Genomic DNA, 72,089 nt, shown 5'->3' with positions numbered 1-72,089 from the left:
GTGTTAGCTGGTATTGATATGGATGGAGGACATGCAGGGTGTTAGCTGGTATTGATATGGATGGAGGACATAGCAGAGTGTTCTGGTATTGATATGGATGGAGGACATAGCAGAATGTTAGCTGGTATTGATATGGATGGAGGACATAGCAGAATGTTAGCTGGTATTAATATGGATGGAGGACATAGCAGGGTGTTAGCTGGTATTGATATGGATGGAGGACATAATAAAGAATTGAAAGCATTTCGTGTTTAGAGAGTTAATAAAGGAAAGTATAGTTATGTCTGGGAATCTCCAGGTTGTTCCATTGGCTGACGGATAACTATGACCTCCTGACCTCGCCTTGCCTGGTTCCACCTGGTTTGATATGTGGAAGTCAGGGTGTTAGCTGGTATTGATATGGATGCCAAGAGTTAATAAAGGAAAGTACATCACCTAAATTCCACGTTGCCTTCTGGTGTACCTCATTAACCCTCTTGGGCCAGACGTTTGGGTATTAATCACGCTTATAAATCACATTTCAACTCATTCCCAAACATTTGTCCCATTTTTCAATGTAATCATTGACAAAGTCATTGACAACCAAACAAAAACATTTTGAACGAACAAAAACTACCCAACAGCACATACACAGATACTTCCTCCTCAATTTGCGCATCACTGCTAAGTCTACGGTTTCTCCTCAGTTATTTAAACAAACACCACAGCAGGAGAAAAGCCAACCACCACATCAGCTGCAGTTTAACTTGTCGGATGGAGTTCCAGTGCTATTCTCTTCCCAAGATGTCATGTGACTCCCTGCTTCCCAAGATGTCATGTGACTCCCTGCTTCCCAAGATGTCATGTGACTCCCTGCTTCCCAAGATGTCATGTGACTCCCTGCTTCACAAGATGTCATGTGACTCCCTGCTTCCCAAGATGTCATGTGACTCCCTGCTTCCCAAGATGTCATGTGACTCCCTGCTTCCCAAGATGTCATGTGACTCCCTGCTTCCCAAGATGTCATGTGACTCCCTGCTTCCCAAGATGTCATGTGACTCCCTGCTTCCCAAGATGTCATGTGACTCCCTGCTTCCCAAGATGTCATGTGACTCCCTGCTTCACAAGATGTCATGTGACTCCCTGCTTCCCAAGATGTCATGTGACTCCCTGCTTCCCAAGATGTCATGTGACTCCCTGCTTCCCAAGATGTCATGTGACTCCCTGCTTCCCAAGATGTCATGTGACTCACTGCTTCTCAAGATGTCTTCTGCAGCAGCTCCTCCAACATTACAGTATCTGCTGGGCCACCAAGATGTCATGTGACTCCCTGCTTCCCAAAATGTCATGTGACTCCCTGCTTCCCAAGATGTCATGTGACTCCCTGCTTCCCAAGATGTCATGTGACTCCCTGCTTCCCAAGATGTCATGTGACTTCCTGCCTTCACTGACACAGACTCCACAGCAGGTTGACGTCTGGAAGCCTCGTCAGAAGACATGTCCCATATTGGTCCCTCATTTCAATTGCCTTTGTGACGTTACGCTCCCGAGTGGCGAAGAAGTCTAAGGCACAGCATCTCAGTGCTAGAGGCATCACTACAGTCCCTGGTTCGTATCCAGGCTGGATCACATCTGGCTGTGATTGGGAGTCCCAAAGGGTGGCGCACAATTGGCCCAGCGTCGTCCAGGTTTGGCCGGGTTAGGCCGTCATTGTAAATAAGAATTTGTTCTTAACTGACTTGCTTAGTTAAATGTAAAAGTTGCGTCAAGCACAAATAGGTGAGGTCCCAAATTACACCCTATTCCCTATATAGTACACTAGTTTTGACCAGGGCTCATGATCAAAAGTAGGGGACTATATAGGGAATAAGGTGCCATTTGGGATGCAAACATAAAGTATTGTCCAGTTGATTTATGTTGGAGAGGCATGGAAACTGAGAGATGAAAAAAATGGAGAAATGAGAACTCTGAGGAAGACCGCAAGGCTCCGGCTACGGAGAACACGAGAAGGTCACAGAGCTCACATGGATCCTCTACGCTGTGTGTCCAGCCGGCCCAAGGTCTACTCTGGTCACCCCGCCGCAGGCCAGGGGTTGGTTGGTAATACCTCCAGTCCTCCAGCAAACCTACTGTAACCTTGGGCCTGGTCAATATCATCCCCGCCTGAGTCTGCCACGCATGCAACTGACTGGCCAGAGAGACTGGCACATGACTGTCAGACTCTCCATCCACTCACTGTCTGAAAACAGATTTCTCTCTCATGTACGAACAACAAAAGATGAACACATTTACAAATAGAACTTTGTGTAATATGTCATTATGATCTGTGTGTAATATGTCATTATGATCTGTGTGTAATATGTCATTATGATCTGTGTGTAATATGTTATTATGATCTGTGTGTAATATGTCATTATGATCTGTGTGTAATATGTCATTATGATCTGTGTGTAATATGTCATTATGATCTGTGTGTAATATGTCATTATGATCTGTGTGTAATATGTCATTATGATCTGTGTTTAATATGTCATTATGATCTGTGTGTAATATGTCATTATGATCTGTGTGTAATATGTCATTATGATCTGTGTGTAATATGTCATGATGATCTGTGTGTAATATGTCATTATGATCTGTGTGTAATATGACCTTATGATCGTTGAAGTTAGTGTAAGCTGTTTGATATTTGTGTATTTGTATTTTATTAGATTGTGGGATAAATTGTATGACCATATTAGAGAGACATATTTCCCTCAGATTACACAGATCCACAAAGAATTCGAAAACAAATCCAATTTTGAAAAACTCCCATATCTACTGGGTGAAATACCACAGTGTGACATCACAGCAGCAAGATTTGTGACCTGTTGCCACGAGAAAAGGGCAACCAGTGAAGAACAAACACCATTGTAAATACAACCCATATTTATGCTTATTTATTTAATCTTGTGTCCTTTAACCATCTGTACATAGTTAAAACACTGTATATATATATATATATATGACATTTGTAATGTCTTTACTGTTTTGAAACTTCTGTATGTGTAATGTTTACTGTTAATTTTTGTTGTTTTTCACTTTGTATGTTGTCTACCTCACTTGCTTTGACAATGTTAACACATGTTTCCCATGCCAATAAAGCCCTTGAATTGAATTGAATTTATAAATTATATTTATCCAGTGTTTTCGAGTTTGATTTAATACGTATCGTACTGCTCAGTGAGGTATGCTGCTTATAGTGTTCAGGTTGTCCCAGGCTCTCTCTCATAACAGACTGTTGTTCAGGTTGTACCAGGCTCTCTCTCTCTCTCTCTCTCTCTCTCTCTCTCTCTCTCTCTCTCTCTCTCTCTCTCTCTCTCTCTCTCTCTCATAACAGACTGTTGTTCAGGTTGTACCAGGCTCTCTCTCTCTCTCTCTCCCTCTCTCTCTCTCCCTCTCTCTCTCTCTCTCTCTCTCTCTCTCTCTCTCTCTCATAACAGACTGTTGTTCAGACTGTTGTACCAGACTCCCTCTCTCATAACAGACTGTTGTTCAGGTTGTACCAGGCTCTCTCTCTCATAACAGACTGTCAGGGCTCTCTCTCTCTCTCTCTCTCTCTCTCTCTCTCTCTCTCTCTCTCTCTCTGTCTCGATCTCTCTCTCTCTCATAACAGACTGTTGTTCAGGTTGTACCAGACTCCTCTCTCATAACAGACTGTTGTTCAGGTTGTACCAGGCTCTCTCTCTCTCTCTCTCTCTAACAGACTCTTGTCTCAGGTTGTACCATAACAGACTGTTGTCTCTCTCTCTCCCTCTCTCATAACAGACTGTTCAGGTTGTACCAGGCTCTCTCTCTCTCTCTCTCTCTCTCTCTCTCTCTCTCTCTCTCTCTCTCTCTCTCTCTCTCTCTCTCTCTCTCTCTCATAACAGACTGTTGTCCAGGTTGTACCAGACTCTCTCTCTCATAACAGACTGTTGTTCAGGTTGTACCAGGCTCTCTCTCTCTCATAACAGACTGTTGTTCAGGTTGTACCAGACTCTCTCTCTCATAACAGACTGTTGTTCAGGTTGTACCAGACTCTCTCTCTCATAACAGACTGTTGTTCAGGTTGTACCAGGCTCTCTCTCTCATAACAGACTGTTGTTCAGGTTGTACCAGACTCTCTCTCTCATAACAGACTGTTGTTCAGGTTGTACCAGGCTCTCTCTCTCATAACAGACTGTTGTTCAGGTTGTACCAGGCTCTCTCTCTCATAACAGACTGTTGTTCAGGGCTACAGGCTCTCTCTCTCATAACAGACTGTTGTTCAGGTTGTACCAGAATCTCTCTCTCTCTCATAACAGACTGTTGTCCAGGTTGTACCAGACTCTCTCTCTCATAACAGACTGTTGTTCAGGTTGTACCAGACTCTCTCTCTCATAACAGACTGTTGTTCAGGTTGTACCAGGCTCTCTCTCTCTCTCTCTCTCTCTCTCTCTCTCTCTCTCTCTCTCTCTCTCTCTCTCTCTCTCTCTCTCTCTCTCTCTCATAACAGACTGTTGTTCAGGTTGTACCAGACTCTCTCTCTCTCTCATAACAGACTGTTGTTCAGGTTGTACCAGACTCTCTCTCTCTCTCTCTCATAACAGACTGTTGTTCAGGTTGTACCAGACTCTCTCTCTCATAACAGACTGTTGTTCAGGTTGTACCAGACTCTCTCTCTCATAACAGACTGTTGTTCAGGTTGTACCAGGCTCTCTCTCTCTCATAACAGACTGTTGTTCAGGTTGTACCAGGCTCTCTCTCTCATAAGACTGTTGTTCAGGTTGTACCAGGCTCTCTCTCTCATAACAGACTGTTGTTCAGGTTGTACCAGGCTCTCTCTCTCATAACAGACTGTTGTTCAGGGCTACAGGCTCTCTCTCTCATAACAGACTGTTGTTCAGGTTGTACCAGAATCTCTCTCTCTCTCATAACAGACTGTTGTCCAGGTTGTACCAGACTCTCTCTCTCATAACAGACTGTTGTTCAGGTTGTACCAGACTCTCTCTCTCATAACAGACTGTTGTTCAGGTTGTACCAGGCTCTCTCTCTCATAACAGACTGTTGTTCAGGTTGTACCAGACTCTCTCTCTCTCTCTCTCTCATAACAGACTGTTGTTCAGGTTGTACCAGACTCTCTCTCTCTCTCTCTCATAACAGACTGTTGTTCAGGTTGTACCAGACTCTCTCTCTCTCTAACAGACTGTTGTTCAGGTTGTACCAGACTCTCTCTCTCTCTCTCTCTCATAACAGACTGTTGTTCAGGTTGTACCAGGCTCTCTCTCTCATAACAGACTGTTGTTCAGGTTGTACCAGACTCTCTCTCTCTCTCTCTAACAGACTGTTGTTCAGGTTGTACCAGGCTCTCTCTCTCTCATAACAGACTGTTGTTCAGGTTGTACCAGGCTCTCTCTCTCATAACAGACTGACTGTGTTCAGGTTGTACCAGGCTCTCTCTCTCATAACAGACTGTTGTTCAGGGCTACAGGCTCTCTCTCATAACAGACTGTTGTTCAGGTTGTACCAGAACAGACTGTTGTTCAGGATGTACCAGGCTCTCTCTCTCATAACAGACTGTTGTTCAGGTTGTACCAGGCTCTCTCTCTCATAACAGACTGTTGTTCAGGTTGTACCAGAATCTCTCTCTCTCTCATAACAGACTGTTGTCCAGGTTGTACCAGACTCTCTCTCTCATAACAGACTGTTGTTCAGGTTGTACCAGACTCTCTCTCTCATAACAGACTGTTGTTCAGGATGTACCAGGCTCTGTCTCTCATAACAGACTGTTGTTCAGGGCTACAGGCCAGCTATCAGTTAAGGTTCCCTTTTTCCATTCATTTGTGAGATCTGTTATGGAAATGAATTGTGTTTGGTTAGCTTTGCAGGCTGACAGGAACACATGGGAACGAATGGCTAAACAAAGGGAAAAGAGTGAAACCTCTCATATCAGACTGCAGAGGATGCAAATGAGATGTCATGAGATTCCTTGTCCGTGTCCCCCCAAATGGCGCCCTATTCCCTATATAATGCACTACATTTGACCGGAGCCCTATTGGCCTTGGTGAAAAATAGTGCACTAAACAGGGAAGAGGGTTCCATTTGGCCTCTTAACCCTCTACGCTACATTATGCAGGAAATATAATCTTTTAATCTTTCTGATTGTTTTGTATTTAAATCAGAGATCGCTGCGTCGCTGCAGAATCTAAACAAAGATTTAACCAACGAACGCATTTGACATGGACATTTTGCATAAAACAAGTTGTAAATTAACATGACTAAAATCTCAGATTTAAAGGTCTGCCATCGCCCGCTTCCAAAAGTAGTAAAGATAAATCACAATAGTAGTTGTTGGGGTGTGTCCCAAATGGCATCCTATTCCCTCTATAGTGCACTACTTTTCACAAGAGCCCTATGGAACCTGGTGAAATGTAGTGCACTATATAGGGAATATGGTGCCATTTGGCACGTTATTTATGGGCCAAAGCCAGCAGTCTAGTCTGTGAAAACAGTACTGCTAGGCTAGCCACCAAAGGGTGCAGCATTGTGATATGTAATTGGTGTGTGGGTAAGGGTTTTGACTTGGTCAGAGGGACAGGGCTAAGCTGTGTAGTAGATGGTTTACCTCCTCTCACCACGTCTCCTTTGTGAGTCCGTTGGTGTCAGGAGAGAGACCTCACCGCAGGACAGCTGACCAGGCGTCCACGCCTCGTCCACGCGTCACTGATGCCGTGTGTGTGTAGGATGTCCAGCTACCATTGCTCTGGGTTGTGGTGTGACTGTCGTGTGTGTGTGTGTGTAGGATGTCTCCAGCTATCGTTGTGTTGTCGTTGTGGTGTTGACTTCACAGCCGAGGTTTCCCTCCTGCCTACGAGGATGAGGCTCGTGTCTAACTACGTGGACTGTAGATCTGGTACGTATTGTTCTAGGTTTTCTACGTCATCTGTCTGGTACGTCACCCAGTGGGTGAGTCACGATCGTCTGCTGATCCCTGTTTTAGAATAGAACTTTAGAATAGAACTTTTAGAATAAAACTTTTGAATAGAACTTTTAGAATAGAACTTTTGAATATAACTTTTAGAATAGAACTTTAGAATAGAACTTTAGAATAGAACTTTAGAATAGAACTTTAGAATAGAACTTAGTGCAGTTCTGGAGAGACTGGCAGTTGTCTTCTGTGCTGATCTCACAACACACACACACACACAGCGCCCCTGGAGCCATATTTAATGACACCCTTGATACAGTTTGGCAATAATAACTAAAAGAAAATAGTAATAAATCAAATAAATAGTACCAAGCTATATTGTATGCTCCACTAACTAATTATTTTATAATAATACAACTGTAAAGAGAAAGAGATTTTGTTTAGTAAAATAAGTCCTGTTTTTAATACCTTTCATTGCCTCACCTTGCCAAGATAACACAGCCTTTACTAAAATGATTGATGAGATTGGAGAATACATTGGGAGGTATCATTCCTCCATTCAGCATCTTTCCAGATCTTTGATATCCTGCGCCATTTTCAGAATTCAATTTTCATGTCATTTGAACAAAGGTTCCAATCCAAGAGCCGTTTATCAAACTACCGGCATTTACATTTGTTGGAACCGTTGTCTAAAGAAAGATTCACAAGCAGAAAATAACAACATACCTGTAAAATATGCTGGTGGATCTGTGATGTTATGGGGCTATTCAGCTTCCACTGGCCCTGGGGTCCTTGTTAAGGTCATACCTGTAAAGTATGGTGGTGAATCTGTGATGTTATGGGGCTATTCAGCTTCCACTGGCCCTGGGGTCCTTGTTAAGGTCATACCTGTCTGTGATGTTATGGGGCTTTCAGCTTCCACTGGCCCTTCCTTGTTAAGGTCATACCTGTAAAGTATGGTGGTGAATCTGTGATGTTATGGGGCTATTCAGCTTCCACTGGCCCTGGGGTCCTTGTTAAGCCTGTAAAGTATGGTGGTGAATCTGTGATGTTATGGGGCTCAGCTTCCACTGGCCCTTCCTTGTTAAGGTCATACCTGTAAAGTATGCTGGTGAATCTGTGATGTTATGGGGCTATTTGGCTTCTGCTGGTCCTGGGGTTCTTGTAACCAAAATGGTTGCTGGATCAAATCCCCACTGGCCCTGCTGACAAGGTAAAAATATGTCCACTGGCACTACCCTGAACAAGGCAGTTAACCCACTGTTCCCCCTGGTAGGCCATCATTGTAAATAAACATTTGTTCTTAATTGGGGGTGCGTCACCTGAGTGGGTTGATTCACTGTTGTGGTCATCCTGTCTGGGTTGGCGCCCCCCCCACTTGGGCTGTGCCGTGGCGGAGATCTTTGATCTTTGTGGGCTATACTCGGCCTTGTCTCAGGATGGTAAGTTGGTGGTTGAAGATATCCCTCTAGTAGTGTGGGGGCTGTGCTTTGGCAGAGTGGGTGGGGTTATATCCTTCCTGTTTGGCCCTGTCCGGGGGTGTCGGATGGGGCCACAGTGTCTCCTGTCCCCTCCTGTCTCAGCCTCCAGTATTTATGCTGCCGTAGTTTGTGTCGGGGGGCTAGGGTCAGTTTGTTATATCTGGAGTACTTCTCCTGTCCTATTCGGTGTCCTGTGTGAATCTAAGTGTGCGTTCTCTAATTCTCTCCTTCTTTCTTTCTCTCTCTCGGAGGACCTGAGCCCTAGGACCATGCCCCAGGACTACCTGACATGATGACTCCTTGCTGTCCCCAGTCCAACTGGCCATGCTGCTGCTCCAGTTTCAACTGACCTGAGCCCTAGGACCATGCCCCAGGACTACCTGACATGATGACTCCTTGCTGTCCCCAGTCCACCTGACTGTGCTGCTGCTCCAGTTTCAACTGTTCTGCCTTGTTATTATTCGACCATGCTGGTCATTTATGAACATTTGAACATCTTGGCCATGTTCTGTTATAATCTCCACCCGGCACAGCCAGAAGAGGACTGGCCACCCCACACATCCTCTCTAGGTTTCTTCCTAGGTTTTGGCCTTTCTAGGGAGTTTTTCCTAGCCACCGTGCTTCTACACCTGCATTGCTTGCTGTTTGGGGTTTTAGGCTGGGTTTCTGTACAGCACTTTGAGATATCAGCTGATGTACGAAGGGCTATATAAATACATTTGATTTGATTTGATTTTAATTGACTTGCCTCGTTAAAAAAACTTTGATCTAAATTGGTTGAGTTATAAGAGTAGGTCAATACATATTTGGACTCCACAGCACACTAAATGTCAATCAGATAAAGGTGTAGTTTGGAAATAGGGAGGAACTATTGGGGTGCAGGAATATGTTAATATCTTTAGGAATATGTTAATATCTTTAGGAATATGTTAATATCTGTAGGAATATGTTAATATATGTAGGAATATGTTAATATCTGTAGGAATATGTTAATATCTGTAGGAATATGTTAATCTCTTTAGGAATATGTTAATCTCTTTAGGAATATGTTAATCTCTTTAGGAATATGTTCATATCTATAGGAATATGTTAATATCTGTAGGAATATGTTAATATCTTTAGGAATATGTTAATATCTTTAGGAATATGTTAATCTCTTTAGGAATATGTTAATATCTGTAGGAATATGTTAATATCTGTAGGAATATGTTAATCTCTTTATGAATATGTTAATATCTGTAGGAATATGTTAATCTCTTTAGGAATATGTTAATATCTGTAGGAATATGTTAATCTCTTTAGGAATATGTTAATATCTGTAGGAATATGTTAATATCTGTAGGAATGTGTTAATATCTGTAGGAATATGTTAATCTCTTTAGGAATATGTGTAACGGCCTTTGTTGGTGGAAGAAGGTGAGGACCAAGGTGCAGCGTGGTATGTGTCCATATTTATTATGTGAACACGGTAATAACAAAACTAACAAAGAGAACGACTGGAAACAGTTCTGGCTGGTGCAGACTCACAACAGGAAACAGTGTAGGAATGTGTTGATATCTTTAGGAATATGTTAATATCTGTAGGAATATGTTAATATCTGTAGGAATATGTTAATATCTCTAAAAATATGTTAATATCTTTAGGCGGAAGTGGACACTCAGGACTGGAATGAATAATAAACAACCACACAACTATACTTTATACCTCATAAATCCCAGTCCTACTATTCCTAATACCTGTACATTGTATTTGCATAGTCAATAATTCTAGGATGAGAGGTGGTTTAGCCATAATTAATATGAATTTGATTACAAATTCCAGACAAACAGTACAGTACCTTAAAGGACTCACACCCCTTGACGTGTTACATATTTTGTTGTGTTACAGCCTGAATTTAAAATGTATTGAAGTGAGATATTGTTTTACTGACCGACACACCATACACCATAATGTCAAAGTGGAATCATGTTTTTATACTTTTTTATATTTTCATAATAAATAAATGAAAAGCTGAAAAGTCTTGAATCAATACGTATTTAACTCCTTTGTCATCGAAAACCTAAAAAAAGTTCAGGATTAAAAATGTGCTTCACAAGTCACATAATAAGTTGCATGGACTCACTCTGTGTGCTATAATAGTGTTTTAACATGAGTTTTGAATGACTACCTCATCTCTGGACACCACGCATACAATTATCTGTAAGGTCCTTCAATCGAGCAGTGAATTTAAAAATAGATTCAACCACAAAGACCAGGGAGGTTTTTCGATGCCTCGCAAAGAAGGGCACCTATTGGGAGATGGATCAAAAACAAACAGACATTGAATATCCCTTTGACCATGGTGAAGTTATTAATTACACTTTGGATGGTGCATCAAAACACCCAGTCACTACAAAGATACAGATGTCCTGTCTAACTCAGTTGCCGGAGAGGAAGGAAACCACTCAGGTATTTCACCATGAGGTTGGTGGTCACTTTAAAACAGTTACAGAATTGAACGGCTGTGACAGGAGAAAACTGAGGATGGATCAACAACATTGTCGTTACTCCACAATACTAACCTACATGACAGAGTGAAAAGAAGGAAGCCTGTACAGAATAAAACATATTCCAAAACATGCATCCTGTTTGCAGTAAGGCACTAAAGGAAAACTGCTAAAAATGTGGCAAAGAAATATACTGTATGTATGTCCTGAATACAAATCATTATGTTTGGGGCAAATCCAATACAACTCTTCATATTTTCAAGCATGGTGGTGACTGGATCATGTTATGGGTATGCTTGTCATAGGCAAGGACTAGGGAGTTTTTATTTTTAAATGTTACCCCTTTTTCTCCCCAATTTCATGGTATCCAATTGTTTAGTAGCTACTATCTTGTCTCATCGCTACAACTCCCGTACGGGCTCGGGAGAGACGAAGGTTGAAAGTCATGCGTCCTCCGATACACAACCCAACCAAGCCGCACTGCTTCTTGACACAGCGCCATCCACCCGGAAGCCAGCTGCACCAATGTGTCGGAGGAAACACAGTGCACCTGGCAACCTTGGTTAGCGCGCACTGCACCCGGCCCGCCACAGGAGTCGCTGGTGCGCGATGAGACAAGGATATCCTCCCAAAACCTAACCCGGACGACGCTAGGCCAATTGTGCGTCGCCCCACGGACCTCCCGGTCACGGCCGGTTACGGCAGAGCCTGGACGCGAACCCAAAGTCTCTGGTGGTGCAGCTGGCGCTGCAGTACAGCGCCCTTAACCACGGCGCCACCCGGGAGGGACTAGGGAGTTTTTTAGGATAAAAAGAAACGGAATAGAGCTAAGCACAGGCAAAATCTTAGAGGAAAACCTGATTCAGTCTGCTTTCCAATAGACACTGGGAGACTGGCAGCTTCATTAAATAGTACCCACAAAACACCAGTCTCAAAGTCAACAGTGAAGAGGCGACTCTGCCTTCTAGGCAGAGTTCCTCTGTCCAGTGTCTCTGTTCTTTGCCCATCTTAATCTTTTCTTTTTATTGGCCAGTCTGAGATATGGCTTTTTCTTTGCAACTCTGCCTAGAAGGCCAGCATCCCGGAGTCGCCTATTCACTGTTGACGTTGAGACTGGTGTTTTGTGGGTACTATTTAATGAAGCTGCCAATTGAGGACTTGTGAGGCGTCTGCTTCTCAAACTAGACACTCTAATGTACTTGTCCTCTTGCTCAAGTGTGCACCGGGGCCTCCCACTCCTCTTTCTATTCTGGTTAGAGCCAGTTTGCACTGTTCTGCGAAGGGAGTAGTATACAGTGTTGTATGAGATCTTCAGTTTCTTGGCAATTTCTCGCATGGAATAGCCTTCATTTCTCAGAACAAGAATAGACTGGCGAGTTTCAGCAGAAAGGTATTTGTTTCTGGACATTTTGAGCCTGTTATCGAACCCACAAATGCTGATGCTCCAGATACTCAATTAGTCTAAAGAAGGTCAGTTTTATTGCTTCTTAAATCACAAACAACAGTTTTCAGCTGTGCTAACATAATCGCAAATGGGTTTTCTAATGATCAATTAGCCTTTTTTAAAATTATAAACTTGGACAAGCTAACACAACGGGCCCGTTGGAACACAGGAGTGATGGTTGCTGATAATGGGCCTCTGTTCTGTACGCCTATGCACAGAGGCCCATTAAAATCAGCCGTTACAAAGAAAAAAATCAGGTCCATTAAAATCAGCCGTTACAAAGAAAAATCAGGTCCATTAAAATCAGCTGTTTCCAGCTGCAAAAGTCATTTATAACATTAACAATGTCGACACGTTATTTCTGATCAATTCGATGTTATTTTAATGGACAAAAAAATGTGCTTTTCTTACAAAAACAAGGACATTTCTAAGTTACCCCAAACTTTTGAATGGTAGTATATGTAAATTCGATTTTTCATTATTTCCTTTTCAATACATTTGGAGAAGAAAAGAAAATCTAAAACCCCATCTTTTCACTTTGTCAATATGAGATATTATTATACATAAATCCATTTTGAATTCAGGCTGTAACACAACAAAATGTGGAACAAGTGAAGGGGTGTGAAGACGTTCTGAAGGAACTCACTGTAAGGTATATGACAGTTCTGTCTGTAATAAACCAGGAAATATGGTCAGTTTGATGGATATGGTTCATCTTCTGTGAGGTTGTTGTCTTCACAAAATGTGCTCGACACAAGTCACCCAACCTCTCTGGACCAATACCTGGTCACCCAACCTCTCTCTGAACCAATACCTGGTCACCCAACCTCTCTCTGGACCAATACCTGGTCACCCAACCTCTCTCTGAACCAATACCTGGTCACCCAACCTCTCTGAACCAATACCTGGTCACCCAACCTCTCTCTGAACCAATCTGGTCACCCAACCTCTCTCTGAACCAATACCTGGTCACCCAACCTCTCTGGACCAATACCTGGTCACCCAACCTCTCTCTGAACCAATACCTGGTCACCCAACCTGAACCAATATCTGGTCACCCAACCTCTCTCTGAACCAATACCTGGTCACCCAACCTCTGGACCAATACCTGGTCACCCAACCTCTCTCTGGACCAATACCTGGTCACCCAACCTCTCTCTGGACCAATACCTGGTCACCCAACCTCTCTCTGAACCAATACCTGGTCACCCAACCTCTCTCTGGACCAATACCTGGTCACCCAACCTCTCTCTGGACCAATACCTGGTCACCCACCCAACCTGGTCACCCAACCTCTCTGGACCAATACCTGGTCACCCAACCTCTCTCTGAACCAATACCTGGTCACCCAACCTCTCTCTGGACCAATACCTGGTCACCCAACCTCTCTCTGGACCAATACCTGGTCACCCAACCTCTCTCTGGACTAATACCTGGTCACCCAACCTCTCTCTGGACCAATACCTGGTCACCCAACCTCTCTCTGGACCAATACCTGGTCACCCAACCTCTCTCTGAACCAATACCTGGTCACCCAACCTCTCTCTGGACCAATACCTGGTCACCCAACCTCTCTCTGGACCAATACCCCAACCTCTCTGGACCAATACCTGGTCACCCAACCTCTCTCTGAACCAATACCTGGTCACCCAACCTCTCTCTGGGCCAATACCTGGTCACCTCTCTCTGGGCCAATACCTGGTCACCCAACCTCTCTCTGAACCAATACCTGGTCACCCAACCTCTCTCTGGACCAATACCTGGTCACCCAACCTCTCTCTGGACCAATACCTGGTCACCCAACCTCTCTCTGGACCAATACCTGGTCACCCAACCTCTCTCTGGACCAATACCTGGTCACCCAACCTCTCTCTGGACCAATACCTGGTCACCCAATCTCTCTCTGGACCAATACCTGGTCTTCCCCATCCAGGAAGGAGACAACAACAACCTAAACATTCGGCAGTATAGGCGTTAGGCAAGAATGATCAATGCCCTCCTTTGTTCATTTCATTATTTGAATAACTATTTTTTTTAAATAACTTAAAAAAGGCTATTGTTCATATGAGTTAACGGCATTATACATCAAATTGTAAATATTCATTTTATTTCCAGTGCTAAACCATAGGTGGATAAAAAAACTGCCTCTATAGTCTACGTAAGTGATGACGCAATCATAGCAAGTATGCATTTATTTGAAGGAGAAACCCTGTAAGAAGGCAACGCGAAGAAGCCCGCTAGTCGTAATGCCACCAAAGTGGGTGGGCACACTTCCTAACTATAAGTATGGAAACAACCTCGTTCGTCCTAACGGATTTCTACTACAGAGGAGACGGAGATGAGCGCTAACGTTATGAGACCACAGCCAGCAATGAAATTACACGTGGTGAGTATTTTACCTTCACGTTGTTTATATTCTCCGTGGACTATGTTTGGCGAAGGGGTTTATTCCAACGAGTGAATAGATTATTCCAACGAGTGAATTGTGAGATTAGAACAGTGTGCAGATGAACGATTACATCCCGGTTATATTCGATGCGATGCGCTCCTTCATCAAAACGCAGCACAGGTAGGTAGTCTATTCTGTGTTTAAATCATCTTTGATTATAGAAATTGTCGCTCTTGGTCTTTGGTGAAAGGGGAGACTAATATTAGTAGAAACTAGACGTTTCTAACTGTGATTGTTTTGAAACCTCGTTGTATGAACGAAAGTTTTGAACAGATTTATTTGACATATTTCATATTTTGTATTTTAATGTAAACTAAGTCGATAATGTTTATGCGTCAATGACTATTATAAATAGTACCGGCTTCATAGAGCCTAAACACCAACATGCTGCTATATTTCTCGACCACATGACTCTTCTGCATAGGTGTGTATTGTATTTTCAACTCTCTCCGTCACGACTCAATTCGTTTCAGGCTGAATTTGCATAACTTGTTGGTTAGAGATGGTTCCCACCCCTACACGTAACATGTTTAATTTTCCTAAACCAATCCTTAAAAGGAACCATGAACTGCATCAGTATTTATTTTTATTTGTGCGACATGCATGAAACGTGACAATGAGTCAATTTTGTATTTAAAAAAATACTAATTTAAACTAGGCAAGTCAGTTAAGAACAAATTCTTATTTTCTATGATGGCCTAGGAACTGTGAGTAAACTGCCTTGTTTTTGGGGGCAGAACGACTTTTACCTTCTCAGCTCTGGGATTAACCACTAGACTACCTGCCGCCCCTACACTCTAACCACTAGGCTACCTGCCGTCCCTACACTCTAACCACTAGGCTACCCTGCCGCCCCTCCACTCAAACCACTAGGCTACCTGCGGTCCCTACACTCTAACCACTAGGCTACCTGCCGCCCCTCCACTCAAACCACTAGGCTACCTGCCTGTCCCTACACTCTAACCACTAGGCTACCTGCCGCCCCTCCACTCAAACCACTAGGCTACCTGCCGTCCCTACACTCTAACCACTAGGCTACCTGCCGTCCCTACACTCTAACCACTAGGCTACCTGCCTGTCCCTACACTCTAACCACTAGGTTACTTGCCGTCCCTACACTCTAACCACTAGGCTACCTGCCTGTCCCTACACTCTAACCACTAGGTTACTTGCCGTCCCTACACTCTAACCACTAGGGTACCTGCCGCCCCTCCAGTCTAACCACTAGGCTACCTGCCACCCCTCCACACTAACCACTAGGCTACCTGCCGTCCCTACCCTCTAACCACTAGGCTACCTGCCTGTCCCTACACTCTAACCACTAGGCTACCTGCCGCCCCTCCACTCTAACCACTAGGCTACCTGCCGCCCCTCCACTCTAACCACTAGGCTATCTGCCGCCCCTCCACTCTAACCACTAGGCTACCTGCCGCCCTCCACTCTAACCACTAGGCTATCTGCCGCCCTCCACTCTAACCACTAGGCTACCTGCCGTCCCTACACTCTAACCACTAGGCTACCTGCCGTCCCTCCACTCTAACCACTAGGTTACCTGCCGTCCCTCCACTCTAACCGCTAGGTTACCTGCCGTCCCTCCACTCTAACCACTAGGCTACCTGCCGTCCCTACACTCTAACCACTAGGCTACCTGCCGTCCCTCCACTCTAACCGCTAGGTTACCTGCTGCCCCACTAGGCTACCTGCCGTCCCCCCACTCTAACCACTAGGTTACCTGCCGTCCCTCCACTCTAACCACTAGGCTACCTGCCGTCCCTACACTCTAACCACTAGGCTACCTGCCGTCCCTCCACTCTAACCACTAGGCTACCTGCCGTCCCTCCACTCTAACCACTAGGCTACCTGCCGTCCCTCCACTCTAACCACTAGGTTACCTGCTGCCCACTAGGCTACCCTCCACTCTAACCACTAGGTTACCTGCCGTCCCTCCACTCTAACCACTAGGCTACCTGCCGTCCCTACACTCTAACCACTAGGCTACCTGCCGTCCCTCCACTCTAACCACTAGGTTACCTGCCGTCCCTCCACTCTAACCACTAGGTTACCTGCCGTCCCTACACTCTAACCACTAGGCTACCTGCCGTCCCTCCACTCTAACCACTAGGTTACCTGCCGTCCCTCCACTCTAACCGCTAGGTTACCTGCCGTCCCTCCACTCTAACCACTAGGCTACCTGCCGTCCCCCCACTCTAACCACTAGGCTACCTGCCGTCCCCCCACTCTAACCACTAGGTTACCTGCCGTCCCTCCACTCTAACCGCTAGGCTAATGGAGTTGAGATGTAGGTTATGTTTTTATTTCCTGTTGGACCAATGTGAAGTGAATCAAGATTCCATAGATAGTGAGTGACTGCTGTGAGAATTTGTCCTAAAAGTGCCTGCTTCTGGCCCAACGGTGTGTTAGTAGTCAGGCGATGATGTGCCATAATAATGCTATAGGATATTCCACTGGTGGTAGTGTAGTTCTCACCTCTCTGTTTTGGTACAGAAAGTTGTTTCCTTTGATGTGTTTTGCATGGTGTCCTTCCTATCTGGGCCTCATAAAGGGGTTTGCATATGTCCATGTTGAGATCTGTATCAGATTAAAAACCAGGAGAGAACTTGTATGAAAATAAACGTATTCTATTTTTGAACTCATTGAACTGTGTGTGTGTGTGTGTGTGTGTGTGTGTGTGTGTGTGTGTGTGTGTGTGTGTGTGTGTGTGTGTGTGTGTGTGTGTGTGTGTGTGTCCTCTGTGTGTGTGTGTGTGTGTGTGTCCTCTGTGTGTTGTGTGTGTCCTCTGTGTGTGTGTGTGTGTGTGTGTGAATGATTGAAACACAGATACACATTGTGTCTGATATGATAGGCTACACTTGCCTTCTGTGTAAATGAATGCAGGTGATATTAATGTGAAAGCAGAGCCAGTGAGCTATTCTTCCATGTGGCTTGTTCTACATGTGGCTTGTTATCTTTTAACTCTTTATCTTTATGCTCTGCCCCTGGTGGTGTCTGCACTCGGTGGCGTCTGTTACAGACAACTTCCCCAAAATGAGCCGTTCACGAGGTGACAGAGAGACAAGAGAGAAATGTGTCAAAAGGTCACCCTATGACGCCCTGCAGAATAAACACAAATATTTTTTGTTTGTTGTCAAATACTGAGGCTTTACACACAGACACACACACACCACCTAACGTTTATTAAGAAAGGAACACATCATCCTAAAGGGAAGCTTCTTTACAGCGACTACAGTAACTTCCTCTTTTACATCAACAGTAGTAGTGATGCCGTCAGTTAGTGTTTCTGTCATACCGGTCTACTCTAATAGCATGGAAACACTGAGAGACAGTGTCTCTATCCTTTTCTCTACTCTAATAGCATGGAAACACTGAGAGACAGTGTCTCTATCCTTTTCTCTACTCTAATAGCATGGAAACACTGAGAGACAGTGTCTCTATCCTTTTCTCTACTCTAATAGCATGGAGACACTGAGAGACAGTGTCTCTATCCTTTTCTCTACTCTAATAGCATGGAAACACTGAGAGACAGTGTCTCTATCCTTTTCTCTACTCTAATAACATGGAAACACTGAGAGACAGTGTCTCTATCCTTTTCTCTACTCTAATAACATGGAAACACTGAGAGACAGTGTCTCTATCCTTTTCTCTACTACACTGAGAGACAGTGTCTCTATCCTTTCTACTCTACTCAGTGTCTCTAATAGCATGGAAACACTGAGAGACAGTGTCTCTATCCTTTTCTCTACTCTAATAGCATGGAAACACTGAGAGACAGTGTCTCTATCCTTTTCTCTACTCTAATAGCATGGAAACACTGAGAGACAGTGTCTCTATCCTTTTCTCTACTCTAATAACATGGAAACACTGAGAGACAGTGTCTCTATCCTTTTCTCTACTCTAATAACATGGAAACACTGAGAGACAGTGTCTCTATCCTTTTCTCTACTACACTGAGAGACAGTGTCTCTATCCTTTTCTCTACTACACTGAGAGACAGTGTCTCTATCCTTTTCTCTACTACACTGAGAGACAGTGTCTCTATCCTGTTCTCTACTACACTGAGAGACAGTGTCTCTATCCTGTTCTCTACTACACTGAGAGACAGTGTCTCTATCCTGTTCTCTACTACACTGAGAGACAGTGTCTCTATCCTTTTCTCTACTACACTGAGAGACAGTGTCTCTATCCTGAGAGACAGTGTCTCTATCCTTTCACTACTACACTGAGAGACAGTGTCTCTATCCTTTTCTCTACTACACTGAGAGACAGTGTCTCTATCCTTTTCTCTACTACACTGAGAGACAGTGTCTCTATCCTTTTCTCTACTACACTGAGAGACAGTGTCTCTATCCTGTTCTCTACTACACTGAGAGACAGTGTCTCTATCCTTTCTCTACTACACTGAGAGACAGTGTCTCTATCTATCCTTTTCTCTACTACACTGAGAGACAGTGTCTCTATCCTTTTCTACTACACTGAGAGACAGTGTCTCTATCCTTTTCTCTACTACACTGAGAGACAGTGTCTCTATCCTGTTCTCTACTACACTGAGAGACAGTGTCTCTATCCTTTCTCTACTACACTGAGAGACAGTGTCTCTATCCTTTCTCTACTACACTGAGAGACAGTGTCTCTATCCTTTTCTCTACTCTTTAAGTTGTTGTCACGTACTGTGGAAACAGCATGACTGATGCCATCTAAATGACTACAGGAACACGTTTCCGTTTCGGGATCCACCCTGGTTCTCAGGTGAGTTAGGTGGTATGTGTAAACATCCTCCAAAATGACTCGGAAGTTGGTGGAAATGTCTATTGAAAGAATCCTTAAAAACAAACAGAATATATATATACATTTAGTCCTCTGATTGATGCAGCGTTACAACTAACAGATTATAATTTATGAGTGGGAGGCCGTAGCAAGAGTTTGGCGCGGTCAACTGGGTATTTGTTAATGATTAACTAAAGATAATATAAACATTTCTGATGAAGAAAGACTCAGTTTCAATCATTTCTGATGAAACTGAGTCTGATATAGTGTATATATATCAGACTCAGTTTCATCAGAAATGTTTATATTATCTTTAGTTAATCATTAACAAATACCCAGTTGACAGCGCCAAACTGTTGCTACGGCCTCCCACTCATAAATGATAATCTGTTAGTTGTAACGCTGCATCAATCAGAGACAATGGAACACAGCCAGGGACTAAATGATATGCAGATCAATGACATACTCTGGCATGGTTACACATACTGTATGAATCTCTGCTATCGCTGCTACTGTTCTGCTTTAATACTTGGCTACCTGCCTGTACTGTTACAGGTTTCTAAAAGTTAGTTGGTGGACTTTATTGACCCAAATATTGATTTGTGACTTTTATTTCTTATTCATATTTTTTTAACTGCATTGTTCGTTAAGGGTTTGTCAGTCAGCATTTCACTGTGAGGTCTACTACACCTGTTGTATTCAGCATTTCACTGTGAGGTCTACTACACCTGTTATATTCAGCATTTCACTGTAAGGTCTACTACACCTGTTGTATTCAGCATTTCCCTGTAAGGTCTACTACACCTGTTGTATTCAGCATTTCACTGTGAGGTCTACTACACCTGTTGTATTCAGCATTTCACTGTAAGGTCTACTACACCTGTTGTATTCAGCATTTCACTGTGAGGTCTACTACACCTGTTGTATTCAGCATTTCACTGTAAGGTCTACTACACCTGTTGTAATTCAGCATTTCACTGTAAGGTCTACTACACCTGTTGTATTCAGCATTTCACTGTAAGGTCTACTACACCTGTTGTATTCAGCATTTCACTGTAAGGTCTACTACACCTGTTGTATTCAGCATTTCACTGTAAGGTCTACTACACCTGTTGTATTCAGCATTTCACTGTGAGGTCTACTACACCTGTTGTATTCAGCATTTCACTGTGAGGTCTACTACACCTGTTGTATTCAGCATTTCACTGTAAGGTCTACTACACCTGTTGTATTCAGCATTTCACTGTAAGGTCTACTACACCTGTTGTATTCAGCATTTCACTGTAAGGTCTACTACACCTGTTGTATTCAGTAGTTCACTGTAAGGTCTACTACACCTGTTGTATTCAGCATTTCACTGTGAGGTCTACTACACCTGTTGTATTCAGCATTTCACTGTAAGGTCTACTTCACCTGTTGTATTCAGCATTTCACTGTAAGGTCTACTACACCTGTTGTATTCAGCATGTCACTGTAAGGTCTACTACACCTGTTGTATTCAGCATTTCACTGTGAGGTCTACTACACCTGTTGTATTCAGCATTTCACTGTAAGGTCTACTACACCTGTTGTATTCAGCATGTCACTGTAAGGTCTACTACACCTGTTGTATTCAGCATGTCACTGTAAGGTCTACTACACCTGTTGTATTCAGCATGTCACTGTAAGGTCTACTACACCTGTTGTATTCAGCATTTCACTGTAAGGTCTACTACATCTGTTGTATTCAGCATTTCACTGTAAGGTCTACTACACCTGTTGTATTCAGCATTTCACTGTAAGGTCTACTACACCTGTTGTATTCAGCATTTCACTGTAAGGTCATCACCTACACCTGTCATCTACACCTGTTGTATTCAGCATTCACTGTAAGGTCTACTACACCTGTTGTATTCAGCATTTCACTGTAAGGTCTACTACACCTGTCATCTACACCTGTTGTATTCAGCATTTCACTGTAAGGTCTACTACACCTGTTGTATTCAGCATTTCACTGTAAGGTCTACTACACCTGTTGTATTCAGCATTTCACTGTAAGGTCTACTACACCTGTTGTATTCAGCATTTCACTGTGAGGTCTACTACACCTGTTGTATTCAGCATTTCACTGTAAGGTCTACTACACCTGTTGTATTCAGCATTTCACTGTAAGGTCTACTACACCTGTTGTATTCAGCATGTCACTGTAAGGTCTACTACACCTGTTGTATTCAGCATTTCACTGTGAGGTCTACTACACCTGTTATATTCAGCATTTCACTGTAAGGTCTACTACACCTGTTATATTCAGCATGTCACTGTAAGGTCTACTACACCTGTTGTATTCAGCATTTCACTGTAAGGTCTACTACACCTGTTGTATTCAGCATGTCACTGTAAGGTCTACTACACCTGTTGTATTCGGGCGCATGTGACAAATAACATTTGATTTGATTGTAAGAGTTGAACGTGCCAGATTTGTCATTCTCCTAGGTTTATTATCTCATCTGTATAATAACATTTGATTTGATCTGGGTATTATGGGTACCGACCCATCTCATCTGTATAATAACATTTGATTTGATCTGGGTATTATGGGTACCGACCCATCTCATCTGTATAATAACATTTGATTTGATCTGGGTATTATGGGGACCGACCCATCTCATCTGTATAATAACATTTGATTTGATCTGGGTATTATGGGGACCGACCCATCTCATGGCTGTATAATAACATTTGATTTGATCTGGGTATTATGGGGACCGACCCATCTCATCTGTATAATAACATTTGATTTGATCTGGGTATTATGGGGACCGACCCATCTCATCTGTATAATAACATTTGATTTGATCTGGGTATTATGGGTACCGACCCATCTCATCTGTATAATAACATTTGATTTGATCTGGGTATTATGGGTACCAACCCATCTCATCTGTATAATAACATTTGATTTGTTATGGGTGTTATGGGGACCGACCCATCTGCCCATAGCTGCTGGGGTCGTTGATGGTTTTAGGATTTCATCAAGACAGCTGTTTGATGCCAGGCCTCCCACTTGTGTGTCCCAAATAGCACCCTAATCCCTATTCAGTGTACTCTTTTGACCAGGGCCCATAGGACTTTGGTCTAAAGTAGTGCACTATGTGTAGGGAATAGGGTGCCATAGGGCTCTGGTCTAAAGTAGTGCACTATGTAGGGAATAGGGTGCCATTTTGGGATGTAGCCTCTGAGGCCTTTTAATGGGGGGGGGGATTTTACAGCAGTCAGTCTAGTTAGAGGCAGAGGGCTGGGTCAGTCTGTGTGTGTTTTGATGTCTCTGAAGAGCTGAAATCCGCAGGCAGACCTCCTGAACAGCAGTACTGACTCCATCCATCCATCCCTCAGCTCTCCAGCCTTCTGCTCCTCCATTGTAATAGACCTAATGATGTATACCATATAGCCGACTGTTATCCAAAGAGACTTACCGCTGTGTGTACACTCCGTAGTCTTGTTTTTTTTTTTACCGAACTTAGAACGTCTGGAGGCGAGTCTACTTTCTACTGATGTGTGCGTTCGTTCACTACTTCCCACAACTCTAAAAGCATTGGATTGGTGCAGGGATGTGGGCTCGTGGGAATTTACACCATATTTCTTATACCAGTCGTCTCCTTTCAAATGAGTTAAAAGGGCAGTGCAGTGATTTTACAGTTTCATTCATGTTATTTCAGCACTTTGAGGTCGAAATTACACTCTCAAATTGTGAAAATTATGATAATGTCCTTTTAGTATAAGAGCTTTTTTTTCAAAGAAAAAGCCTGTTCAGGTGGGATGGAGTTTTTCTGCCACAGCATGACATCACAATACGATTAGATTATTCTGACCAATGAGCAGTTCTATTTGAAGAGGTTAACGAGGTAGGCTCTACAGCAGGGTTCTCCAACCTTTTCAAGCACGAGAGCTACTTAAAAAAAAAAACACATCACAAGCTACTCATTTGTTTTCAAACTTTCAAATAGGTACATCCTTCTCTTCTTCTCTTCTTCTCTTCTTCTCTTCTTCTCTTCCCCTGGTCCTTAGTGTTCAACAGAAAGTAGTGTACTATGTCATCAACTCTTCCCCTGGTCCTTAGTGTTCAACAGAAAGTAGTGTACTATGTCATCAACTCTCCCCCTGGTCCTTAGTGTACAACAGAAAGTAGTGTACTATGTTGTCAACTCTTCCCCTGGTCCTTAGTGTACAACAGAAAAGTAGTGTACTATGTTGTCAACTCTTCCCCTGGTCCTTAGTGTTCAACAGAAAGTAGTGTACTATGTTGTCAACTCTTCCCCTGGTCCTTAGTGTACAACAGAAAGTAGTACTATGTTATCAACTCTTCCCTGGTCCTTAGTGTACAACAGAAAGTAGTGTACTATGTTAGTCAACTCTTCCCTGGTCCTTAGTGTTCAACAGAAAGTAGTGTACTATGTTGTCAACTCTTCCCCTGGTCCTTAGTGTACAACTTTCTGTAGTGTACTATGTTATCAACTCTTCCCCTGGTCCTTAGTGTACAACAGAAAGTAGTGTACTATGTTATTAACTCTTCCCTGGTCCTTAGTGTACAACAGAAAGTAGTGTACTATGTTGTCAACTCTTCCCCTGGTCCTTAGTGTACAACAGAAAGTAGTGTACTATGTTGTCAACTCTTCCCTGGTCCTTAGTGTTCAACAGAAAGTAGTGTACTATGTTGTCAACTCTTCCCCTGGTCCTTAGTGTACAACAGAAAGTAGTGTACTATGTTTTCTGACAACATGCCTGGTAAAATAAGGGTTAATAAACAACTCCAATAGATGTTCTGAGTCCATGTTAATGATGACATCACATCAGAAGACCATTGTCTGGGGTTTTGTGTAATTCCTCTTTAATTGGGCGTCTGTCCCTTTAATATGTAGCGCGTGAGGAATGTGCCGTCTAACCAGCCGGTCTGGTGATGGTTTTATACTGCTGCTACTCATTCTATGGCGACGTTAGCAAATAACAAATTATACATACAAATTATATCTACTCATTAAATACTTGTGCCAGATGACAAGCCTACTTTTCAGTTACCATTTATATGAGAGTGTTTTTTGGGGAAAGTATTTCAATCAACCAACAAGATGGTTATCACATCAACATGATACACACGGAGTGATAGACATACGCGCGCACCACACCGACAGACAGGGGCAATATTGCTGGAAATGAATTGGCAGATATTGTGTTAGGTTTGGCTTTTTAAGCCAATAGTGGCTAACCAGGGGTGGGATAATGTCAATGTTGTGTTGATTTAGCTACTCATAGGTAGGCTGTGAGCTTCTGGTAGCTCGTGATGTTGGAGACTCCTGCTCGAGTCTAGACCATCCTATCCGCCAATCAGGGCCGTGTATTGTAAACGTTTAAAAATGTGTATCGACACGCCCACACGATCGGACTGAGCATTTCAATGGTAAAAGGTAGCTTAGGGAAAGAAATGATTAAAAAAAACATTTTGAGTTCTTTTCATGAAATTAACACACACAGTGATGGTTTAAAAATACAATTAAAAAGACTGCATCAAGCTTTAAGGGAAGTGAACAAGTGCACACTTTAGGAGGAAGGAGAGATAGTTGGGACATTACCTAAGGCTGTGTCTTAAATGGCACCCTATAAATGGCACCCTAAATTAGGACCAGAGCCCTATGGGGACCCTAAGTGAACTGTTGAAGTGCAACCCTATTCCCTAGTGAAACTGTTGACCAGAGATAGTGGGGACATTACCTAAGTCTGTGCACTACTGTTGACCAGTATGGGAACCCTATTCCCTAAATGGCACTGTTGACCAAATGGGGACCCTATTCCCTATATAGTGCACTACTGTTGACCAGAGCCCTATGGGGACCCTATTCCCTATATAGTGCACTACTGTTGACCAGAGCCCTATGGGGACCCTATTCCCTATATAGTGCACTACTGTTGACCAGAGCCCTATGGGGACCCTATTCCCTATATAGTGCACTACTGTTGACCAGAGCCCTATGGGGACCCTATTCCCTATATAGTGCACTACTGTTGACCAGAGCCCTATGGGGACCCTATTCCCTATATCCTGACCAGAGCCCTATGGGGACCCTAGGAGTGCCATTTGGGACCAGCCCTAGGGAACCTCCAATGCGTGCACTACTGTCAGCTGCTATGGGTGTGTTCCTCCTCTGTTGACAAGCCCTAGGGAAGTGATACTGGAAATGACTTCCTGTCATACCTAGATGGTCCTTAGTGGAAAAACAGATAGGCTATAGCACTTTAGTCAGAGGAAGTAGTATTTTGTTTTTTAAATCACGGAAAACCATAGCCTGAGTTAGTCAGAGGAAGTAGTATTTTGTTTTTTAAATCACACTCCATAGCCTGAGTTAGTCAGAGGAAGTAGTATGTTGTTTTTTAAATCACGCTCCATAGCCTGAGTTAGTCAGAGGAAGTAGTATTTTGTTTTTTAAATCACGCTCCATAGCCTGAGTTAGTCAGAGGAAGTAGTATTTTGTTTTTTAAATCACGCTCCATAGCCTGAGTTAGTCAGAGGAAGTAGTATTTTGTTTTTTAAATCACGCTCCATAGCCTGAGTTAGTCAGAGGAAGTAGTATTTTGTTTTTTAAATCACGCTCCATAACCTGAGTTAGTCAGAGGAAGTAGTATTTTGTTTTTTAAATCACGCTCCATAGCCTGAGTTAGTCAGAGGAAGTAGTATTTTGTTTTTTTAAATCACGCTCCATAGCCTGAGTTAGTCAGAGGAAGTAGTATTTTGTTTTTTAAATCACGCTCCATAGCCTGAGTTAGTCAGAGGAAGTAGTATTTTGTTTTTTAAATCACGCTCCATAGCCTGAGTTAGTCAGAGGAAGTAGTATTTTGTTTTTTAAATCACGCTCCATAGCCTGAGTTAGTCAGAGGAAGTAGTATTTTGTTTTTTAAATCACGCTCCATAGCCTGAGTTAGTCAGAGGAAGTAGTATTTTGTTTTTTAAATCACGCTCCATAGCCTGAGTTAGTCAGAGGAAGTAGTATGTTGTTTATTTAAATCACGCTCCATAGCCTGAGTTAGTCAGAGGAAGTAGTATTTTGTTTTTTAAATCACGCTCCATAACCTGAGTTAGTCAGAGGAAGTAGTATTTTGTTTTTTTAAATCACGCTCCATAGCCTGAGTTAGTCAGAGGAAGTAGTATTTTGTTTTTTAAATCACGCTCCATAGCCTGAGTTAGTCAGAGGAAGTAGTATTTTGTTTTTTAAATCACGCTCCATAGCCTGAGTTAGTCAGAGGAAGTAGTATTTTGTTTTTTAAATCACGCTCCATAGCCTGAGTTAGTCAGAGGAAGTAGTATTTTGTTTTTTAAATCACGCTCCATAGCCTGAGTTAGTCAGAGGAAGTAGTATGTTGTTTTTTAAATCACGCTCCATAACCTGAGTTAGTCAGAGGAAGTAGTATTTTGTTTTTTAAATCACGCTCCATAGCCTGAGTTAGTCAGAGGAAGTAGTATGTTGTTTTTTAAATCACGCTCCATAGCCTGAGTTAGTCAGAGGAAGTAGTATGTTGTTTTTTAAATCACGCTCCATAGCCTGAGTTAGTCAGAGGAAGTAGTATTTTGTTTTTTAAATCACGCTCCATAGCCTGAGTTAGTCAGAGGAAGTAGTATGTTGTTTTTTAAATCACGCTCCATAGCCTGAGTTAGTCAGAGGAAGTAGTATTTTGTTTTTTAAATCACGCTCCATAGCCTGAGTTAGTCAGAGGAAGTAGTATGTTGTTATTTAAATCACGCTCCTGCCCTGATTTCAGCGGTTTGGACACTGACGAGCAGAATAACATCTCCTTGACTGACTACTGTGTAATACCCTAGTAAACTCTTTATGCGTCCCAAATTGCACCCGATTCCCTATATAGCCCTATGGGCCCTGGTCAAAAGGAGTGCACTACATAGGGAGCCATATTTCTATTTTAACTAGGCAAGTCAGTTCAGAACAAATTCTTATTTACAATGACAGCCTACTCCGGCCAAACCCTAACGACGCTGGGCCAATTGTGCGCCGCCCTATGGGACTCCCAATCACGGCCGGTTGTGATACAGCCTGGAATCGAACCAGGGTCTGTAGTGACGCCTCTAGCACTGAGATGCATCGCCTTAAGACCGCTGAGCCACTAAGCCTCTGTCTGATTGAGGGGATGTACACACTCCAGCTGTATTCCCTCTCAGCTGGCGAACGGCCACAGGAGTCATCCAATGTGACTTCCCTTCAGATGATCAGAACATTGTAATTATGGGCGACAGAGCAGCGTGTAATTTGGGTCTAGAGCTCTGTAGCAGAATGTCATTGAATGGTGACTTCCAACTGAATGGTGAAAGGTCAAAAGTTCAACAATGTCTTTATTCCAGAACTTCCATATACAGAATGCACAGGGGCATTTCCCGGGAGTAAAACAAGCAACTTGCATGGGTTTAACAGTTTACAGTAAGGTATTTATCTGACAGTTTACAGTAAGGTATTTATCTGACAGTTTACAGTAAGGTATTTAGCTGACAGTTTACAGTAAGGTATTTAGCTGACAGTTTACAGTAAGGTATTTAGCTGACAGTTTACAGTAAGGTATTTAGCTGACAGTTTACAGTAAGAAGATTTAAATCAGCTAACCGGTTTAGTAAGGATTTAGGCCTGGATTTGGTCTGCCAGTAGACTGAAGCCAGTAAGGGCCAGTAAGGAAGAGTAAGGTCACCCCAGGGTACAGAGTAAGGTCACCTCAAGGTAAGAGGGGACTTAGGGAAAGTCAGTCTACTCCAGGCCAGGTTTTCAGTCTCCATGGTCCATGTTTATTTGGCCTGCAGCCAGTATAGGTCATCCAGTAAGCCAGTATAGGTCACCCCAAGCCAGTATAGGTCAGGCCAGTATAGGTCACCCCAGGCCAGTATAGGTCACCCCAGGCCAGTTTAGGTCACCCCAGGCCAGTAGGCACTATACAGTGCTGCAGGAGATTCTGAGGCCAGACAGTTGGTCACTGGCCAGGACAGTGTAGGTTCCAGGCCAGGACAGTATAGGTCACCTTAGCCAGTATAGGTCACCTGCCAGTATAGGTCACCTCAAGAGTATAGGAGGCCGGGCCATCTAGGCCACAGCAGGCCGGGCCAGTATAGGCTCCCCCAGGCCTTGCTTACACCCCAGGCCAGTGGTCACCCAAGGCCAGTTTGGCCACCCCAAGTCACTGGTCAATCACAGACACGTCAGGTCCCTATTTAGGCCAGTATTGCCTGGTTTCTGGCCAGGTCATATAACCAGGTCAGTTTAGTCACCAGGCAATCACCCCAGGCCAGTTAGGTCACCCCAGGCCAGTATAGGTCAATCACAACACCCCAGGCCAGGTCAGTTTAAGTCACCCCAGTTGATAGGTCACACCAGGCCAGTATAGGTCACACCAGGCCAGTATAAGTCACCCCAGGCCAGTATAGGTCACCCCAGGCCAGTATAGGTCACCCCAGGCCAGTATAGGTCACCCCAGGCCAGTCTAGGTCACCCCAGGCCAGTATAGTTCTCCCTCCAGTTGTCACCCCAGGCCAGTTAGGGCACCCCAGGCCAGTCTCTCCCCAGGCCAAGGCCTTACAGTGCTGCAGGAGGTTTTGAGGGACATCTGTTCTCAACTGGCTTCTCCCTCCATCTCTGTTCTGCTGATTCTGCTGCTTTATCTTTCAATCATCTCTCTCTATTTCTCCTGCCTGTTCTGGCTTCTTAACATTTCACCAGTCAATCACCCCAGGCTTTTACACTTCAATCACAAACCCTGAACGCTCTCTCTCTGGCATCAGATAGGCTGTAAACGTTCTCTGTCTAATCTGGTGGTTCTCCTCTCTGTTCTCTCTCCCTTTGTCTCTCTTTTTCACCTCTCTCTCCCCTCTCTCTCCCTCTGTTCTCAACTCTTCTCCCTCCTCTTTCTCTGTTCTCTTTTCATTTCCCCACTATCTTTCTCTCCCTCTCTCTTTCTCTCCTCTCTCTCTTTCTCTCCCCTCTCTCTCTCTCCCCCCTCTCTCTTTCTCCCCCTCTCTCTCTCCCCCTCTCTCTCTCTCCCCTCTCTCCTCTCTCTCTCTATTTCTCCACAGCTCTTCGCCATTTCCTTCTCCTGGGCGTTCCACGAGGTCCCACCCCCTAAGTACCAGCACTACGACCCCTTGACCTCTGAACTCCTCCTGTGTGACCAGTGTCCGCCCGGCACGGCCGTCCTGACCCACTGTACCGCCGAAACCCCCACCGCCTGCTCGCCGTGCCCCGAGCGGTCCTTCTCAGAACACTGGCACTGGGGCGACAGCTGCCAATACTGCACGACCGTCTGCAAGGAGAGGCAGCTGGTCAGTCAGGAGTGTAACAGAACCCACGACCAGCTGTGTGAGTGTATCCCAGGCTACCACCTGGTGGTGGAGTTCTGCATCAAACACACGTCCTGTCCACCTGGCTTCGGCGTAACTGCTCTAGGTAGGTCATCTATGTTGTTATTACAATCAACCAATGACTGAATGAATTGATTGACTGAAATGTTGTTGTTTTTGGTTTTGGTTTTATGATGCACATGAAGCTGTGGTGCTGAAGGTTCTTGTTCATTCTTTAAACTGCTGTTGGTTTATTTAACTTGGCTAAAGATCCTCCCTCTCTTTTGATTGGTACTTCCAGTTATATACTCATACATAATGGTTTGCAAATGTTATTCCTGGTCAGCCCATGTCCTCAGAGGGGGAAGTGTTTACTCATCCTGTGGTAGGTCTAATCAGTCTACAATATAATAGTACTGTACTCTCCATTACCCAGAATCCACTGCTGTATGGTCCTGACCTGTTCTGTTCTCTATGAGAGCCCACTGATAGTACTGAGTGTGTTGGCGGAGGACCAGACAGAGGCAGAGCTGTGAGTGGCAGGCCTTTTCATCAGACATAATAAGTCTGCTGTCATCATCACCAGGATCTCTCCTCTCCTGTCAGATCACTCAGATAGGTTATGTCCCACATGTCCCTATATAGTGCACTACTTTTGACCAGAGCCCTATGTGCCCTCATTCTAAAATAGTGCACTATATAGGGAATAGGGTGCCATTTGGGACGCAACCAAAGCTAAGCAGGATCAAGATCACGGCAGACACTAAACTACGCCTTTGTCATTTTGTACGTTGTTCTCGTTGGCCTCCTTCCCCTCCTTTTAATTATAACGTTCCTCAGACTTAAAAAAAAAAATAAAAAAAAAATTTCGCTACACTCACATTAACATCTGCTAACCATGTGTATGTGACAAATATAATTTGATTTGATTCCTGGTTTGTGATTCAGACGTATTCCAGGCCAGATGAGGAGAGGGGAGAGGAGATGAGAAGAGGAGGGGAGAGGCTGGGAGAGAGGGGAGAGAAGAGGGGGAGAGAGGAGAGGGTTTTGTTTCTGGAAAGAGAGTCAGAGGAAAGAAGTTAGAGATGATGAATAGAGACATGGATGGGAGTTAGAGGATCAGATATTTCCTCTCTGTCTCTGTCAGGAGGGGCTGGAAGATGTTTCCTACCTGAGTCTGTATCAGACAGGGGAAGGGGCTGGAAGATGGTTTTGTTTCTGGACAGAGTTTTAAGTTTCACCGTCTGTTGAATGTCTCAAGATTAGAGTCTGATGAATAGAGACATGTCAAGATTCTATTGAGTCTGTTAGACAGTTAGACTGGGGCTGGAAGATGTTTCCCTGAGTCTCTGTCTCTGTATCAGACGGTTAGACTGGGGCTGGAAGATGTTTCCTACCTGAGTCTGTATCAGACTGTTAGACTGGGGCTGGAAGATGTTTCCTACCTGAGTCTGTATCAGTTAGACTGGGGCTGGAAGATGTTTCCTACCTGAGTCTGTATCAGACCTGGAAGATGTTTCCTACCTGAGTCTGTATCAGTTAGACTGGGGCTGGAAGATGTTTCCTACCTGAGTCTGTATCAGACTGGGGCTGGAAGATGTTTCCTACCTGAGTCTGTATCAGACTGTGTTAGACTGGGGCTGTGAAGATGTTTCCTACCTGAAGATGTTTCCTACCTGAGTCTGTATCTGGAAGATGTTTCAGTTGTAGACTGGGGACTGGAAGATGTTTCCTACCTACCTGATGTTTCCTACCTGTCTGTATCAGACAGTTAGACTGGGGCTGGAAGGTGTTTCCTACCTGAGTCTGTATCAGACTGTTAGACTGGGGCTGGAAGATGTTTCCTACCTGAGTCTGTATCAGATTAGACTGGGGCTGGAAGATGTTTCCTACCTGAGTCTGTATCAGACAGTTAGACTGGGGCTGGAAGATGTTTCCTACCTGAGTCTGTATCAGTTAGACTGGGGCTGGAAGATGTTTCCTACCTGAGTCTGTATCAGACTGTTAGACTGGGACTGGAAGATGTTTCCTACCTGAGTCTGTATCAGACAGTTAGACTGGGGCTGGAAGATGTTTCCTACCTGAGTCTGTATCAGACAGTTAGACTGGGGCTGGAAGATGTTTCCTACCTGAGTCTGTATCAGTTAGACTGGGGCTGGAAGATGTTTCCTACCTGAGTCTGTATCAGTTAGACTGGGGCTGGAAGATGTTTCCTACCTGAGTCTGTATCAGACAGTTAGACTGGGACTGGAAGATGTTTCCTACCTGAGTCTGTATCAGACAGTTAGACTGGGGCTGGAAGATGTTTCCTACCTGAGTCTGTATCAGACAGTTAGACTGGGGCTGGAAGATGTTTCCTACCTACCTAATTAGTTTGAAATTGGGATTAACATTGATTTAATTGTACATTTTTTAGTCAATGAACTTCACAAAATACTCTGTAATGTCAAAGTGGAAGAACAATTCAAACAGATTTTTTTATTAATGTAAAATAAAACACTAATATATCTTGATTAATGAAGTATTCAACCCGCTGAGTCAATACATGTTAGAATAACCTTTGGCTGCGATTACAGCTTTTTACAGTCTTTTCTGGACATCTCTCCTGTCTGACCTTTATTTCCTTTGTTTTGTCATTATTTAGGCTGGTCAGGGCGAGAGTTGGGGTGGGAAGTCTATGTTTGTTTTTCTATGATTTTGGGTATTTCTATGTTTCGGCCTAGTATGGTTCTCAATCAGAGGCAGGTGTCATTAGTTGTCTCTGATTGAGAATCATACTTAGGTAGCCTGGGATTGAGAATCATACTTAGGTAGCCTGGGATTCACTGTTTGTTTGTTGGGTGATTGTCTGTTAGTTGCTTGTGTTCAGCACAGTTCTCATTATAGCGTCACGGTCGTTATCATACTTAGGTAGCCTTATTGTTTTGTATAGTTTGTTTGTTGGGTGATTCAGTGTTCAGTTCTCATTATAGCTTTCTTTTTGTTTTGTATTTAAAAAAAAATCATCATGAACACATACCACGCTGCATTTTGGTCGGCTTCATACGACGATCGTGACATCTCCAAGAGCTTTGCACACCTGGATTGTAAATTTGGCCTTGTCCTTCTGAACAGTGAATTTGTCTCCTAGTGTCTGATGGAAAGCAGACGGAACCACGTTTTGCTTAGCTCTATTCGGTTTATTTTTCCCTAAAAAAAAAACTCGCTTGTCCTTGCCGATGACCAGCATACCCATAACATAATGCAGCCACCATCTTCCTTGAAAATATGAAGGTTGAATAACGCTTTGTATTCAGGACAAAAAGTTAATTGCTTTGCCACATTCTTTTCAGTATTTTTTTTGTGCCTAATTGCAAATATATTTTTTATTCTGGAAATGTTTCTTTATTTTCACTCAGTCCTTTATGTTATTATTTCTGGAGTAACTACAGTGTTGTTGATCCATCCTCAGTTATCTCCTATCTCAGCCATTAAACTCTGTAACTGTTTTAAAATCACCATTGGTGAAATCCCTGAGCAGTTTCCTTCCTCTCTGGCAACTGAGTTGGAAAGGGTTCCTGTATCTTTGTAGTGACTGGGTGTATTGATACACCATCCAAAGCGTAATGAATAACTGCACCATGCTCAAAGGGATATTTTTACCCATCTACCAATAGGTTCCCTTCTTTTTACGAAAACATTGGAAAACCTCCCTGGTCTTTGTGGTTGAATCTGTGCTTGAAATTCACTGCTTGACTGAGAGACCTTACAGATAATTGAATGTATGGGGTACAGAGATGGGGTAGTCATCATTTTTAAAATTCTGAACACTACCAAAACATTTATGACGCATTGAAGGTCCCCAAGAACAAAGTGGCCTCCATCATTCTTAAATGTAAAAAGTTTGCAACCACCAGGGTTCTTCCAAGAGCTGGCCACCCGGCCAAACTGAGCAATCAGGGGAGAAGGGCCTTGATCAGGGAGCTGACTAAGAATCCGATGGTCAATCTGACAGAGCTCCAGAGTTCCTCTGTGGAGATGGGTGAACCTTTCAGAAGGACAACCATCTCTGCAGTGCTCCACCAATCAGGCCTTTATGGTAGAGTGGCCAGACGGAAGCCACTCCTCAGTAAAAGGCACATGACAGCCCGCTTGGAGTTTGCCAAAAGGCACCTAAAGACTCTCAGACCATGAGAAACAAAATTCTCTGGTCTGATGAAACCAAGATTGAACTCTTTGGCCTGAATGCCAAGCATCACGTCTGGAGGAAACCTGGCACCATCCCTACGGTGAAGCATGGTGGTGGCAGCATCAGGCTGTGGGGATGTTTTTCAGCGGCTGGGAGACTAGTCAGCATCGAGGGAAAGATGAACGGAGCAAAGTACAGAGAGATCCTTCATGAAAACCTGCTCCAGAGCTGCTCAGGACCTCAGACTGGAGTGAAGGTTCACCTTCTAACAGGACAATGTCCTTGAGGGTCCCAGCCAAAACCCAGGCATCTCTGGAGAGACAATGAAAATAGCTGTGCAGCGTCATTCCCCATCCAACCTGACAGATCTTGAGAAGATCTGCAGAGAAGACTGGGAGAAACTCCCCAAATACAGGTGTGCCAAGCTTGTAGCGTCATACCCAAGAAGACTCCAGGCCGTAATCACTGCCAAAGGTGCTTCAACAAAGTACTGAGTAAAGGGTCTGAATACTTATGTACATGTGATATTTCAGTTTTTTTGTATTTTTATACATGTTCAAAAATGTCTGAAAAAACATTTTTTTGCTTTGTCATTATGGGGTATTGTGTGTAGATTGATGAGAAAAGAATAAGTCTGTAATGTAACAAAATGTAGAAGAAGTTAAGTGGTCTGTATACTTTCCAAATAGCCTGTATGGCTTGTCAACCTGAGGATCTATGACCACTGTATGGCTTGTCAACCTGAGGATCTATGACCACTGTATGGCTTGTCAACCTGAGGATCTATGACCACTGTATGGCTTGTCAACCTGAGGATCTATGACCACTGTATGGCTTGTCAACCTGAGGATCTATGACCACTGTATGGCTTGTCAACCTGAGGATCTATGACCACTGTATGGCTTGTCAACCTGAGGATCTATGACCACTGTATGGCTTGTCAACCTGAGGATCTATGACCACTGTATGGCTTGTCAACCTGAGGATCTATGACCACTGTATGGCTTGACCACTCAAACCTGAGGATCTATGACCACTGTATGGCTTGTCAACCTGAGGATCTATGACCACTGTATGGCTTGTCAACCTGAGGATCTATGACCACTGTATGGCTTGTCAACCTGAGGATCTATGACCACTGTATGGCTTGTCAACCTGAGGATCTATGACCACTGTATGGCTTGTCAACCTGAGGATCTATGACCACTGTATGGCTTGTCAACCTGAGGATCTATGACCACTGTATGGCTTGTCAACCTGAGGATCTATGACCACTGTATGGCTTGTCAACCTGAGGATCTATGACCACTGTATGGCTTGTCAACCTGAGGATCTATGACCACTGTATGGCTTGTCAACCTGAGGATCTATGACCACTGTATGGCTTGTCAACCTGAGGATCTATGACCACTGTATGGCTTGTCAACCTGAGGATCTATGACCACTGTATGGCTTGAGGATCACCACTGTATGGCTTGTCAACCTGGGATCTATGACCACTGTATGGCTTGTCAACCTGAGGATCTATGACCACTGTATGGCTTGTCAACCTGAGGATCTATGACCACTGTATGGCTTGTCAACCTGAGGATCTATGACCACTGTATGGCTTGTCAACCTGAGGATCTATGACCACTGTATGGCTTGTCAACCTGAGGATCTATGACCACTGTATGGCTTATCAACCTGAGGATCTATGACCACTGTATGGCTTGTCAACCTGAGGATCTATGACCACTGTATGGCTTGTCAACCTGAGGATCTATGACCACTGTATGGCTTGTCAACCTGAGGATCTATGACCACTGTATGGCTTGTCAACCTGAGGATCTATGACCACTGTATGGCTTGTCAACCTGAGGATCTATGACCACTGTATGGCTTGTCAACCTGAGGATCTATGACCACTGTATGGCTTGTCAACCTGAGGATCTATGACCACTGTATGGCTTATCAACCTGAGGATCTATGACCACTGTATGGCTTGTCAACCTGAGGATCTATGACCACTGTATGGCTTGTCAACCTGAGGCTCTATGACCACTGTATGGCTTGTCAACCTGAGGATCTATGACCACTGTATGGCTTGTCAACCTGAGGATCTATGACCACTGTATGGCTTGTCAACCTGAGGATCTATGACCACTGTATGGCTTGTCAACCTGAGGATCTATGACCACTGTATGGCTTGTCAACCTGAGGATCTATGACCACTGTATGGCTTGTCAACCTGAGGATCTATGACCACTGTATGGCTTGTCAACCTGAGGATCTATGACCACTGTATGGCTTGTCAACCTGAGGATCTATGACCACTGTATGGCTTGTCAACCTGAGGATCTATGACCACTGTATGGCTTGTCAACCTGAGGATCTATGACCACTGTATGGCCTGTCAACCTGAGGATCTATGACCACTGTATGGCTTATCAACCTGAGGATCTATGACCACTGTATGGCTTGTCAACCTGAGGATCTATGACCACTGTATGGCTTGTCAACCTGAGGATCTATGACCACTGTATGGCTTGTCAACCTGAGGATCTATGACCAATGTATGGCTTGTCAACCTGAGGATCTATGACCACTGTATGGCTTGTTAACCTGAGGATCTATGACCACTGTATGGCTTGTCAACCTGAGGATCTATGACCACTGTATGGCTTGTCAACCTGAGGATCTATGACCACTGTATGGCTTGTCAACCTGAGGATCTATGACCACTGTATGGCTTGTCAACCTGAGGCTCTATGACCTAGTGTATGGCTTGTCAACCTGAGGATCTATGACCACTGTATAGCTTGTCAACCTGAGGATCTATGACCACTGTATGGCTTGTCAACCTGAGGATCTATGACCACTGTATGGCTTGTCAACCTGAGGATCTATGACCACTGTATGGCTTGTCAACCTGAGGATCTATGACCACTGTATGGCCTGTCAACCTGAGGATCTATGACCACTGTATGGCTTGTCAACCTGAGGATCTATGACCACTGTATGGCTTATCAACCTGAGGATCTATGACCACTGTATGGCTTGTCAACCTGAGGATCTATGACCACTGTATGGCTTGTCAACCTGAGGATCGATGACCACTGTATGGCTTATCAACCTGAGGATCTATGACCACTGTATAGCTTGTCAACCTGAGGATCTATGACCACTGTATGGCCTGTCAACCTGAGGATCTATGACCACTGTATGGCTTGTCAACCTGAGGATCTATGACCACTGTATGGCTTATCAACCTGAGGATCTATGACCACTGTATGGCTTGTCAACCTGAGGATCTATGACCACTGTATGGCTTGTCAACCTGAGGATCTATGACCACTGTATGGCTTGTCAACCTGAGGATCTATGACCACTGTATGGCTTGTTAACCTGAGGATCTATGACCACTGTATGGCTTGTCAACCTGAGGATCTATGACCACTGTATGGCTTGTCAACCTGAGGATCTATGACCACTGTATGGCTTGTCAACCTGAGGATCTATGACCACTGTATGGCTTGTCAACCTGAGGCTCTATGACCACTGTATGGCTTGTCAACCTGAGGATCTATGACCACTGTATGGCTTGTCAACGTGAGGATCTATGACCACTGTATGGCCTGTCAACCTGAGGATCTGTGACCACTGTATGGCTTATCAACCTGAGGATCTATGACCACTGTATGGCTTGTCAACCTGAGGATCTATGACCACTGTATGGCTTGTCAACCTGAGGATCTATGACCACTATATGGCTTGTCAACCTGAGGATTTATGACCACTGTATGGCTTGTCAACCTGAGGATCTATGACCACTGTATGGCTTGTCAACCTGAGGATCTATGACCACTGTATGGCTTGTCAACCTGAGGATCTATGACCACTGTATGGCTTGTCAACCTGAGGATCTATGACCACTGTATGGCCTGTCAACCTGAGGATCTATGACCACTGTATGGCTTTATCAACCCGAGGAGCTATGACCACTGTATGGCTTGTCAACCTGAGGATCTATGACCACTGTATGGCTTGTCAACCTGAGGATTTATGACCACTGTATGGCTTGTCAACCTGAGGATCTATGACCACTGTATGGCTTGTCAACCTGAGGATCTATGACCACTGTATGGCTTGTCAACCTGAGGATCTATGACCACTGTATGGCTTGTCAACCTGAGGATCTATGACCACTGTATGGCTTGTCAACCTGAGGCTCTATGACCACTGTATGGCTTGTCAACCTGAGGATCTATGACCACTGTATGGCTTGTCAACGTGAGGATCTATGACCACTGTATGGCCTGTCAACCTGAGGATCTATGACCACTGTATGGCTTATCAACCTGAGGATCTATGACCACTGTATGGCTTGTCAACCTGAGGATCTATGACCACTGTATGGCTTGTCAACCTGAGGATCTATGACCACTGTATGGCCTGTCAACCTGAGGATCTATGACCACTGTATGGCTTGTCAACCTGAGGATCTATGACCACTGTATGGCTTGTTAACCTGAGGATCTATGACCACTGTATGGCTTGTCAACCTGAGGCTCTATGACCTAGTGTATGGCTTGTCAACCTGAGGCTCTATGACCTAGTGTATGGCTTGTCAACCTGAGGATCTATGACCACTGTATGGCTTGTCAACCTGAGGATCTATGACCACTGTATGGCTTGTCAACCTGAGGATCTATGACCACTGTATGGCTTGTCAACCTGAGGATCTATGACCACTGTATGGCTTGTCAACCTGAGGATCTATGACCACTGTATGGCTTGTCAACCTGAGGATCTATGACCACTGTATGGCTTGTCAACCTGAGGATCTATGACCACTGTATGGCTTGTCAACCTGAGGATCTATGACCACTGTATGGCTTGTCAACCTGAGGATCTATGACCACTGTATGGCTTGTCAACCTGAGGATCTATGACCACTGTATGGCTTGTCAACCTGAGGATCTATGACCACTGTATGGCTTGTCAACCTGAGGATCTATGACCACTGTATGGCTTGTCAACCTGAGGATCTATGACCACTGTATGGCTTGTCAACCTGAGGATCTATGACCACTGTATGGCTTGTCAACCTGAGGATCTATGACCACTGTATGGCTTGTCAACCTGAGGATCTATGACCACTGTATGGCTTGTCAACCTGAGGATGTATGACCACTGTATGGCTTGTCAACCTGAGGATCAACCTGAGGATCTATGACCACTGTATGGCTTGTCAACCTGAGGATCTATGACCACTGTATAGCTTGTCAACCTGAGGATCTATGACCACTGTATGGCTTGTCAACCTGAGGATCTATGACCACTGTATGGCTTGTCAACCTGAGGATCTATGACCACTGTATGGCTTGTCAACCTGAGGATCTATGACCACTGTATAGCTTGTCAACCTGAGGATCTATGACCACTGTATGGCTTGTCAACCTGAGGATCTATGACCACTGTATGGCTTGTCAACCTGAGGATCTATGACCACTGTATGGCCTGTCAACCTGAGGATCTATGACCACTGTATGGCTTGTCAACCTGAGGATCTATGACCACTGTATGGCTTGTCAACCTGAGGATCTATGACCACTGTATGGCTTGTCAACCTGAGGATCTATGACCACTGTATGGCTTGTCAACCTGAGGATCTATGACCACTGTATGGCTTGTCAACCTGAGGATCTATGACCACTGTATGGCCTGTCAACCTGAGGATCTATGACCACTGTATGGCTTATCAACCTGAGGATCTATGACCACTGTATGGCTTGTCAACCTGAGGATCTATGACCACTGTATGGCTTGTCAACCTGAGGATCTATGACCACTGTCTATGGCTTGTCAACCTGAGGATCTATGACCAATGTATGGCTTGTCAACCTGAGGATCTATGACCACTGTATGGCTTGTTAACCTGAGGATCTATGACCACTGTATGGCTTGTCAACCTGAGGATCTATGACCACTGTATGGCTTGTCAACCTGAGGATCTATGACCACTGTATGGCTTGTCAACCTGAGGATCTATGACCACTGTATGGCTTGTCAACCTGAGGCTCTATGACCTAGTGTATGGCTTGTCAACCTGAGGATCTATGACCACTGTATAGCTTGTCAACCTGAGGATCTATGACCACTGTATGGCTTGTCAACCTGAGGATCTATGACCACTGTATGGCTTGTCAACCTGAGGATCTATGACCACTGTATGGCTTGTCAACCTGAGGATCTATGACCACTGTATGGCCTGTCAACCTGAGGATCTATGACCACTGTATGGCTTGTCAACCTGAGGATCTATGACCACTGTATGGCTTATCAACCTGAGGATCTATGACCACTGTATGGCTTGTCAACCTGAGGATCTATGACCACTGTATGGCTTGTCAACCTGAGGATCGATGACCACTGTATGGCTTATCAACCTGAGGATCTATGACCACTGTATAGCTTGTCAACCTGAGGATCTATGACCACTGTATGGCCTGTCAACCTGAGGATCTATGACCACTGTATGGCTTGTCAACCTGAGGATCTATGACCACTGTATGGCTTATCAACCTGAGGATCTATGACCACTGTATGGCTTGTCAACCTGAGGATCTATGACCACTGTATGGCTTGTCAACCTGAGGATCTATGACCACTGTATGGCTTGTCAACCTGAGGATCTATGACCACTGTATGGCTTGTTAACCTGAGGATCTATGACCACTGTATGGCTTGTCAACCTGAGGATCTATGACCACTGTATGGCTTGTCAACCTGAGGATCTATGACCACTGTATGGCTTGTCAACCTGAGGATCTATGACCACTGTATGGCTTGTCAACCTGAGGCTCTATGACCACTGTATGGCTTGTCAACCTGAGGATCTATGACCACTGTATGGCTTGTCAACGTGAGGATCTATGACCACTGTATGGCCTGTCAACCTGAGGATCTGTGACCACTGTATGGCTTATCAACCTGAGGATCTATGACCACTGTATGGCTTGTCAACCTGAGGATCTATGACCACTGTATGGCTTGTCAACCTGAGGATCTATGACCACTATATGGCTTGTCAACCTGAGGATTTATGACCACTGTATGGCTTGTCAACCTGAGGATCTATGACCACTGTATGGCTTGTCAACCTGAGGATCTATGACCACTGTATGGCTTGTCAACCTGAGGATCTATGACCACTGTATGGCTTGTCAACCTGAGGATCTATGACCACTGTATGGCCTGTCAACCTGAGGATCTATGACCACTGTATGGCTTTATCAACCCGAGGAGCTATGACCACTGTATGGCTTGTCAACCTGAGGATCTATGACCACTGTATGGCTTGTCAACCTGAGGATTTATGACCACTGTATGGCTTGTCAACCTGAGGATCTATGACCACTGTATGGCTTGTCAACCTGAGGATCTATGACCACTGTATGGCTTGTCAACCTGAGGATCTATGACCACTGTATGGCTTGTCAACCTGAGGATCTATGACCACTGTATGGCTTGTCAACCTGAGGCTCTATGACCACTGTATGGCTTGTCAACCTGAGGATCTATGACCACTGTATGGCTTGTCAACGTGAGGATCTATGACCACTGTATGGCCTGTCAACCTGAGGATCTATGACCACTGTATGGCTTATCAACCTGAGGATCTATGACCACTGTATGGCTTGTCAACCTGAGGATCTATGACCACTGTATGGCTTGTCAACCTGAGGATCTATGACCACTGTATGGCCTGTCAACCTGAGGATCTATGACCACTGTATGGCTTGTCAACCTGAGGATCTATGACCACTGTATGGCTTGTTAACCTGAGGATCTATGACCACTGTATGGCTTGTCAACCTGAGGCTCTATGACCTAGTGTATGGCTTGTCAACCTGAGGATCTATGACCACTGTATGGCTTGTCAACCTGAGGATCTATGACCACTGTATGGCTTGTCAACCTGAGGATCTATGACCACTGTATGGCTTGTCAACCTGAGGATCTATGACCACTGTATGGCTTGTCAACCTGAGGATCTATGACCACTGTATGGCTTGTCAACCTGAGGATCTATGACCACTGTATGGCTTGTCAACCTGAGGATCTATGACCACTGTATGGCTTGTCAACCTGAGGATCTATGACCACTGTATGGCTTGTCAACCTGAGGATCTATGACCACTGTATGGCTTGTCAACCTGAGGATCTATGACCACTGTATGGCTTGTCAACCTGAGGATCTATGACCACTGTATGGCTTGTCAACCTGAGGATCTATGACCACTGTATGGCTTGTCAACCTGAGGATCTATGACCACTGTATGGCTTGTCAACCTGAGGATCTATGACCACTGTATGGCTTGTCAACCTGAGGATCTATGACCACTGTATGGCTTGTCAACCTGAGGATCTATGACCACTGTATGGCTTGTCAACCTGAGGATCTATGACCACTGTATGGCTTGTCAACCTGAGGATCTATGACCACTGTATGGCTTGTCAACCTGAGGATCTATGACCACTGTATGGCTTGTCAACCTGAGGATCTATGACCACTGTATGGCTTGTCAACCTGAGGATCTATGACCACTGTATGGCTTGTCAACCTGAGGATCTATGACCACTGTATGGCTTGTCAACCTGAGGATCTATGACCACTGTATGGCTTGTCAACCTGAGGATCTATGACCACTGTATGGCTTGTCAACCTGAGGATCTATGACCACTGTATGGCTTGTCAACCTGAGGATCTATGACCACTGTATGGCTTGTCAACCTGAGGATCTATGACCACTGTATGGCTTGTCAACCTGAGGATCTATGACCACTGTATGGCTTGTCAACCTGAGGATCTATGACCACTGTATGGCTTGTCAACCTGAGGATCTATGACCACTGTATGGCTTGTCAACCTGAGGATCTATGACCACTGTATGGCTTGTCAACCTGAGGATCTATGACCACTGTATGGCTTGTCAACCTGAGGATCTATGACCACTGTATGGCTTGTCAACCTGAGGATCTATGACCACTGTATGGCTTGTCAACCTGAGGATCTATGACCACTGTATGGCTTGTCAACCTGAGGATCTATGACCACTGTATGGCTTGTCAACCTGAGGATCTATGACCACTGTATGGCTTGTCAACCTGAGGATCTATGACCACTGTATGGCTTGTCAACCTGAGGATCTATGACCACTGTCAACCTGAGGATCTATGACCACTGGCTTGTCAACCTGAGGATCTATGACCACTGTATGGCTTGTCAACCTGAGGATCTATGACCACTGTATGGCTTGTCAACCTGAGGATCTATGACCACTGTATGGCTTGTCAACCTGAGGATCTATGACCACTGTATGGCTTGTCAACCTGAGGATCTATGACCACTGTATGGCTTGTCAACCTGAGGATCTATGACCACTGTATGGCTTGTCAACCTGAGGATCTATGACCACTGTATGGCTTGTCAACCTGAGGATCTATGACCACTGTATGGCTTGTCAACCTGAGGATCTATGACCACTGTATGGCTTGTCAACCTGAGGATCTATGACCACTGTATGGCTTGTCAACCTGAGGATCTATGACCACTGTATGGCTTGAGGATCAACCACTGAGGATCTATGACCACTGTATGGCTTGTCAACCTGAGGATCTATGACCACTGTATGGCTTGTCAACCTGAGGATCTATGACCACTGTATGGCTTGTCAACCTGAGGATCTATGACCACTGTATGGCTTGTCAACCTGAGGATCTATGACCACTGTATGGCTTGTCAACCTGAGGATCTATGACCACTGTATGGCTTGTCAACCTGAGGATCTATGACCACTGTATGGCTTGTCAACCTGAGGATCTATGACCACTGTATGGCTTGTCAACCTGAGGATCTATGACCACTGTATGGCTTGTCAACCTGAGGATCTATGACCACTGTATGGCTTGTCAACCTGAGGATCTATGACCACTGTATGGCTTGTCAACCTGAGGATCTATGACCACTGTATGGCTTGTCAACCTGAGGATCTATGACCACTGTATGGCTTGTCAACCTGACCACTGTATGGCTTGTCAACCTGAGGATCTATGACCACTGTATGGCTTGTCAACCTGAGGATCTATGACCACTGTATGGCTTGTCAACCTGAGGATCTATGACCACTGTATGGCTTGTCAACCTGAGGATCTATGACCACTGTATGGCTTGTCAACCTGAGGATCTATATGACCACTGTATGGCTTGTCAACCTGAGGATCTATGACCACTGTATGGCTTGTCAACCTGAGGATCTATGACCACTGTATGGCTTGTCAACCTGAGGATCTATGACCACTGTATGGCTTGTCAACCTGAGGATCTATGACCACTGTATGGCTTGTCAACCTGAGGATCTATGACCACTGTATGGCTTGTCAACCTGAGGATCTATGACCACTGTATGGCTTGTCAACCTGAGGATCTATGACCACTGTATGGCTTGTCAACCTGAGGATCTATGACCACTGTATGGCTTGTCAACCTGAGGATCTATGACCACTGTATGGCTTGTCAACCTGAGGATCTATGACCACTGTATGGCTTGTCAACCTGAGGATCTATGACCACTGTATGGCTTGTCAACCTGAGGATCTATGACCACTGTATGGCTTGTCAACCTGAGGATCTATGACCACTGTATGGCTTGTCAACCTGAGGATCTATGACCACTGTATGGCTTGTCAACCTGAGGATCTATGACCACTGTATGGCTTGTCAACCTGAGGATCTATGACCACTGTATGGCTTGTCAACCTGAGGATCTATGACCACTGTATGGCTTGTCAACCTGAGGATCTATGACCACTGTATGGCTTGTCAACCTGAGGATCTATGACCACTGTATGGCTTGTCAACCTGAGGATCTATGACCACTGTATGGCTTGTCAACCTGAGGATCTATGACCACTGTATGGCTTTATCAACCTGAGGATCTATGACCACTGTATGGCTTTATCAACCTGAGGATCTATGACCACTGTATGGCTTGTCAACCTGAGGATCTATGACCACTGTATGGCTTGTCAACCTGAGGATCTATGACCACTGTATGGCTTGTCAACCTGAGGATCTATGACCACTGTATGGCTTGTCAACCTGAGGATCTATGACCACTGTATGGCTTGTCAACCTGAGGATCTATGACCACTGTATGGCTTGTCAACCTGAGGATCTATGACCACTGTATGGCTTGTCAACCTGAGGATCTATGACCACTGTATGGCTTGTCAACCTGAGGATCTATGACCACTGTATGGCTTGTCAACCTGAGGATCTATGACCACTGTATGGCTTGTCAACCTGAGGATCTATGACCACTGTATGGCTTGTCAACCTGAGGATCTATGACCACTGTATGGCTTGTCAACCTGAGGATCTATGACCACTGTATGGCTTGTCAACCTGAGGATCTATGACCACTGTATGGCTTGTCAACCTGAGGATCTATGACCACTGTATGGCTTGTCAACCTGAGGATCTATGACCTAGTGAAGATGCTCTGCTGGTCACTTGTAGTAATAACTAGTCATTTCATATAGACCTATGAGTTAATGTACTTACACAAATATGCCTTGTCACACACTTTGTCATTATGTCATCTGTTTTCACGCAAATATGCCTTGTCACACGCTGTCATCTTGTCATCTGTTTTCACACAAATATGCCTTGTCACACGCTTTGACATCATGTCATCTGTTTTCACTCAAATATGCCTTGTCACACGCTTTCATCTCTGTCAAATATCATCATACTGGATGCATGAAGGACCTGATACAGTCTCCGATTCTCACTTCTTCTCTGTTCTAAAGCAGGATGTGGTAGATGGCGTTATAGCACCGTTTAGTAGTTTACTCCTGTCTAAACAATGAACCTCCACACTTCCACTGCTGCTTCATGATGAGAACCACCAGCAGGTGAAGGGGAAACCCACTATGATTGTCGCCAAGACCTTCAGGGGTCGAGGACTCAAAGGCATAGAGAACACAGATTGTAACCATACAGTACTTGTAACTTGACATATTGGAAATGTATAACCTGAAGAGGCTTGATGTGAAAAGAGCCATTTCTCTCAGATTGTGATTAAAAACATGATCCCCCACCTGTAAAGAAATAAAGAAATGATCTTGGTCAGGTGTCATAAATTGGAAGTTTGTTTTGTGTTCTTCTCTCCTAGGTACACCGGAGATAGACACGGCGTGTGAGGCGTGTCCGCAGGGCCTGTTCTCCAGCCGGATGTCTGCCAGCGAGCCGTGTGTGCCTCACAGGAACTGCTCTGAGCTGGGCTTGAAGACCCTGCGACCGGGGACCCCCACCCAGAACACACTGTGTGAGAACAAGGCTGAAGGATCTGTCCTGGAGTGCTCCCAACACCACACACAGTGTCACACTGGTGAGAATATACAGGATAATGGTGATATATGCCAGACTCTCTTATCCAAAGCGATTTACATTGTTGTTTTTTTTTGTATGGGTGGCCCCAGCGGGAATCAAACCCACTACCTTTGGCGTTGCGAACGCCACGCTCTACCTCCTGAGCTACACATGACCACAGCACATGCACCACGTAATGTCTATTAAAAAAGGAATGAGCATCCCTAGTCCACAGCTCTGCACGACGACCCGCTCAGCTTCACACCGACTAAATGACCACAGTGTCTGACTCCTGTACTTTTACTAAGTATGTGAGTCTGAATGGGACAGATGTGCAACAGAGGTTTTAATGAGTAACTTCACCTGAAACTGTTTTCTATCCCCAAGAAAATACCTCGGCTTGATCTCAGCAGGTAAACTCTTGCAGCAGCAGGCAACACTGGTTGAAACCCAGTTAATCACAGCTGCCTACAACGTTTCACTTGAACAGCAGGTCAACATCATCCCACTAACTCCAGACATCATCCCACTGACTCCAGTAACTCCAGACGTCATCCCACTGACTCCAGTAACTCCAGACGTCATCCCACTGACTCCAGTAACTCCAGACGTCATCCCACTGACTCCAGTAACTCCAGACGTCATCCCACTAACTCCAGTAACTCCAGACGTCATCCCACTGACTCCAGTAACTCCAGACGTCATCCCACTGACTCCAGACGTCATCCCACTAACTCCAGTAACTCCAGACGTCATCCCACTAACTCCTGACGTCATCCCACTACCTCCAGACGTCATCCCACTAACTGCAGTAACTCCAGACGTCATCCCACTAACTTCCGTAACTCCAGATGTCATCCCACTAACTCCAGATGTCATCCCACTAACTCCAGATGTCATCCCACTAACTCCAGACAGCATCCCACTAACTACAGTAACTCCAGATGTCATCCCACTAACTCCAGATGTCATCCCACTAACTCCAGATGTCATCCCACTAACTCCAGACAGCATCCCACTAACTACAGTAACTCCAGACGTCATCCCACTAACTGCAGTAACTCCAGACGTCATCCCACTAACTGCAGTAACTCCAGACGTCATCCCACTAACTGCAGTAACTCCAGACGTCATCCCACTAACTGCAGTAACTCCAGACGTCATCCCACTAACTGCAGTAACTCCAGACGTCATCCCACTAACTGCAGCAACTCCAGACGTCATCCCACTAACTGCAGCAACTCCAGACGTCATCCCACTAACTGCAGCAACTCCAGACGTCATCCCACTAACTGCAGCAACTCCAGACGTCATCCCACTAACTGCAGCAACTCCAGACGTCATCCCACTAACTGCAGCAACTCCAGACGTCATCCCACTAACTGCAGCAACTCCAGACGTCATCCCACTAACTGCAGCAACTCCAGACGTCATCCCACTAACTCCAGACGTCATCCCACTAACTCCAGACGTCATCCCACTAACTCCAGACGTCATCCCACTAACTCCAGACGTCATCCCACTAACTCCAGACGTCATCCCACTAACTGCAGACGTCATCCCACTAACTCCAGACGTCATCCCACTAACTCCAGACGTCATCCCACTAACTCCAGACGTCATCCCACTAACTCCAGTAACTCCAGACAGTTTTTTCTTGAGCAGATGGTCTGGGGGCCGGAACACAATTACAGATAATTTGTAGACTGCAAATTGACCGCAGGAAGCCCAAACATATATAATATTTGACTAATACATAATAATTTCAAACCTTGCATACATTTGTATAGGGTGGCTCACATCCCATAGGGCACTTCACATCCAATAGGGCTCACATCCCATAGGGCGGCTCACATCCCATAGGGTGGCTCACATCCCATAGGGCGGCTCACATCCCATAGGGCGGCTCACATCCCATAGGGTGGCTCACATCCCATAGGGCGGCTCACATCCCATAGGGCGGCTCACATCCCATAGGGCGGCTCACATCCCATAGGGCGGCTCACATCCCATAGGGTGGCTCACATCCCATAGGGCGGCTCACATCCCATAGGGCGGCTCACATCCCATAGGGCACTTCACATCCCAATAGGGCGCCTCACATCCCATAGGGCGGCTCACATCCCATAGGGCGGCTCACATCCCATAGGGCGGCTCACATCCCATAGGGCGCCTCACATCCCATAGGGCGCCTCACATCCCATAGGGCGGCTCACATCCCATAGGGCGGCTCACATCCCATAGGGCGGCTCACATCCCATAGGGCGGCTCACATCCCATAGGGCGGCTCACATTCCATAGGGCGGCTCACATCCCATAGGGCGGCTCACATCCCATAGGGCGGCTCACATCCCATAGGGCGGCTCACATTCCATAGGGCGGCTCACATCCATAGGGCGGCTCACATTCCATAGGGCGGCTCACATTCCATAGGGCGGCTCACATTCCATAGGGTGGCTCACATTCCATAGGGCGGCTCACATCCCATAGGGTGGCTCACATTCCATAGGGCGGCTCACAAATGGCCCATCGTCGTCCCGGTTAGGGTTTGGCCGGTGTAGGCCGTCATTGTAAATAGGAATTTGTTCTTATCTGACTTGCCAAGTTAAATAAAGGTTAAATCAAATAAAACGTTTACGATCACGTGTCTTTCTAGTTTACGTGGGAATACTTGGGAACAGATTTCCTAAATTAAAATCAATTGGAGCTGATTTGCTGGGGTTTTTACAGTATCTTATGCCCAACCATGAAAAACATGTTCGTTTCTTTGCTCACAGGCCGCCAGTTTGGGTCTTACTCAGGCTGAAACCATGAAGAATGCTGCTGAGAACACACACACACACACACACACACACACACACACACACACACCACAGAACCACAACACATTAGACTGAGCCTGATGAGTCTCCCAGGAGACCAAACACAGTACTGAGTTCTCATTCTAGAACCTGAACGATGCACACAGAACACCTGTCTTCCATCACACCATCTCTGCTGTGTGATGTATCACAATGAGCCGTGTCAGGGGGAGGTTGACTTCCATGAGAATCAACTCTTCACATGAACCTGAGTTCCTATAGGATGACTAACAACTCTCAGAGTAGAACACCCAGAACTCTTACTTTCCCTGGGGACTGACGCTCTCCTTAACAATTAATTCAGGATTTGTTTTCGTAGGACATACAATTACAATGATTCAGTCGTTCTATTTCTATGGTGACAAAGAATTAGAAAATAGTTTGAAGTAAAAATTTCAAATTGAGAGGAAATATATCTATGCCGTTGGTTGCTCTAAGTCAGACCTGCTGTAAGTCAGACCTGCTGTGAGTCAGACCTGCTGTGAGTCAGACCTGCTGTGTAAGTCAGACCTGCTGTGTAAGTCAGACCTGCTGTGTAAGTCAGACCTGCTGTAAGTCAGACCTGCTGTAAGTCAGACCTGCTGTGTAAGTCAGACCTGCTGTGTAAGTCAGACCTGCTGTAAGTCAGACCTGCTGTAAGTCAGACCTGCTGTGTAAGTCAGACCTGCTGTGTAAGTCAGACCTGCTGTGTAAGTCAGACCTGCTGTGTAAGTCAGACCTGCTGTGACCTGCTGTGTAAGTCAGACCTGCTGTAAGTCAGACCTGCTGTGCTGTAAGTCAAGTCAGACCTGCTGTGTAAGTCAGACCTGCTGTGTAAGTCAGACCTGCTGTGTAAGTCAGACCTGCTGTGTAAGTCAGACCTGCTGTGTAAGTCAGACCTGCTGTGTAAGTCAGACCTGCTGTGTAGGTCAGACCTGCTGTATAAGTCAGACCTGCTGTGTAAGTCAGACCTGCTGTGTAAGTCAGACCTGCTGTGTAAGTCAGACCTGTTGTAGGTCAGACCTGCTGTGTAAGTCAGACCTGCTGTGTAAGTCAGACCTGCTGTGTAAGTCAGACCTGTTGTAGGTCAGACCTGCTATAAATCAGACCTGCTGTGTAAGTCAGACCTGCTGTAAGTCAGACCTGCTGTAAGTCAGACCTGCTGTAAATCTATCAGTAGGTGCAGACAATTCTCATCCTGAGAACTTAAAGCAGTACATCTCAATTTACCCAGTACTTTTCCATCATTGCACATTGCAGGTATACAAAGGTTATCACATAAATACAGTAATCATGGCATCAGTGTAGCCCCACACCCGGCCACCAGGGTAACCCCCAACCAACTCAGCCCTGCTGTAGGTCAGACCTGCATCCCAAAATGGCACCCTATTACCTATATAGTGCACTACTTTTGACCGGAGCCCTATTGAAAGTAGTGCACTATAAAGGGAATGCGGTGCACTTTAGGAGTCAACTACAGACTTAGGAACGAAGCCAGAAGTACATAAGGAGGAAGGAGGAGAGGCTGTGAAGGGAAATGAGTGTGTCGCCGCTGGGATGGAACAAAGAAGTGAGAGGAAGTGATGTTTTCATTATCTGGTCTGGTAATGACTGGATACCCTCCATTACACACACACACACACACACACACACACACACACACACACACACAAACACACAGTTCACCACACACAGAACACACACAGCACTGCTGCATCAGAGTGAGCCTGATGAGTCTCCCAGGAAACCAAACACAGTACTGAGTTCTAGAACCAGAACGATGCACACAGAACACCATTGTTCACATCAGCAGCAGGGGGAGGTCTGAGGTCCATGTGAAACCAAATCACAGTGAGCCGTATCTAGGGGAGCCGTATCAGAGGTTGAGGTCCATGTGACGTATCACAGTGAGCCGTATCAGGGGGGGAGGTTGAGGTCCATGTGACGTATCACAGTGAGCCGTATCAGGGGGGGAGGTTGAGGTCCATGTGACGTATCACAGTGAGCCGTATCAGGGGGGGAGGTTGAGGTCCATGTGACGTATCACAGTGAGCCGTATCAGGGGGGAGGTTGAGGTCCATGTGACGTATCACAGTGAGCCGTATCAGGGGGGGAGGTTGAGGTCCATCTCCACAGGCGTTGAGGTCTTCATGTGAACTGGTGCTCATCATCTAGTGATTTGATATCTGTTCAATAGAATAAATGAATGTTTATTTGATAGAACCTGAAACAGAAAGGCTGTTTTTGGAATAGGATACAATTATGGTCCCAATAGAGTAAACCCAACACATCTGTCTCTTCACACAGAATCAATCAACATCTCAATGTATCGGAAAGAAAACATGTACCTAAGTACCAGGATGTAACGTCAGTGTCCTCTCTCTCTCTCTCTCCCTCTGTCTCAGACGTGTCGCTGTGTGAGGAGGCCATCTTCCAGTCTCTGGCGTCTCTCCGTCTGTCCTCCGTTCCCCTGGAGCGTCTCCTGGAGAGCCTGCCTGGGAAGAAGGTGGACAGGAAGAGTCTGGAGAAGCTTAAGAAGGCCTGCTCCCCCCAGCAGCAGATACTACTCCTGTTGAGACTCTGGAGAGAACAGAACAAAGACCAGGTTAAACTCTACGGCATCATTCAAGGTCAGTAGGATCCATTTAGTAGAGCTCTGCTATTGGCTGCTGCATATGAGTTCTAAAGACTTTTATCCAATGAGAGGGTCCTGTTATGTCCTGGGCTCATTCTTTAAAAGTAGGGTCTGTCCTGGGCACCATTTTAATGAGAGGGTCCTGTTATAAAAATATGCAGAACCTGAACAGATACAGCCATGTGGTTCATTCCATCCTGACTGCCCCACTACCAGCACAAAAACATCCTGTAATGAGATAGGGTCCGTTAGTCCTGGGCTCATCATATCTGTTCAGGGAACCACTGTGAACCAAGTTGTCCAGGTTAGGGCAGTCAGGTTAGCTAAGGCCAGCTTTCAGGCAGGTTAGGGGTGTGCATCCTGGGGTGCTCCAACTCCAAAAAGTTCTGGGACACTGTGAAGTCCAGGTGGAGTGTCAAGAGCCAGGTTCCCAGGGTGCCCACTGCATTGAGGTTAGGAAACAGGTCTGTCCAGGTTAAATCCATGATCCAGGTTAGGTTCAATAAGGGCTGTCCAGGTTAACGGCTGTCCAGGTTAGGCCTGGCTGTCCAGGTTAGGGCCAGGTTAAGGGTGTCCAGGTTAGGGTTCCTTAGGGGCTGTCCAAGCCTGTCCAGGTTCTGTCCTTTAGAAATCCAGATTAGCAGATGTTCAGAAAGAGCTGCAAAACCTGTGTCCAGGTTAAATCAGGTTAAGGGCTTGTCAATTGGGCCCGTATTTTAAACTATCTGCCGCCAGGTTGTCGCAACCCTGATTACCAGCCTGTTCAACCATCTCTCTTCAGGTCTGTGATCCCCAAAATAGTTGAAAGGGGTCATCCCCCGTCTTCAAAGGGGGAGACACCCTGTCCCAAACTGCTTAAGGTAGACCTATATCCATCCTGGGGTGCCTACTAAGGTTAAGGGTGTCAACAAACAGGTCACTGACCATCTCGAGTCCCAGGTTTCTCCACTGTGAGCGTAAGGTGTGGTTTCCAGCAGGTTCAGGGGTGTCAAGGTACTAAATGATGATAACCGCCAGGTATTTTACAGTATGATGGTTTAAGGGAGTTCCTCCTCAGGTTTGTCTCTGTCAACCCTGTTTCTTAAGGTGTCGGCAGACTCAACAGCCTCGGTTTTTCCATGACTGCCTTGCCTGGTTCAGGTTACTTTGCAGACAGGTTCAGTGTGTCAAATCAGAGGGCATGCTGTTCCGGTCCTCTGGCAGTCTCTAGGGGTGTGCCACAGGTTCAGGGGCCGAACCTCTTTTCTCTGTATATATCAATGATGTTGCTCTTGGAAGACATCAGGGCGTTCCCTGATCCACCCTACGCAGACGACACCATTCTATATACTTTCGTGAGCCGTCATTGGACACTGTGCTAGACCTCCAAACGAGCTGTGCCATACAGCACTCCTTCCGTGGCCTCCAACTGCTCTTAAACGCGAGTAAAACCAAATGCATGCTTTTCAACCGATGGCTGCCTGCACCCGCATGCTCGACTAGCATCACCACCCTGTCTGGTTCCAACCTTGAATATGGGACATTATAAGTACCTAGGTGTCTGGCTAGACTGCAAACTCTCCTTCCAGACTCACATCAAACATCTCCAATCAAAAATCAAATCCAGAGTCGTATATGCTTTTGTTTATTCCGCAACAAAGCCTCTTCACTCAGCTGCCAAGGGTTGACCCTAGTAAAACTGACTATCCTACAGGGGGGTTCCTCGACTCCTCAGGGCATCTACAAAATGGCTTCCAACACTCCTCAGCAAACTGGAAGAGTCTATCACAGTGCCATCCGTTTTGTCACTAAAGCACCTTATACCACCCACCACTGGAGACTAGGGCGGGTCTAAGTATGCAGAACTGGTCTAGTGGGCTGGCCCTCACTACAAGTATTCGTTGTTTAGAGTCGCCAGACCCACTGGCTCCAGGTCATCTACAAGTCCATGCTAGGTAAAGCATGTTTAAAGGTTCACTGGTCACGATGGCAATCCTAACCCATCCGTCACGCGCATTTGGTCAGCAGGTGTGATCTCACTGATCATCCCTAAAGTTATTTGGCCGCCTTAGTCCTCCAGTACCAGGGCTGCCTTGACTGGGAATTGCAAAGCTGAAGTTGAGACTTTTATCTCCCTCTCCAACCATCAGCTGAGCAGAACTCAATTTAAGCTGTACATAGTCTAGGTTTAATAGCTCACCCTTTTTCACCTACCTCATTCCCATACTGTTTTTATACTGTTTTTATTTATTTACTTTTCTGCTCTTTTGGGGGTCTCTACCTGTACATTAGGATCATTTATCACTCCAGTGTTAATCTGCAAAATTGGGCCTGGGCCCTGGTCCTCCTCATGCCTACCTCAGGTTCACTTTTGCACACATTGTATATAGACTGCCCATTTTTTTCTACTGTGTTATTGACTTGCTAATTGTTTACTCCATGTGTAACTCTGTGTTGTCTGTTCACACTGCTATGCTTTATCTTGGCCAGGTGCTCAGGTTAAATGAGAACTTGTTCTCAACAGCCTACCTGGTTAAATAAAGGTGAAATAAAAAAATAAAAATTATGTCCTGGGCTCATCATATCTTTATCCAATGAGAGGGTCCTGTTATGTCCTGGGCTCATCATATCTATTTCCAATGAGGTTTGAGGGTCCTGTTATAATATAATATATGCCATTTAGCAGACGCTTTTATCCAAAGGTTACAGTCATGTGGGATACATTCTACTTATGGGTGGTCCCGGAATCGAACCCAGGGCGTTAAAGCATTATGCTCTACTAATCTGAGCTAAAATCAGAAGGACCGTTATGTCCTGGGCTCATCATATCTATTATCCAGTGAACCACTGTGAGTGGAAGTTGTCCAGGTTAGGGCTGTCCAGGTTAGGGGTGTCCAGGTTAAGGGTGTCCAGGTTAGGGGTGTCCAGGTTAAGGGTGTCCAGGTTAAGGGTGTCCAGGTTAAGGGTGTCCAGGTTAGGGTGTCCAGGTTAGGGGTGTCCAGGTTAAGGGTGTCCAGGTTAAGGGTGTCCAGGTTAAGGGTGTCCAGGTTAGGGGTGTCCAGGTTAGGGGTGTCCAGGTTAGGGGTGTCCAGGTTAGGGGTGTCCAGGTTAAGGGTGTCCAGGTTAAGGGCTGTCCAGGTTAAGGGCTGTCCAGGTTAAGGGCTGTCCAGGTTAGGGCTGTCCAGGTTATAGCAGAGACTGACTCAACCACACGAGTTCCCAGCCATCCCGTCTTCAGTCAGCTGTTGTTCTACAAAATAGTTTGACATTTTCCTGATGTTCTTCATCCATAACCGTTGGTTACGTGGTTATACGATAATTGTGGCAGCACTAATCCAGCTGTCTTAAGAGTAGTATCATGACTAACCTTTCTCCATTATATTTTCCCTCCACTGTGAGTGGAAGGTGTACAGGTGTCTAAGAGTAGTATCAGTTTAACCTGAGTTCCCCCTCTACCCTGTTGTCTCAGGTGTGAACCACTGTGAGCGTAAGGTGTACAGGTGTCTTACAGTAGTATCAGTTTAACCTGAGTTCCTCCTCTACCCTGTTGTCTCAGGTGTGAACCACTGTGAGCGTAAGGTGTCCAGGTATCTAACAGTAGTATCAGTTTAACCTGAGTTCCTCCTCTACCCTGTTGTCTCAGGTGTGAACCACTGTGAGCGTAAGGTGTCCAGGTATATAACAGTAGTATCAGTTTAACCTGAGTTCCCCCTCTACCCTGTTGTCTCAGGTGTGAACCACTGTGAGCGTAAGGTGTACAGGTGTCTAAGAGTAGTATCAGTTTAACCTGAGTTCCTCCTCTACCCTGTTGTCTCAGGTGTGAACCACTGTGAGCGTAAGGTGTCCAGGTGTGCGGGTTTGAAGAACCTGACCCTGGGTGACCTGATGATGGTGATGAAGAGTCTTCCAGGGGTCCGGGCTCACGAGGAAGACATCAGGGCCGTGGTCTCCTCATGCCGCTCCCAGCAGTACCTCCTGCAGCTCCTACACCTTTGGAAGAAGCAGAACAAGGACCTGGACATTAATAAGGTATTGGTCCGTCACCACCATGCACATTAACACGCCTGCCTTAATCTCCACCAATTATGACTGTGGACATTCCTCATTTGTCCTTTTCTACGTACCAACAAAAAGATAAGATGATCCAATTAGAAGTGTGTTGGGTTTCCTTTGACGAAAGCACCGCAAAGGAGAAGACGGAGTAACTGACTTGATCACTTTGTGTTCTCCTTGATCGTTAAAACGATGTAGTCTGTATATGTATTTGTTTAAAATGGTGCAAAATAAAAGCTAATCTATGAATCCATCAATGAAAGGGTCTGAGTCACAGCCTGAGCAGGCTCCGGCAGCAGGGGGCACCACGGCCGCTCCTCAGGAGCATCAAGAAGATCAACCGGATCATCTCCACCTCCTCCATACACAAGATGTACGAGAAGATGTTCCTCAACATGATCGAGGACGGGACCTGCTTCAACACCAAACCCTACAACCAATAGGAGACATGGGGCGGGTCTAAGGGGGCAGAACTGGGTTTCAAATACTTAAAAAATGTATAATTTGTTAGAGTCTGCCTGGAGTGTCAGATGGATGGGGTTTGACATTTTGTGGTGTTTCTATTGGTTTATTGCTCCAGACAAGCTCAATCAGGGTCAGATAAAGGTTGTAAATTCATGTTTAAAGTATTTGCAACCCAGGTCTGATGGGGGTGGATCCTAACGTCCACTTACGTCACATTTTCACTTGGTCTCCCATTGATATCAATGCATGACTAAGTGAAAATTCAATTTAAATGTAAATTAGGATTAGTCCTAACTGTGTGAAAACCAGGGTTGGGGTCAATTTAGTGGTAATTCAATTCATGAGGATTTTTATTTCTGTTTGTGAATTTGAATTTGAATTCACTGTGCTGAATTGACTGAATTAAAATGGAATTGATTCCAACCTTTAGTGAAAAGAGAACTATTTAAAATGTGTATATAGTCTGGTGTTTATAAGGTGAGGTAGAGGGTGATAGGGAAGGGGGGGGGGTGATAGGGAAGGGGGTGATAGGGAAGGGGGGTGATAGGGAAGGGGGGTGATTCTGTCTCCTGGAAGGTGATAGGGAAGGGGGGTGATAGGGAAGGGGGTTGATGGGGAAGGGGGGTGATAGGGAAGGGGGTGATAGGGAAGGGGGTGATAGGGAAGGGGTTGAAGGTTCTTAGGGAAGGGGGGTGATAGTTCCTGGGGAAGGTTATTCATGTGTCATTCTGTCTCCTGGAAGGGAAGGGGGGTGATAGGGAAGGGGTTCATGGGGAAGGGGGTGATCTTGGGAAGGTGATTCAGGGAAGGGGGTCTCCTGGAAGGTTATTCACTGTGATAGGGATGGGAAGGGAAGGGGGGTTCACTGTGGGTCATAGTCTCCTGGGGGAAGGGGGGTGATTCAAGGGGGGTGATAGGGAAGGTGATAGGGAAGGGGGGTGACTGGAAGTCATCTTGTCTAGGGAAGGGGGGGTCACATGGTCATAGGGAAGGGGGTGATGGGGAAGGGGGGGTCCTTTTTTTTTCACTGTTTTAAAAGGAGGAGATTTATTTCATAATGAAATGTTTCCTCCGGAAGTGTGTTCAAATGGAACCCTATTCCCTATATAGTGTCACTACTACCCAATGGGCCCTGGTCAAAAGTAGTGCACTATATAGGCAATTCACTGTGCCATTCCCCCTGGAAGGTTCTGTGTGGACTGCTGACATCCAAAGCTCTATTGACACTGTCAAAACATTTCAAACATTGTCAGCTTTTATGAATGTACAAAGGTTCTGCAATTTGTTTTTATTTAAATGTAATTTTTCTTGTCAAATTTGTTTGTAAAAGCTTTCACTTTTATTTCTCTATTAAAAAAAACTGGTTCTCTGAATGCTGCAGGTTTGAATGTTGTTTGTTTGTAGCTGAAGGGATTTGTTTTGTAAATCATTTTTGTATAAAAAAGGTATGGATCTTTATTTGGGATGTTTTTGGTTGGACCAGCCCTTTTCAAGTCCTTAACATTTGTAAACATTGTCTCCTGAAATTATCTGATTAAAATCCATCTTGTTTGATAAAGTTGTTGTATGTTTTTTGTTAAAAGGACAAGTGTATTGTTTTGATTTCCCTGACATTAGTGTGACATTCTGTCTCCTGGAAGCCACTGTGTCATTCTCTCCTGGAGGTCCTGTGCCTGACAGAATGGTTTCTTCAGGGTGCCTAGTGGTCTCCTGGAGGGTTCTTCACTGTGTCATTCTGCCCTGGTGGTTAGACTGGTCATCTTGTCTCCTGGGGTTAGCACTGTGGTTAGTCTGGAAGGTTATTCAGGGTCATTCTGCTCCTGGAAGGTGGTTTCAGAGTGGATTCTGTCTCCTGGAAGGTTCTTCACTGGTTATTCTGTCTCCTGGAAGGTTAGCACTGTGTCATCTTGTCTCCTGGAGGGTTATTCACTGGTCATCTTGTCTCCTGGTGGTTAGACTGGAGGGGCAGCTGGGTTATTCCTGTGGTTAGAGTCCTGGAAGGTTCTTCACTGTGTCATTCTGTCCTGGAAGTGGTTCAGAGTGGAGGGGTCTCCTGGAAGCCTTCAGTGGTTAGAGTGGAAGGTTATTCACTGGTCAGCCTCTCCTGGTTAGAGTTATTCAGGGTGTCAGGGTAGCTAGTGGTTAGAGTGGAGGGGCAGCAGGGTAGCCTAGTGGTCTCCTGGAGGGTTCAGCAGGGTAGCCAGTGGTTAGAGTGGAGGGGCAGCAGGGGAGCCTGTGGTTAGAGTCTGGAGGGGCAGCAGGGGTTCCTCAGTGGTTAGTCTCCTGGAGGGTTATTCACAGGTCATTCTGCCTGGAAGGGTTAGATCTTGGAGGGGTTATTCAGGGTGTCATAGCCTCCTGGTTAGAGTTAGGGGCTGTGTCATCTCTGTCTCCTGTGGTTAGAGTGGAGGGGTCATTCTGTCTCCTGGAACCTAGTGGTTAGAGTGGAAGGTTCAGGGTAGCACTGTGTCATTCTGTCTCCTGGAGGTTAGCAGGGTGCCTAGTGGTTAGAGTGGAGGGGCACAGGGTCATCTTCTGTCCTCCTGGTTAGGTGGACTGTGTCATTCTGTCTCCTGGTTAGGTTATTCACTGTGTCATTCTGTCTCTGGTGGTTAGACTGTGTCATTCTGTCTCCTGGGTTAGCACTGTGTCATTAGTCTCCTGGAGGGTTAGCACTGTGTAGCCTAGTGGTTAGACTGGTCAGGGGTCAGCAGGTCAAGGTGTAGCCTAGTGGTTAGAGTGGGAGGGGCAGCAGGGGTCATTCTGCTCTAGTGGTTAGAGCGTTGGAAGTAACTGGAAGGTTGCAAGTTCAAATCCCTGAGCTGACAAGGTACAAATCTGTCGTCATCTGTCCCTGAACAGGCTGTTAACTGTGTCACTGTTCCTAGGCCGTCAATGAAAATAATAATTTGTTCTTAACTGACTTGCCTAGTAAAATAAAGGTAAAATAAAAAATAAATTCTTCACTGTGTCACTTCTGTCTCCTGGATTGACTCAGTCTTCTGTCTCCTGGGCAGGTTTCAATCTCTCCTGGAACAATTTGCTGTGTCATTAAGTCTCAGGAAATAGCTTCCTCATTACACTGTCCTCATTAGACTCAATAAGGTTACACTGGTCATTCTGTTCCTGGAACATCTAGTGTTTATGTGAAGCTTCAGTGTCTCTGAGATGTTCACACTGTCATTCTGTCTCCTGAAATGTTCTTGACTGTGTCATTACTCTCCTGGAAAAATTCACTATTCTGTGGAAGGTTATTCACTGTGTCATCTTGTCTCCTGGAAGGTTATTCACTGTGTCATCTTGTCTCCTGGAAGGTTATTCACTGTGTCATTCTGTCTCCTGGAAGGTTATTCACTGTGTCATTCTGTCTCCTGGAAGGTTATTCACTGTGTCATTCTGTCTCCTGGAAGGTGGTTCACTCTGTCATCTTGTCTCCTGGAAGGTTATTCACTGTGTCATTCTGTCTCCTGGAAGGTTATTCACTGTGTCATCTTGTCTCCTGGAAGGTTCTTCACTGTGTCATTCTGTCTCCTGGAAGGTTATTCACTCTGTCATCTTGTCTCCTGGAAGGTTCTTCACTGTGTCATCTTGTCTCCTGGAAGGTTGTTCACTGTGTCATTCTGTCTACTGGAAGGTTATTCACTGTGTCATTCTGTCTCCTGGAAGGTTATTCACTGTGTCATCTTGTCTCCTGGAAGGTTATTCACTGTGTCATTCTGTCTCCTGGAAGGTTCTTCACTGTGTCATTCTGTCTCCTGGAAGGTTATTCACTGTGTCATTCTGTCTCCTGGAAGGTTCTTCACTGTGTCATTCTGTCTCCTGGAAGGTTATTCACTGTGTCATTCTGTCTCCTGGAAGGTTCTTCACTGTGTCATTCTGTCTCCTGGAAGGTTCTTCACTGTGTCATTCTGTCTCCTGGAAGGTTCTTCACTGTGTCATTCTGTCTCCTGGAAGGTTCTTCACTGTGTCATTCTGTCTCCTGGAAGATTATTCACTGTGTCATTCTGTCTCCTGGAAGGTTCTTCACTGTGTCATTCTGTCTCCTGGAAGGTTATTCACTGTGTCATTCTGTCTCCTGAAAGGTTCTTCACTGTGTCATTCTGTCTCCTGGAAGGTTCTTCACTGTGTCATTCTGTCTCCTGGAAGGTTCTTCACTGTGTCATTCTGTCTCCTGGAAGGTTATTCACTGTGTCATCTTGTCTCCTGGAAGGTTCTTCACTGTGTCATTCTGTCTCCTGGAAGGTTCTTCACTGTGTCATTCTGTCTCCTGAAAGGTTCTTCACTGTGTCATTCTGTCTCCTGGAAGGTTATTCACTGTGTCATCTTGTCTCCTGGAAGGTGGTTCACTGTGTCATCTTGTCTCCTGGAAGGTTCTTCACTGTGTCATTCTGTCTCCTGGAAGGTTCTTCACTGTGTCATTCTGTCTCCTGGAAGGTTATTCACTGTGTCATCTCTGTCTCCTGGAAGGTTATTCTGGATCTGTGTCATTCTGTCTCCTGGAAGGTTCTTCACTGTTACATAGTCTTGTCTCCTGGAAGGTGGTTACACTGTCTCATCTGGTTCCTGTCTGATCTGGTTAGTCTTCTGGTTACATGTGTCTTCTGGTCTCCTGTCTGAAGGTCTATTCACTGTCTGATCTGGTTACTTCTGTCTGGTTACAACTAGTCTGATCTGGTTATTCAGTCTGGTTATCTGTTACATCTTGTCTCCTGGTTAAGGTCTATCTGGTTACAACTAGTCTGTCTGGTTACAACTTCTCTCCTGGTTACAACTAGTCTGATCTGGTTACAACTGTCTCATCTGGTCTCCTGGAAGGTTCTTCTGATCTGGTCATTCTGTCTGGTTACAACTGTCTGATCTGGTTACAACTAGTCTGATCTGGTTACATCTGATCTGGTTACTGGTCCTGGAAGGTCTGATCTGGTCACTGTCTGATCTGGTTACTCTCCTGGTAACAACTAGTTATTGGTTACACTGTCTGAGTCATCTTGTCTCCTGGTAAGGTTATTGGTTACACTAGTCTGTCTGGTTCTCTAGTCTGATCTGGTTACAGGTTATTTACACTGTCTCATCTGGTTACAACTCTGATCTGGTTACAGGTCTGGTTACAACTAGTCTGATCTGGTTACCACAAGTCTGTCTGGTCCAACAGATCTGTTTGTGATGTCTAGTCTGATCTGGTCATTAGTCTGGTTACATATAGTCTGATCTGGTAACTCTGTCTGGTTACAACTAGTCTGATCTGGTTACAACTAGTCTGTCTGGTTACAACAGTCTGATCTGGTTACAACTAGTCTGATCTGGTTACATATAGTCTGATCTGGTTACAACTAGTCTGATCTGGTTACAACTAGTCTGATCTGGTTACAACTAGTCTGATCTGGTTACAACTAGTCTGATCTGGTTACAACTAGTCTGATCTGGTTACAACTAGTCTGATCTGGTTACAACTAGTCTGATCTGGTTACAACTAGTCTGATCTGGTTACAACTAGTCTGATCTGGTTACAACTAGTCTGATCTGGTTACAACTAGTCTGATCTGGTTACAACTAGTCTGATCTGGTTACAACTAGTCTCATCTGGTTACAACTAGTCTGATCTGGTTACAACTAGTCTGATCTGGTTACAACTAGTCTGATCTGGTTACAACTAGTCTGATCTGGTTACAACTAGTCTGATCTGGTTACAACTAGTCTGATCTGGTTACAACTAGTCTGATCTGGTTACAACTAGTCTGATCTGGTTACAACTAGTCTGATCTGGTTACAACTAGTCTGATCTGGTTACAACTAGTCTGATCTGGTTACAACTAGTCTGATCTGGTTACAACTAGTCTGATCTGGTTACAACTAGTCTGATCTGGTTACAACTAGTCTGATCTGGTTACAACTAGTCTGATCTGGTTACAACTAGTCTGATCTGGTTACAACTAGTCTGATCTGGTTACAACTAGTCTGATCTGGTTACAACTAGTCTGATCTGGTTACAACTAGTCTGATCTGGTTACATCTAGTCTGATCTGGTTACAACTAGTCTGATCTGGTTACAACTAGTCTGATCTGGTTACAACTAGTCTGATCTGGTTACATCTAGTCTGATCTGGTTACAACTAGTCTGATCTGGTTACAACTAGTCTGATCTGGTTACAACTAGTCTGATCTGGTTACAACTAGTCTGATCTGGTTACAACTAGTCTGATCTGGTTACAACTAGTCTGATCTGGTTACAACTAGTCTGATCTGGTTACAACTAGTCTGATCTGGTTACAACTAGTCTGATCTGGTTACAACTAGTCTGATCTGGTAACAACTAGTCTGATCTGGTAACAACTAGTCTGATCTGGTTACATATAGTCTGATCTGGTAACAACTAGTCTGATCTGGTTACATCTAGTCTGATCTGGTTACAACTAGTCTGATCTGGTTACAACTAGTCTGATCTGGTTACAACTAGTCTGATCTGGTAACAACTAGTCTGATCTGGTTACATCTAGTCTGATCTGGTTACAACTAGTCTGATCTGGTTACAACTAGTCTGATCTGGTTACAACTAGTCTGATCTGGTTACAATCTGGTTACAACTAGTCTGATCTGGTTACAACTAGTCTGATCTGGTTACAACTAGTCTGATCTGGTTACAACTAGTCTGATCTGGTTACATATAGTCTGATCTGGTTACAACTAGTCTGATCTGGTTACATCTAGTCTGATCTGGTTACATATAGTCTGATCTGGTTACAACTAGTCTGATCTGGTAACAACTAGTCTGATCTGGTTACAACTAGTCTGATCTGGTTACAACTAGTCTGATCTGGTTACAACTAGTCTGATCTGGTTACAACTAGTCTGATCTGGTTACAACTAGTCTGATCTGGTTACAACTAGTCTGATCTGGTTACAACTAGTCTGATCTGGTTACAACTAGTCTGATCTGGTTACAACTAGTCTGATCTGGTTACAACTAGTCTGATCTGGTTACAACTAGTCTGATCTCTGTTGGTTTGATGTTGCTTTGTACCTACTGCCGTTGTCACGCCATCTCACCTTGCTCCTCAGAAAGGAACCAGAGCTCCTTGTTTGGTTGTCAGGAGTGTGTAGTCAGGGTAACTTCCTACGGAGGATCATAATGTCGTCATACATGTTATAATGATATCTTTAAAGGTCAGCTGACCAGAGTCTAGCCTGATCCCAAGTCCTATTGTCATTGGCAGCAACAACGACCATAGGAGTTGGTAAGACAGTACAAACTAGATCTGGGACCAGGTTAGACTCTGGACAGCTGACCTTTAAAGACTGTTCTGCTGTGGTCTACATGAGGACCCAGCAGCCCTTCCACATTTTACCTATAGGAAGTAGTGGTGACCTTTACAGACCTTTTTATAGACATGTTTGGTTGTCATGGGAAGTAAGAGTGAGAGTGAGAGTGAGTGAGTGAGTGAGTGAGAGAGAGAGAGAGAGAGCTGATGTGTGTGTGTTTTTTTTTTTACAGAGTCAATGTGGAGGCTATATACAGGGGGTACCGGTACAGAGTCAATGTGGAGGCTAGATACAGGGGGTACTGGTACAGAGTCAATGTGGAGGCTATATACAGGGGGTACCGGTACAGAGTCAATGTGGAGGCTAGATACAGGGGGTACTGGTACAGAGTCAATGTGGAGACTATATACAGGGGGTACCGGTACAGAGTCAATGTGGAGGCTAGATATAGGGGGTACTGGTACAGAGTCAATGTGGAGGCTATATACAGGGGGTACCGGTACAGAGTCAATGTGGAGGCTATATACAGGGGGACTGGTACAGAGTCAATGTGGAGGCTATATACAGGGGGTACTGGTACAGAGTCAATGTGGTTAGGCTATATACAGGGGTACCTAGTACAGAGTCAATGTGGAGGCTAGATATAGGGGTACTGGTACAGAGTCAATGTGGAGGCTATATACAGGGGGTACTGGGTACAGAGTCAATGTGGAGGCTATATACAGGGTGTACTGGTACAGAGTCAATGTGGAGGCTATATACAGGGGGTACTGGTACAGAGTCAATGTGGAGGCTATATACAGGGGTACCTGTACAGAGTCAATGTGGAGGCTATATACAGGGGTACCGGTACAGAGTCAATGTGGAGGCTATATACAGGGGGTACCGGTACAGAGTCAATGTGGAGGCTAGATATAGGGGGTACTGGTACAGAGTCAATGTGGAGGCTATATACAGGGGTACTGGTACAGAGTCAATGTGGAGGCTATATACAGGGGGTACTGGTACAGAGTCAATGTGGAGGCTATATACAGGGGGTACCTACAGAGTCAATGTGGAGGCTAGATATAGGGGTACTGGTACAGAGTCAATGTGGAGGCTATATACAGGGGGTACCGGTACAGAGTCAATGTGGAGGCTATATACAGGGTGTACTGGTACAGAGTCAATGTGGAGGCTATATACAGGGGGTACTGGTACAGAGTCAATGTGGAGGCTATATACAGGGGTACCTGTACAGAGTCAATGTGGAGGCTATATACAGGGGGTACCGGTACAGAGTCAATGTGGAGGCTAGATATAGGGGTACTGGTACAGAGTCAATGTGGAGGCTATATACAGGGGTACTGGTACAGAGTCAATGTGGAGGCTATATACAGGGGGTACTGGTACAGAGTCAATGTGGAGGCTATATACAGGGGGTACCGGTACAGAGTCAATGTGGAGGCTAGATATAGGGGGTACTGGTACAGAGTCAATGTGGAGGCTATATACAGGGGGTACCGGTACAGAGTCAATGTGGAGGCTATATACAGGGTGTACTGGTACAGAGTCAATGTGGAGGCTATATACAGGGGGTACTGGTACAGAGTCAATGTGGAGGCTATATACAGGGGGTACCTGTACAGAGTCAATGTGGAGGCTATATACAGGGGGTACCGGTACAGAGTCAATGTGGAGGCTATATACAGGGGGTACCGGTACAGAGTCAATGTGGAGGCTATATACAGGGGGTACCGGTACAGAGTCAATGTGGAGGCTAGATATAGGGGGTACCTGTACAGAGTCAATGTGGAGGCTATATACAGGGGGTACCTGTACAGAGTCAATGTGGAGGCTATATACAGGGGGTACCTGTACAGAGTCAATGTGGAGGCTATATACAGGGCGTAACGGTACAGAGTCAATGTGGAGGCTAGATACAGGGGGTACCTGTACAGAGTCAATGTGGAGGCTATATACAGGGGGTACCTGTACAGAGTCAATGTGGAGGTTATATACAGGGGGTACCTGTACAGAGTCAATGTGGATGCTATATACAGGGGGTACCGGTACAGAGTCAATGTGCTGGGGGCACCGGTTACAACTAGTCGAGGTAATATGTACATGTAGGTAGAGTTAAAGTGACTATGCATAAACCATAAATAGAGAGTAGCAGCAGTGTAAAAGAGGGAGGGGCGGGGCAATGCAAATAGTCTGGGTAGCCATTTGATTAGCTGTTCGGGAGTCTTATGGATTGGGGGTAGAAGCTTTTGGACCTATACTTGGCGCTCTGGTGTCTCTTGCTGTGCGGTAGCAGAGAGAAACAGTCTATGACTAGGGAGTCTTTGACCATTTTTAGGGCCTTCCTCTGACACCGCCTGGTATAGAGGTCCTGGATGGCGGGAAGCTTGGGCCATACGCATTACCCTCTGTATTGCCTTGCGGTAGGAGGCCGAGCAGTTGCCATACCAGGCGGTGATGCAACCAGTGCACTCGATGGTGCAGCTGTATAACTTTTGAGGATCTCAGGACCCATGCCAAATCGTATCAGTATCCTGAGGGGGAATAGGCGCTGTCTTGCCCTCTTCACCTGTTATGACTAACTGGGGACACCACGCGTGTTATCACTAAATGGGGACACCAGGTGTGTTATGACTAACTGGGGACACCATGCATGTTGTGACTAACTGGGGACACCATGCATGTTGTGACTAACTGGGGACACCATGCATGTTGTGACTAACTGGGGACACCATGCATGTTGTGACTAACTGGGGACACCATGCATGTTGTGACTAACTGGGGACACCATGCATGTTATGACTAACTGGGGACACCAGGCATGTTGTGACTAACTGGGGACACCATGCATGTTGTGACTAACTGGGGACACCATGCATGTTATGACTAATTGGGGACACCAGGTGTGTTATGACTAACTGGGGACACCAGGCATGTTGTGACTAACTGGGGACACCAGGCATGTTGTGACTAACTGGGGACACCAGGTGTGTTATGACTAATTGGGGACACCAGGTGTGTTATGACTAACTGGGGACACCATGCATGTTGTGACTAACTGGGGACACCAGGCATGTTGTGACTAACTGGGGACACCAGGTGTGTTATGACTAATTGGGGACACCACGCGTGTTATGACTAACTGGGGACACCAGGCATGTTATGACTAACTGGGGACACCAGGCATGTTGTGACCTACTGGGGACACCAGGCATGTTATGACTAATTGGGGACACCACGCGTGTTATGACTAACTGGGGACACCAGGCGGTGTTGTGACTAACTGGGGACACCAGGCGTGTTGTGACTAACTGGGGACACCAGGTGTGTTATGACTAACTGGGGACACCAGGTGTGTTATGACTAACTGGGGACACCAGGTGTGTTATGACTAACTGGGGACACCAGGCGTGTTGTGACTAACTGGGGACACCAGGTGTGTTATGACTAACTGGGGACACCAGGCGTGTTGTGACTAACTGGGGACACCAGGCGTGTTGTGACTAACTGGGGACACCAGGTGTGTTATGACTAACTGGGGACACCAGGCGTGTTGTGACTAACTGGGGACACCAGGTGTGTTATGACTAACTGGGGACACCAGGTGTTTATGACTAACTGGGGACACCAGGTGTGTTATGACTAACTGGGGACACCAGGTGTGTTATGACTAACTGGGGACACCAGGCGTGTTATGACTAATTGGGAACACCAGGTGTGTTATGACTAACTGGGGACACCAGGCGTGTTATGACTAATTGGGAACACCAGGTGTGTTATGACTAACTGGGGACACCAGGTGTGTTATGACTAACTGGGGACACCAGGCGTGTTGTGACTAACTGGGGACACCAGGCATGTTGTGACTAACTGGGGACACCAGGCGTGTTGTGACTAACTGGGGACACCAGGCGTGTTGTGACTAACTGGGGACACCAGGTGTGTTATGACTAACTGGGGACACCAGGCGTGTTATGACTAATTGGGGACTAACTGGGGACACCAGGTGTGTTATGACTAACTGGGGACACCAGGTGTGTTATGACTAACTGGGGACACCAGGTGTGTTATGACTAACTGGGGACACCAGGCGTGTTATGACTAATTGGGGAACACACACGCGTGTTATGACTAACTGGGGACACCAGGTGTGTTATGACTAACTGGGGACACCAGGCGTGTTATGACTAACTGGGGACACCAGGCGTGTTATGACTAACTGGGGACACCAGGCGTGTTGTGACTAACTGGGGACACCAGGTGTGTTATGACTAACTGGGGACACCAGGTGTGTTATGACTAACTGGGGACACCAGGCGTGTTGTGACTAACTGGGGACACCAGGTGTGTTATGACTAACTGGGGACACCAGGTGTGTTATGACTAACTGGGGACACCAGGTGTGTTATGACTAACTGGGGACACCAGGTGTGTTATGACTAACTGGGGACACCAGGCGTGTTATGACTAACTGGGGACACCAGGCGTGTTATGACTAACTGGGGACACCAGGCATGTTGTGACTAACTGGGGACACCAGGTGTGTTATGACTAACTGGGGACACCAGGTGTGTTATGACTAACTGGGGACACCAGGCGTGTTGTGACTAACTGGGGACACCAGGCATGTTGTGACTAACTGGGGACACCAGGCGTGTTGTGACTAACTGGGGACACCAGGTGTGTTATGACTAACTGGGGACACCAGGTGTGTTATGACTAACTGGGGACACCAGGCGTGTTATGACTAACTGGGGACACCAGGTGTGTTATGACTAACTGGGGACACCAGGTGTGTTATGACTAACTGGGGACACCAGGTGTGTTATGACTAACTGGGGACACCAGGCGTGTTATGACTAACTGGGGACACCACGCGTGTTATGACTAACTGGGGACACCAGGTGTGTTATGACTAACTGGGGACACCAGGCGTGTTATGACTAATTGGGGACTAACTGGGGACACCAGGTGTGTTATGACTAACTGGGGACACCAGGTGTGTTATGACTAACTGGGGACACCAGGCGTGTTATGACTAATTGGGGACTAACTGGGGACACCAGGTGTGTTATGACTAACTGGGGACACCAGGTGTGTTATGACTAACTGGGGACACCAGGCGTGTTATGACTAATTGGGGACTAACTGGGGACACCAGGTGTGTTATGACTAACTGGGGACACCAGGTGTGTTATGACTAACTGGGGACACCAGGTGTGTTATGACTAACTGGGGACACCAGGCGTGTTATGACTAATTGGGGACTAACTGGGGACACCAGGTGTGTTATGACTAACTGGGGACACCAGGTGTGTTATGACTAACTGGGGACACCAGGCGTGTTATGACTAATTGGGGACTAACTGGGGACACCAGGTGTGTTATGACTAACTGGGGACACCAGGCGTGTTATGACTAACTGGGGACACCAGGCGTGTTATGACTAATTGGGGACTAACTGGGGACACCACGCGTGTTATGACTAACTGGGGACACCAGGCGTGTTGTGACTAACTGGGGACACCAGGTGTGTTATGACTAATTGGGGACACCACGCGTGTTATGACTAACTGGGGACACCAGGCGTGTTATGACTAACTGGGGACACCAGGTGTGTTATGACTAACTGGGGACACCAGGTGTGTTGTGACTAACTGGGGACACCAGGTGTGTTGTGACTAACTGGGGACACCAGGTGTGTTATGACTAATTGGGGACACCACGCGTGTTATGACTAACTGGGGACACCAGGCGTGTTATGACTAACTGGGGACACCAGGTGTGTTATGACTAACTGGGGACACCATGCATGTTGTGACTAACTGGGGACACCAGGTGTGTTGTGACTAACTGGGGACACCAGGTGTGTTATGACTAACTGGGGACACCAGGTGTGTTATGACTAACTGGGGACACCAGGTGTGTTATGACTAACTGGGGACACCAGGTGTGTTATGACTAACTGGAACACCAGGTGTGTTATGACTAACTGGGGACACCAGGTGTGTTATGACTAACTGGGGACACCAGGTGTGTTATGACTAACTGGGGACACCAGGTGTGTTATGACTAACTGGGGACACCAGGTGTGTTATGACTAACTGGGGACACCAGGTGTGTTATGACTAACTGGGGACACCAGGTGTGTTATGACTAACTGGGGACACCAGGTGTGTTATGACTAACTGGGGACACCAGGTGTGTTATGACTAACTGGGGACACCAGGTGTGTTATGACTAACTGGGGACACCAGGTGTGTTATGACTAACTGGGGACACCAGGTGTGTTATGACTAACTGGGGACACCAGGTGTGTTATGACTAACTGGGGACACCAGGCGTGTTGTGACTAACTGGGGACACCAGGTGTGGGGACACCAGGCGTGTTATGACTAACTGGGGACACCAGGTGTGTTATGACTAACTGGGGACACCAGGTGTGTTATGACTAATTGGGGACACCAGGTGTGTTATGACTAACTGGGGACACCAGGTGTGTTGTGACTAACTGGGACACCAGGTGTGTTATGACTAACTGGGGACACCAGGTGTGTTATGACTAACTGGGGACACCAGGTGTGTTATGACTAACTGGGGACACCAGGTGTGTTATGACTAACTGGGGACACCAGGTGTGTTATGACTAACTGGGGACACCAGGTGTGTTATGACTAATTGGGGACACCAGGCGTGTTGTGACTAACTGGGGACACCAGGCGTGTTGTGAAGGTGTTATAATATGATCTAATAGAGGGCATGTCTCCATCCCTGACTGACTCCTCCCCTTCCTCTTTCTTGTCCACGGTTGACGATAAAGGGCGATAAGGTCTGAATCAGCCCACAATAGAGGATATGACTCCTCCCCTTCCTCTTTCTAATCCACGGTAGACGATAAAGGGCGATAAAGTCTGAATCAGCCCACAATAGAGGATATGACTCCCCCCCTTCCTCTTTCTAATCCACGGTAGACGATAAAGGGCGATAAAGTCTGAATCAGCCCACAATAGAGGATATGACTCCCCCCCTTCCTCTTTCTAATCCACGGTTGACGATAAAGGGCGATAAGGTCTGAATCAGCCCACAATAGAGGATATGACTCCTCCCCTTCCTCTCTCTAGTCCGATTGACGATAAAGGGCAGAGAGAAGGATCCATGATCAAGTCCTTTTACAGCTGGACAAGCGACAACATCAACATGGTGAGTCACTCTTCTGATGATGGGATAATGGCACATACAAGGATGTTCCTTTTTAACACATTATTTATATATTGCAACATTTTAAAGTTACATATTTCGGTATATTGTACAATGTGAATGTGTTGCCATGACAAAAAGCTGTTTGTAATTATTAGTCAATTTTACAATAATGTTGTGTAATAAATTGGTAGCCCCTTAGCCTACAGTTGAAACCTTTATATCAATCGAATGTATTTAATAAAGACATTTTTATATTGTCACAACGTGCTCTAAACAAAGTGCATTATTTTCTTATATTTACAGTTGTTCACAATCCTGGTAGTGCTGTCGTCGGTTGATCTCAGTTGTAGCGCAATGAAAGAGGTTCTTCAAAGTCAGACCCCGGCCACGTATCACCACCTGGACTCCTCCACCGGCCAGTTACTCACCTGTCATCGCTGTCCACCTGGCCATCACATGTCTGCGCACTGCACCGCCACCACGCAGACCGTGTGTACACCATGTCCATCAGGCCACTACACTCAGTACTGGAACTACCTGCACAAGTGTCTGTACTGCGGCACGTTCTGTGGGGAGCACCAGGTGGTCAAGGAGGAGTGCTCGGTTCTCAATGACAGGGTGTGTGAGTGCAAAGGAGGATATTACTGGGACGCCGATTTCTGTATCAGACACACGGAGTGTCCTTCTGGCTACGGGGTGAAACGGAGAGGTAAGAAACAGAATGGACAGATATATCACCAGTTCCGTCAATGTGCAATAGCGTTATTTTGCAGATAGATCGAAAAACGGTATATAATGGTTTATAACGGACAAATAGTAATATACATTTGTTTAAAAATGTCAAATGCCCCCACAGGTACGACGGAGACGGACACAGAGTGTGAAAAATGCCCTCACGGTTCCTTCTCCTACAGCACTTCTTCGGGCGCGCTGTGCGTAAATCACACGGATTGCGCGTCACTGGGGCGGAAGACGGTCCTCAGGGGTACGTGTTGGCACGACAACCTCTGCGCCCTTTCCTGTGAAGAACTGAAAGATGGAGGTGGGTATCACATTATCGACAAGATCTTGATATCGACTTTTGTTTTTAGCTGTGGTGTATTTCAAACCCAAATACTGAAACAGAATTTGGGGTCTATATTTGATTTATTGCAGACTTTTATGAAA

At 45.5% G+C, this 72,089-nt stretch overlaps 2 protein-coding genes across 3 annotated transcripts in view; both read left to right on the top strand.

The window, feature by feature from the left end:
* The first annotated feature begins 14,498 nt into the window (after positions 1-14,498).
* Positions 14,499-56,462, top strand: LOC127928768 (tumor necrosis factor receptor superfamily member 11B-like). 2 transcript variants are annotated; one of them, XM_052516125.1, is made up of 6 exons: positions 14,511-14,705; positions 29,638-30,007; positions 46,294-46,509; positions 51,736-51,960; positions 55,762-55,973; positions 56,261-56,462. In XM_052516125.1, exons 1-6 carry the CDS (start codon positions 14,658-14,660, stop codon positions 56,438-56,440), a joined length of 1,251 nt encoding a protein of 416 aa, XP_052372085.1. In that variant the 5' UTR covers positions 14,511-14,657; the 3' UTR covers positions 56,441-56,462. The 2 variants fall into 2 exon arrangements, with proteins under 2 accessions (XP_052372084.1, XP_052372085.1); XM_052516124.1 differs by lacking the exons at positions 51,736-51,960; positions 55,762-55,973; positions 56,261-56,462 and adding an exon at positions 47,090-49,125 and having other exon boundaries at positions 14,499-14,705.
* Positions 56,463-70,773: 14,311 nt separating this feature from the next.
* Positions 70,774-72,089, top strand: part of LOC118383087 (tumor necrosis factor receptor superfamily member 6B-like) — a 4,146-nt gene continuing 2,830 nt past the window's right edge. The window contains exons 1-3 of the mRNA XM_035769705.2: positions 70,774-70,922; positions 71,226-71,631; positions 71,779-71,964. Coding sequence (XP_035625598.2) covers positions 70,818-70,922; positions 71,226-71,631; positions 71,779-71,964 — 697 coding nt within the window. The 5' untranslated portion in view covers positions 70,774-70,817. The remainder of the gene's footprint in view (positions 70,923-71,225; positions 71,632-71,778; positions 71,965-72,089) is intronic.

The sequence above is a fragment of the Oncorhynchus keta genome, unplaced genomic scaffold (assembly GCF_023373465.1).
Source record: "Oncorhynchus keta strain PuntledgeMale-10-30-2019 unplaced genomic scaffold, Oket_V2 Un_scaffold_3956_pilon_pilon, whole genome shotgun sequence".
Classification (NCBI taxonomy): Eukaryota; Metazoa; Chordata; class Actinopteri; order Salmoniformes; family Salmonidae; genus Oncorhynchus; species Oncorhynchus keta.
The sequence above is the reverse complement of the archived record's forward strand: the minus strand, read 5'-3'. Positions and strand labels throughout refer to the sequence as shown.

Bases quoted from the DNA above. Each gene is read 5' to 3' on its own strand.
- LOC127928768 (XM_052516124.1), top strand. From the start codon at position 14,658: ATGAGCGCTAACGTTATGAGACCACAGCCAGCAATGAAATTACACGTG. The intron at 14,706-29,637 runs GTGAGTATTTTA...ATTTCTCCACAG, and splicing joins CAGCAATGAAATTACACGTG to CTCTTCGCCATTTCCTTCTC. The intron at 30,008-46,293 runs GTAGGTCATCTA...CTTCTCTCCTAG, and splicing joins CTTCGGCGTAACTGCTCTAG to GTACACCGGAGATAGACACG.